Source organism: Anabrus simplex, chromosome 4, assembly GCF_040414725.1.
Source record: "Anabrus simplex isolate iqAnaSimp1 chromosome 4, ASM4041472v1, whole genome shotgun sequence".
In the NCBI taxonomy this organism is placed as follows: Eukaryota; Metazoa; Arthropoda; class Insecta; order Orthoptera; family Tettigoniidae; genus Anabrus; species Anabrus simplex.
The window spans coordinates 346,692,641-346,764,729 of NC_090268.1; the positions used below are offsets into that span (position 1 = coordinate 346,692,641).

General features: G+C 40.2%; 1 protein-coding gene across 1 annotated transcript; it reads right to left on the reverse strand.

The window, feature by feature from the left end:
- Positions 1-25,525: 25,525 nt before the first annotated feature.
- Positions 25,526-50,586, reverse strand: fln (flightin). The gene is made up of 2 exons (XM_067146540.2): positions 50,430-50,586; positions 25,526-26,819 (listed from the first exon to the last, which is right to left on the reverse strand). The coding sequence occupies exon 2, from the start codon at positions 26,809-26,811 to the stop codon at positions 26,407-26,409; it is 405 nt and encodes a 134-aa protein (XP_067002641.1). The 5' UTR covers positions 26,812-26,819; positions 50,430-50,586; the 3' UTR covers positions 25,526-26,406.
- Positions 50,587-72,089: the final 21,503 nt, after the last annotated feature.

Genomic DNA, 72,089 nt, shown 5'->3' on the forward strand with positions numbered 1-72,089 from the left:
TGCGGTTCGCCTGATATGTTAAGGGAGACGTGGTGCGACCCACTTTGACGCCCAACGATAGATTTAGGACGTCACGTGTTTATTCTTGGAGTCATTGGTGATGAGACGTCCTAGGTCACGCCCGACGATAGGATTTGGAAGGCATCATGTATATACTGATTAGGTTTAGGGTGTACAGATTTCAAGTGAGCCCGACGATAGGTCTGGGATGGTAGCTGTACACGCTCAAGTCTCGGTTCGATGTTCTCTTTTGTTTGTTCTTTTTGGAAGTGGCCTGGAGGAAGGTAGCGGTTACTGTGCGATATGATTTATTGTAGAGGGTCTATGCGAAGCTCTCATTGAGATAACGGGACTGTTGTTGGTAAATGAGGGCTGTCCAAGTGCGGGACATCGACCCGATCTAGATTAAATATTTTTACTGTGTTTCTTCGTGCGTGTTAAGCTGTATGACTTTGAGATGTTAATTTATTTTTACGAACTTCATTGTTTCTCGTTTGACGTCTGTTTTTCGTTTGATAGTGTGCATATTGACACTCAGTGTTTTAGAATGAGACTTGAGTTGCGAATGCGGTTTCGATTCGTCAGCCAGTATTTTATTTTATTTTCACCTTGTCGTATTTTCATTCTTATTCATAGTAGGTAAGTAAGTATTCACTTTACCAGTAGTGTGTTGGGACAGACAGTAAATAGAGAGATCTGTACTGGTAGCATTGCTGTCAAGGGAAAGAATTCCTTAAAATTGTAGTAAATTTTAGCGTGGACTGGTAATTTTATTAAGCATAATAATTCCATTTCTAACCTGAAAATCGGTTCAATAATAATATTTTCAAGTGACTTTTCACTTTTTGATTAACTTCAGTGTTTGGCATTTCTTCTAAATGCATGATTAGTAAGTGTTTCCTGCATTTCGCAGTTTTGTTCCTTTAGAACGACTTAACGTAAGATCCTCCCGGATCATGTGGTTGTTGGTTCCTTCCGAACAGTTGTTTGGGTGATGCACAGTTAGCATCGGGATTAACGTATCACTTAAGGGTGTCATGAATGACAAATACATGGTGGAATTTTATTTCAATTGTGAATGATGCCATTAACTTGTAGTGAACACCATGCTTTCCCATAATATTTCGCAACCTATCCAAAGCAACTGATAGTCAGTTTGGTTCGATTAAGGGTCCATTCGGCGGATGTTCCGTATCCGTGAAGGGTATTTGACTGGTGGATAACCTTAATTAAGAGAAAATCAGGCGTTCTACTTGTTGAAAGTCAGATTTTCCACGGATCGTGTGGATTAACTCTCAGTTCTCGTTTGGAATAATAGGTGCCCGGTTTTCAGGTCTTCCCTTTTTCAGTTTTTCAGTTTCGCTGTCCACTAACATAGTAGCTTCTCTGAAGCAACTCTTCGACATTGGAAGAAACGAAGTGACGTTATGTAATGTGACTGTATTTGGAACTTTTCAAAAATCAATAATAAAATTTTTTTTTTATATTTTTGTGGCAAGAATGCATATTAAATTAACGATGTTATCGTGCTCTTTCAGCTTAATAAAAGTTAGTAAGCACATTTTTGCTCCTCATTTCAAGTAGTTAGGCTTTCTTCTGAACCCCATCGTTTGGTTAAGATCGTGACCGAATTTATTCCCGCAACGACCCAAGATTTAAGAGTTCTAAATTGTTCTACTATAGCAGCCGTGGCCGACCAACGATGGAATGGTAAGTTCAAGGGTTCAATACTACATATTACTAAGAATAACCCCTCACGATAAACTAATCATTAAGAAAGAAAACACATGGGTTGTCCGGGGAGTTAGCTTCCTTGACTTCACGTTAACTTTTTAAAGAGCAATAAATTCCCATATTAGGACATGCATTATTTTACAACATTTAAGTATTTACAAAGGAAAGCTCATCCTATCCCCGGTTATACATTATCGTGCTTAAGAAATTTATATTTTGACATCAACTCATCTGTTTGGTGGCCGTGGTTTTTCCTTCCACGGGAAACCCATGGTGGAGTTTACTCCTGCATGACCACGGCGCTGGCGTCGAGCGTGTTGTCCTATGACCCTGGTACACACAGGTCCGACATTCTGGCCGGCTCGTTCACTGCTGAAATCTTAAAGTAATCCAAGGGGTAACACTCCACAACTCGTCACACGGTCCTGCTGTTACCACGACACGAACACAGAGTCTACACCACGAACAAGCAGGTCATGCCACTTACAGCGAGCGCGTTCACAGCATGAATCGGGTAGCTCACAACACCTGAGCACCCTGACTTAGAGGAGCAATTTGGGTGATACCGATTTACTAATGTCAGACTCATTTAAGCCGGCATTGTACATAGCCGAAGTCGCTACTCGTTTATAACTTTTCTCGCAGCTCGTTTACTGACACGCGGCACAGAGACATTTGCCTAGGCTCGCTTGGCTTCCCGTCCGCACTTCACAAAGGCTTCGTATTTCACGGCCGCGATGGACACAATAGCACTGACTTAATATGTGGTCAGTAGGGTTCTGACTGTAAAACTGGGGCACAACGTGACACAATGTCCCCTCTCAACGACCCGCTAAGACTGTCTTCAGCGAGGGTCAGCTCAGCTTTTATGGTATACGCACCGGAAGATAATGGACGTAAACGATTCACGGTTCATTAAGGACAGCAGCTCCTTTCACCCCAGGAATTGAGAACATTTAAATAGTGGATATTGTAGCCCTCTTTTTCCTCTCCAAATTGATCCAGGTGCGCTTAACCAACGATCGGCAGTTATACCGTAATTCGACTCCCGCCTTTAATTATTTCATTAGCGTCCCTCGGGGGTGGAGTCATCTTTTGAGCGCGACTCTTAGCTTGGGTGACGCTCTTGTATTCACATGTGTTTGCAATCTGTTAAATCTGGACATCTGGTGACCTCCTTTCTTCCCCTGAATAAAGTATTACATATTTTTAGTCTGGGAAACGCAGAAAATTCAGCTCTATTCATTGGTGTGCCTCGCATAACTTTCCTATGTCTGGATCAAAATATCATCCCATTTTTACGCGCCAAAATCCGACGTTGGCACTCGTGAAACGTGCATAAAAAAACTGGAAGTTCCTTATGTTCGTTTGAAACTCTGGGAAGCTAGGCCACGCCTCGGGGCGTATCTGACTACTCCAGCATCGCATCATCTTTCTAGCTCTCTCTGCAAGTTGAGAGGGTCTTTTCGCGGGGGCTTGGCTCCTGCCCAGTCTTCCCTTTGTTTTCCAGGCGCTCTTTCGCGGGTTCCGTTCTGGCCGGACGCCGCTCGATCCTCATCGCCCATACTACTACCAATGACGCGACCTTTAGAAGTGATTTTAATGAGGTAGAAAGGCACCTATAATTCCAATGAGCTGTACAGGACACTGTACGGTTTCAGTACCATGTATGTAGAGAGCTAGTAGAAAAGGGGTTTATTGAGTTTTTATATGTAGCATCAGAGAGAAATGCTGCAGACTTGTTCACAAAGAATTTATCAAGCAACAAGCTTAAGAGTTTGTATAAGCTTATAGGTTTGCAACGAGCGGACGGTTGATTGAAGGGTGGTATTTTATTTTTTGAGAAAAGGGGGAGTGTTGAAATATTGTGGTTTTCTCATAAAAATAAAATGTCATGTCTATATAATTTTAAGGAATACAACATTGAGGTTATGTGTAGGTAACTCAGATAATTGAGTGGAGTGGTTTATCTTTGTTTGCTTTTTGTTCTTTGGACGTTTGAACTGCTTGATGTGTGTGATGCTCAGTTGTAGTCAACAGCTCGTAATAAATGGATGTGTGTGAAGAAGGTGGTGTTTCAGTGGTATAATTTGATTACCTAAACCGGTGTAACGAGCAGAAATGAAGATATATCAACACTGAACAAGATAGTAAATAGCAGACAAGAGTTTGATAGACAGTGAATTATATAGAGGAAACCTCAGAAGACAAGAAAAAATGTGCCACATTTACAATATAGATTATTAGAAATACATCAAAAACCGTATGAATAAGTATTAATGAAGAGTAATAAATGTCGAATAAAAGGAAGCAACCTGAAAGAAGATGCGAAAAGAAAGGAAAGGGGAATGGAAGTAGTGATCGAACTGGGGAAAGGATTCTCTTCGCCGGGTGTAGTTACGGTGCAGGATCTGTTATTATTATTATTATTATTATTATTATTGCAGAAAGTAGCATTGGTCCTAGGAAGCAGATAATGTGATTCAAAATTCGATTGTCCGTAGTACAGTTCGTGGTTGAAAAGTCTTAGTAGAACTAATGTCTTGCATATTTAAGTTTGATGCCGGAATAAGCTGATGAAAGCAAAGTTCAACTGGGGCAGATGCTCCACTGAAGAATTTAATGTCAAAATAACATTATGATAAGTCTTGCTCACCAAATAACCTGAAGAAATAACAGTCCAGGTGGTAATGACAATATAGAACGTAGCACAGTTGTTTCGGTGCTCCACCACTCCGAGACGAAGGCAGACTCAATTTTTAGAGCGGCGGAGCGAGAATATATAGCAGTACAGAAACGTCGAGAAAAGTAGAGAAGCTGGAAGCCAGCATGTTGCAGAAACATCATAATCACGTGTCCAATAGAGGTAAGCACAAGCGCACACACAAGCGGAGAAGGCGATGCGTGGAGAAGATGACGTCAGAGTAACGTGATGAACGGAGTAGGCAGACGACAGGTGAGCAGAGCAGTAGAATGAGTGAAGCAGCGGCGGCGTGATCGGAGAAAAAGCAGCATACGAAGGTAGGAAATATACGTAGCATTAGCGGAGATCGTAACATATTCTCCACGTGCCGGCGAAAGTGGAGCGTCGAGATGATGCAGAGACGATAGCGTATTGGTCTTCACAAGGGGTGTCAACTTGGAAGAGCGAAGATCGTGCGTTAGAAGGAGAAAGCAGACTGGTGAGAAATGGTGTACCCAAACGAAGAAGGTGAGGGAAGGAAAGAAGGGTGAGGAAGGTGATGAGATGGACCGGACCAAAAAGAGAAAAGGGGGAATAAGGAGGAGGGAGGGAGTTCACAAAATAGAGCGGTGATATATAAACGTGGCATAAGTTGTACAATATAAAGTATACAATATAAAAATATATATGTGGCACAGAAGAAAAAATAATATAGTTAAGAATTCGTAGGTTTCCATAATAAATTCCATGAGGGCAAGGGATAATTGTTTAGGCTCTCATGGAGAAGAGGTTTGAGTGTGGAGAATTACGCCAGTATGTGAGAAAAAATCATATCCGAGTATAAGGTGAATAGGACGATCTTGAGCGACGTAAAAGGGAAAATACAATGAAAATTTAAAAATCTGTACAGTAAGAGTAAGTTGACCAAGAATATTTAAAGGGTGACGTGACACTAAAGAACATAATAAGTCCGAAAAACGTAATTGAAGGTGTGGATGAAACTGAAGTAATTGCTGTAAGAAAGAGGAACTGAGAAGTGAAATAAAAGCTCCGGAGTCCAATAATGCAAGGGAGGGAATATTCTGAAGTACAGCAAGAATATAAGCAGATCGAGCGTGACACGTTGGTAAGAAAAATTGAGAGGCGGATGGCAGATTTTGCCCCATAGACCGAATGCTACCTACATACGGCAGGAGAAAGCGTTTCCCGATCGGGGAGTTGGACAATAGCGGGCGATATGGTCTCGACCTTGACTGCAAAAACAAGAGAGTGGAAGTGGGTGTATGAAAAGAAGAAGGAGAAGAAGAGGGGAGGGAAGAGGGAGGTGGAGTTGGAAGAATTGGAGGAGGAGGGGGAACAGAAGCATAACATGAAGCATTACTATAAGAATTGAAAGTATCCATTTGAGCAATGTGATATAGGTGAGAAATAGATGTGGGAGGAGAAAAGGGTTAATTAATTGCCGAAAGGGAGGAGCAGCATAAAAACGAACCACAGAAATAATTTCCTGATGGTGTTCGGATATGGCAAGAACATCAGCGAAGCCAGTGAGAGAATCCAAAAAATCATAAGTCGATTCATCAGGACGTTGATGACGACGTAAGAAAACAGAGCTTAACTGCTGGCGAATTTCATAGGGAAGAAAGTAATTTTGTAAAATAGAATGAAAATGAATCCAATTGTGGCAATCAGACATGTGCTGTAAAAGAACGCTACTAAAATGACCTGAAGTTTTAGAAAACAAAAGAGAAAGTAATTGAGAAAATGGGGCCAAGTTCAGTTTTAAGAATTTCCGAGCAGCAAACAACCAGAGTGTAAGTTCTTTTGAATGTGTCGAAGTGAGGTGGGGGACTAAGTCTAAAGATTTCTTGATAAGAAATAAATTAATAGCCTGTGAATGAGAAGAGGTAGAAAGCGGGTTAGGAAATTCATACAAAAATTGTGGAGACGGAGTAGGCGGTGGTGTAGGCTAGGGTGGGGAAACGGTTAAGAAAGGTTGGGGAGGGGGAGGGGGGCGATTGCCATAAATGTGATCTAGTAGGAGGAATAAAAGCGGTATAAGCAAGAGATGGTTCGTTCTGCAGTAAAGAAGTTTTGGAAGAGGGCAGGTCAGAAGACAACGTAGAATCAGTAGTCGAAGAAGAATTATGAGAAAGTAAATCATAATCAATAAAAGGGTTTGGAGCCGAGAAATTGACGGGAATAGAAGAAAATGTAGAACAAGTATCGGATTGAAAGGGGGAAACATTGTTGGAAAAGTAAGCCATAGTAAGAAGGCAAGCAAAAGAGACAAGGACTATACCAAAAAGAAGAGTAAAAAAGAAGAGACAGGAATCAAACCAAAGGTACGGTACTCTGCTACCATGCTGTTACCCTCGGCTATAGTCGTATGTACATACGATGCTGAGATAATATAGTTATAGAATTAGTTAAAATATAGCTTAAGCATACAAGTGGTAGAAGAAGAAGAAACACAAATAATAACAACAACAACAACAACAACAATAATAATAATAATAATAATAATAATAATAATAATAATAATAATAATAATAATAATAATAATTGCGATGGAAACGCACAGTGAGAAGGAACTAGGCCAAGAGAAAAAGGTTAACAATATAAATAAAATATATTTAACAATAAATAAATAAATAATTAAACATTTCTCAACAAGATAGTAAATCGCAGACAAGAGTTTGATAGACAGTGAATTATATAGAGGAAACCTCAGAAGATAACAAACATGTGCCACATTTACAATATAGATTATTAGAAATACATCAAAATCCGTATGGATATGTATTAATGAAGAGTAATAAAAGTTGAATAAAAGGAAGCAACCTGAAAGAAGGTGCGAAAAGAAGGTAAAGGAGAATGGAAGTAGTGATCGAACTGGGGAAAGGATTCTCTTCACTGGGTGTAGTTACGGTGCAGGATCTGTTATTATTATTATTGCAGAAAGTAGCATTGGTCTTAGGAAGCAGATAATGTGATTTCAAAATTCAATTGTCCGTAGTACAGTTCGTGGTTGAAAAGTCTTAGTAGAACTAATGTCTTGCATATTTAAGTTTGATGCCGGAATAAGCTGATGAAAGCAAAGTTCAACTGGGGCAGATGGCCCAATGAAGAATTTAATGTCAAAATAACATTATGATAAGTCTTGCTCACCAAATAACCTGAAGAAATAACAGTCCAGGTGGTAATGACAATATAGAACGTAGCACAGTTGTTTCGGTGCTCCACCACTCCGAGACGAAGGCAGACTCAATTTTTAGAGCGGCGGAGCGAGAATATATAGCAGTACAGAAACGTCGAGAAAAGTAGAGAAGCTGAAAGCCAGCATGTTGCAGAAACTTCATAATCACATGTCCATTAGAGGTAAGCACAAGCCCACACACAAGCGGAGAAGGCGATGCGTGGAGAAGATGACATCAGAGTAACGTGATGAACGGAGTAGGCAGATGACAGGTGAGCTTAGCAGTAGAATGAGTGAAGCAGCGGCGGCGTGATCGGAGAAAAAGCAGCATACGAAGGTAGGAAATATACGTTGCATTAGCGGAGATCGTAACATATTCCCCACGTGCCGGCGAAAGTGGAGCGTCGAGATGATGCAGAGACGATAGCGTAGTGGTCTTCACAAGGGGTGTCAACTTGGAAGAGCAAAGATCGTGCACTAGAAGGAGAAAGCAGACTGGCGAGAAATGGTGTACCCAAACGAAGAAAAAAAAAAAAAAGGGGTGAGGGAAGGAAAGAAGGGTGAGGAAGATGATGAGATGGACCGGTCCAAAAAGCGAAAAGGGGGAATAAGAAGGAGGGAGTTCACAAAATAGAGCAGTGATATATAAACGTGGCATAAGTTGTAAAATATAAAGTATACAATATAAAAATATATATGTGGCACAGAAGAAAAAATAATATAGTTAAGAATTCGTAGGTTTCCATAATAAATTCCGTGAGGGCAAGGGAAAAGAAAATTGTTTAGGCTCTCATGGGGAAGAGGTTGGAGTGTAGAATTACGCGGCGGCGTGTTTGGAGAAAAAGCAGCATACGAAGGTAGGAAATATACGTAGCATTAGTGGAGATCGTAACACAGTTCAAGTAGTTGCTGCATTGAATGACTGTAGGTACCTGAAATCCTGTCACGTTTCCTAGCCTCTTCCAACCCATCTCCATACCATATGCCACAATACCAATGGCCCTTATCAGGGCCAAATAAACAAATCAGTCTGTGAAAACTATTGAGTATGCAATCCTGCCACATCCCAGGCAACTGGAACCTCCTAACCATCGTTCACTTTCAGATCTCCTACCACGCCCCTGCCAAGTGAGCTATTGTGAGGCTTGACATGCAGTGGGCAGTTCCCAGCCTGTACAATACCTGTTTCTGATCTGTGTGTGCACCTCCTGTTGTAAGGTACATGTTCTTCACATCTGTGTTAGTTTTAGGGGTTCATTCGGGGTACTCAATATGAATCAACAGTGGCACTCACGATTCCTCCTGTTTTGTAGCCCGTAACCACACATTGTTATATTACCCTGGTTTAGGGAGAGGAACCAATTATTCTGAATTGTAGTAAACACGGCGGGTTGCATCAAACTAGATTGCAAGAGGCAGGTGAACCACCCCCTATATGACATGAGTTAAGAAATGGAATCAGAGATAAGGCTTTATGCAGATGATGTTATGCTGTATAGAGTAATAGACAATTTACAGAATATTGAGCGACCGCCAAAAGAACTCCACAATGTTGGACGGCAGACAATGGTATGAAGGTAATTGAGCGGAAAAGTCAGGCTGTATGTTTCATCAAGAGGAAAAGTCCTCTGAATTTTAATTACTGTGTTTTTGGAGTGAATGTACCTAAAGGGAACTGCTGTAAATACCTAAGTGTTAATATGAGAGAAGATCTTCATTGGGATAATTATTTTAACAGGATTGTAAATGGAGGTTACAGATCTCCTCATATGGTTATGAGGGTATTTAGTGCTTGCAGTAAGGTGATGATGCTTGTTGTTTTAAGGGGCCTAACATCGAAGGTCATCTCTCATTATTGACCTGCATTTAGGACTGTTACCCAGATTTGCTGTCAGTTGTTTACCTAGCCTTTTCTTCAATGATTTTAAAGAATTTGGAAATATATTGAATATTTCCCTTGATAAATTATTCCCTCATCCCTCTTTCTATACATGAATATTTGCTCCAATTTGTCATCTTGAATTCCAACTTTATCTTCATATTATGATCTTTCCTACATTTAAAAACTCCACTCTGTCAGCTTAGAACATCCTGCTTAGGAAGTAGCTCATCTCCAAACTTCCATGTCTTCCCAGCCCAAACTTGAAATCACCTATAACTAATCATGCTGCTTTCCTTTGGACCTTTTCTAGTTCTTATATCAAGTAATCCTCGTGTGAGTCACCTACTGGAACCATACTCTAATTGGGGGTCTTACCAGAGGCTTATAAACTCTCTTCTTTCCTTTCTAACTATGCTAAATACTCTCACTACCACATGAAGAGATCTGTAACTTTTATTTACAACCTCATTAATGTGATAACCCCAATGAAGATCTTTCCTTATATTAACACCTATGCAGCCTAGTTACAGTGATCCCCGTGAGGTACTATCACCCCATAAATACAGTAATTTAAACTGAGAGGACTTCTCCTTTGGTGAAACTTACAACCTGAATTTTCGTGTTGTTTACCATCATACCATTGCCTACAGTCTGGTGGTGGTGGTGGTGGTGATTATTGTTTTAAGAGGAAGTACAGCTAGACAACCATCCTCTGTATAACACTAATCAGAGAGAAAAATGGAAGGGATCCGACACTTTGAAAAATGAAGGTAATAGTCAAAGAAAGACAAGGGCCATGAAGGGCATGAAAATGAAAGACTCCCTAGGCCTCGAGTGCTCTAATACTGTTGGGGTTGGAAAAGAACAAGAGAAGACCAAGGGAGGTTGGATAGGATAGATGAAAGTGAGGAGCCTGGCACATGTAAGTAGAAGCAATGCCAGGACTCAGTTAAGGACCCTGTGGTCGCCAACCCACGCTCGCAAGTTGAGAGCTGCTGGGGCCCCTTTTATTCACCTCTTACGATAGACAGGGGATACCGTAGACATTATTCTACCGCCCCCACCCACAGGGGGGACGATTACAGTCCGTCTTATAACATTTTCATGCTCTTTTTGCAGTTGCTCACAATCCTGTAACTTTTTTACTACTTTATAGAATATAACATCATATGCCTGATTCCAGTGCTTTACTCACATAATTTATATACATAAAAAAGCATAAAGGTCCAGTAATACTGCCCTGCAAGACTCCCCCTCCTTATTGTTGTAGCATCTAATAATACTTCAACTATTCTAATTCTTTCAGGTTTTTTAATTTTTAGAAATTTAGCCACCCATTCTATCACTCTTTTGTTTAGTCCAATAGCCCTCATTTTCATCAACATTCTCCCTTGGATTGGTCAATAGTAATACAGTCAGTTTGACTCCCTGAATCTAAAATATCTGCTATATGTTGCAGAGAGGGCATATAAGTAATTGGTAAGACTCCAATTAGATCATGGTTCCAGTGGTATGGGATTCCACCATTTATACCTGATTTGTGGGAGCTACAGAATTATAAACATTCTTTAAATTCTTAGTTAGATACTTCAGGTTTGAAATTGTTTTTCTTGACTTAAATATTTTTTGCTTTATATATTCTTTAGTGTATTATTGCGATATTAATTGAGAATTAGAGAGTAACTTGGTAGACTGATCAAATATAAGAAACCCAGTAAAAACCGATGATAGTGATGTGAACATAATAAACTAACAATTGGTGACATGCCTATGATCGTGTGAAAATGATTAATGGGAACGAAGAATGAGTATTGTTTTAAGTTACATGCCAAAACCTGAAGCTAAACTTGAAATTGACAAGGTAAACATCAAATTAGCTCCTTTTTTGGTTGAGAAGCCAGAGATATAGTTTTTCCAGTTGGAAGCACAATTTCTTATCACTGGAATAACTACCGAAACACAAAATTCAACTATCTTCTTGCCCAGTTGGAGCTAATATTTGTTGAGAATATTTGGGATCTGGTGACAAGTGCAAAAACTAATAAATATTCTCTTGTAAAGGATACGCTGTTAACTTTTTTTTTTTACAGAAAGTGAATAACGGCAAATAAAAAAGCTAGTTAGCGAACTCAAACTTGAAGATATGAAGCCAAGTTAGTTGCTTAAAAAAATGAAAGATTATGGTGGGACAAATGTTTCTGATAAGATTTTGAAAACTCTCTGGCTCAATAAATTACCAAGCAACGTTAGAGGTATTTTAAGTAGTTCTGAAAAAAATGTTGAAAAATGGCTCAGATGACTGACCATATGTTCAAGATGTGAACTGTTGGTGAGGTGCAAACTACCTCTTCACAACCATTACCATCAACTTCCTCGCTTTCTGTTTAAGAACTCTTGCTGAGAACTGAAGAATTAGAAGGCGCCAAAGTCACAATAGGCATAGATCCCACAGTAGAAGTAAAAGCAGGCCTAAATTTAATAAAAAATGGCAAATATTGTTACCATCACTTTCGTTTTGGGAATAACTGTAAAGCAGAAAAGTGTGTTCATATTGCCAGTGGAAAAACTAGGAAAACTAGATGAGGTGGACACAATGGCAGTTGACTGTTCTGCCATAGAAGGTATATCAGGCTGTCAATATCATTTGTTTATTAAAGATCACAATTCAAGACAATATTTTCTAGTTGACAGTAATGCAGATATCTCTGTTATACCAGTTCATGAGAGTAAGAGAAATGGAACATCAGACTTCAAACTTTATGCAGCTAATGGTTCAGTAATCCACACTTATGGCTCAAATATATTGAATGTGAACCTAGGCTTAAAGCATTACTTTGAATGGTCATTCATTGTCACTGATTTATCAAAAGGCATATTGGGAGCAGATTTACTACATCATTTTGGGTTATTAATCAATCTGAAAAACAAACAACTAATAGATAGCAACATTATGTTGAATGTTCCTGCAGACATAGCCTTTGTTGATAAAAGCAAATCAGTAAGTTCACTCTATGCAACATGCAGGTTCTCTAAGATCTTAGACCAATTCCCTGAATTAAGAAAACCTTCCGTTACACCGAAAGAGGTTAAGCATGACGTTCTACATTATATCAAAATATCTAGCAGTCCAACAGTTTACAGTAAACGTCGAAGGTTAGACCTGCATAAATTAAACATTGTCAAAACAGAATTTCAGTACCTATTGAATCATAATATCCTTCGTCCCTCACAGTCACAGTGGGCAAGTCCATCACACTTGGTCACTAAACCAAATGGCCAGTGGCGAGTCTGTGGAGATTATCGCCATCTGAACGACAGGACTCTTTTGGACCGATACCCCATTTCTAGAGTTGATGTCGTACACTGCATTCTTCAAAACAAGAAGATATTTTCTAAGGTTGATCTTCTTAAGGCCTGCCGAGATGGTTGAGGTGCTGGCCTTCTGATCCCAACTTGGCAGGTTCGATCCTGGCTCAGTCTGGTGGTATTTGAAGATGCTCATATATGTTAGCCTCATGTCGGTAGGTTTACTGGCATGTAAAAGAACTCCTGTGGGACTAAATTCTGGCACCTCACTGTCTCCAAAACTGTCAGAAAGTAGTGGGACATAAAGTCGATAACATTGCTATCCTTCTTCTTAAAGCGTACTATCAGATTCTACTTGCGGAAGAAGACAAACCAAAAACAGGATCATAACTCCATTCTGCCTTTATGAATTTCATTTCATTTCTTTTGGATTATGTAATGCACCCTGTACATTTCGGATATTCATCAACGAAGTACTGAGAGAATTCATTTTCTGTTTTGCTTATTTGGATAATATATTAATTGCATCTGCATGTCCAGAAGAGCATTTTGAGCATCTGACTACACTTTTCAAGCAACTAGACAAGATTGGCCTAAAAATGAATGTAGGAAAATCCATATTTGATGTTCAAGAACATGTTTTCTTAAGACATTTGATTACAGGAGATGGTTCCAAACCAGACCCTGAAAGAGTCGCTGCCTGTTAATAAACTTAACCATAATAGGTATTTGGGGGCCAATGACCTCGATGTTAGGCCCCTTTAAACAACAAGCATCATCATCATCAATAGGTATTTGATTTGATCCTGTATTGACTTGTCTAGATCTATTATTATTATTATTATTATTATTATTATTATTATTATTATTATTAAATTCAGAACACCAACGTCAACAAGTTCCAACCATAAGCACCGACTCCACAGAAGCACTTGCCCCCATACATATAGTGGCACGGGGACGCAATTGTGTTTTTGTTCCCATAAGAATATTTTATATTTTCATCCTTGCCCCCGTGCTCAAGAAAAAAAGTCGGCGCCTATGGTTCCAACGAGGATATTTGGGTAATTCCATATGAACTGTCCCATCCGTTACCAAAAGACACACTTGTTATATGATGTTAATGTTAAAAATCAAATAGAGAAAGAATAAGAAATCATACTTTATGTAAAACACCTACTTTACAGACCACTCCAAAACGATATAATATTCAATGTTATTTGCATTGATTTTTAAGTAACAAATGGGACAGCTCACGTGGAATTGCTCATTTCTCAATAACACGAATAAGTGAAAACTAAAAACAGCATTTATTTACCTTTGCTTAAAGATATTTATGACACAGAAGTGCCCTGATGCTGATACCAATCATACTTTTTCTGAACTTGACACACTTTTTAGCATCTCATAATTTTTTTAATGTAATCATGAAATTCCTGCCAAGATATTTCTTTAAAATTGTATTGCAGCAAGAATATTGATTTAAACAGATTCTACTTTCAGTCTATTTCTGTCATCTGTCCATTGAGAATTCATTAAAGAAAAAGTATTTCCACTCAAGTGTTATGGCCAGGTAAACAGAAATAGAACTAGTCCAATTTAAGCAATTCAGAATATTGCTCACTGAATTTACATTGCTTTAAAAACTGAACCCATTTATTACTAGCTAACATGGATACAAAATAACTTTCATCATTATTCAACAAGCTGCTCCCGGGTGGAAGATGATAGCATTAGCGTAGGTCGAGCCTGTTCCCATGACAACTTCAGGTAATGACGTCAGACACTGCTTCAGGATGACCAACCAAAAATAATCCATTCCCTTTCAAAATTTTAAATAATTTGCTCTGATTTTTTAAAATTCAGGACATTTAGGGATTTTTAAAAATTCAGTCAGGACGTTGGGACACATGCTCAAATTCAGGATAATCCCACTTTTTCAGGATGTATGGCAACCCTAAATACACATAAACCCTATTTTACAAAGCATTTCAGGGTTATAGTTGAAACATCCATTTATAAGTTTAACATATTTATGGTGATTTACATAACCAGTTTACGAAAGATGTGGTGAATTAAAATGAGGAAATGTTTGTAACAGCATTTCTGTAGGAAAATATGGTATAGTGATTGTGAAAGCTGAATATTACAGCCGTTCAAATGAGAGTCCAAAACAAATCTTGCTCTTGCAAACACAGGACAATTAAATATTAAATGATTGACTGTTTGAGTAGACCCACAAAAGCAAGAATAGTCACCTGTCAGAATAGTTTTAAAACATTCAAAAAATGATTTGAAATTTTCATGGCCTGACATAAACTGTGTTAACTCAAAATTTGGCACCAACTGTGCATTGAAGTTGGTTGTAAAATGGGAAGATATATTCTACTAGTAACAGATCTATTTGAAGCAGAGGTCCAAAGGAGCTTACATTGATTCAAGATATGTTCTGTGATTTGTCTTCTTGCATAGCATAAGGGAGAACTGTCATACATGACTTCCAGATTTGATTGAGCAGCAGCTTTTGCTAGTTGATCAGCTCTCTCATTTCCGATGGATCCAGTATGTCTGCGAATCCAGGAAATGCAGATATGACGATTTTGGTGAGCTACAGTTCTTATAGCAACTGTTAATGGGTTCATATTATATATGATGTCTATAGGCTTTAACACAGCTTGAAGTCACTGAGTATTTGGACCCTTTTGTTGTTATTGTCATGACACCACTGTATTGCACATTTAATGGCTAGTAGTTCTGCCTGAAAGACCGAACAGCAGGAGGATAGTTTATACTGCGCTGTAGAAACTTCACTTTCGTTTTCATAGACTACAAAAGCACACCCAACAAGGTCCTTACCGTCATTCCTTGATGTACGAGAGCCATCAGTATAAATGATGCAGTCATGAGTATCTATGCATTTGTCACAGAGAATCTTCTTGAACAACCTTGGATGACCAGACTCTAGAAAGTGTCATTGTTGTTGTATAACATTATTGATGATAAGCTGAGGTGATGGCCTATTTTTCTTAAGTAATGTTAGTTTGCCTAGTCCAATTGCAGTAAAGAAGAGTGGCTCAATTCCAGAAATAATAAGTGCTGCATCGATAGAAGTTGTCCAGTAAGCTCGGGAGATCTGAAGCGCAAAGCCTCTTTGAATTTGCAATAATTTATTCTGGGCCCATTTCTTTCCCAGTGTGTTTTGGAAAGAAGAGGCACAGTATAGAATCAGTGGCACAAATGCCGTATAATAAATTATTTTAAATACTTCTGAATTCAGTCCCCATGATGGTCTGCATGCAACAGTTAGTCCCTGTAAAATTTATTTGCTTTAATTTTTAACTTGCTGAAGTGGGTTCTAAATGTGAGATGTTTGTCTAGGGTAATGCCCAAAAATGGTAATTGATCCTCACTTTTTATCTGATGTCCATTCATAATTATTCTTGGTTTCTTCTGTTTTCTTCTCCTCATGAGAAATATTGCTTTGGTCTTCGTTGCATTAAATTGCAGTTTGTAAGTAGTTTCACTCCAATTAAAAACACTACACAAGGCAGAATTTGTTCAAACAGTGAGATCTTTCACATCTTCAACTTCAACTAGAAGAAGAGCATCATCGGCGTAGGCAATGACTTGACATCCCTTTGGAAGAATTAGGTGTAAGAGGTCGTCATAAAGGATATTCCAGAAACCAGGGCTACATGTTGATCTTTGCGGACAACCTTTGGAAACATATTTTGCGAAGAGTGCTGTTCCAATCTGAAGCTTCACTCTTCGTCTACAAAAATTAGACAATTAGTTTATAGAGATTTTTTGGGCTTAGGTCCACCTTGTCAATACACTTTTTATAATTGAAAATTATGTATTCATTATTTGTTTTTAATGCAGTCAAACATAAAAGATATTCAGCAATGGGAAAGCATATGGTTGAAAAGAATCATACATTTACAGACATTTCTAATGATATGGAATTTGGCCAAAAAAAGGGAAATTTAATGAATGTTTTAGAAAGTTTAGAAAATTATCTTGCTAAAAAAAAAAAAAAAAACCACACTTTGATTCAAGTTTAATTGACGGAAGTACAGATGAGAATCCATTGTATAAACTAGCATTTAATCATTTAAAGAAGAAAAGAAAAAGAAGAAAAACTTTATCTTAAATTTATTTAGGTATTCTCATTCACCATCATCAAAATATTAAACATTTTATGTAATGATAATTTTCATAATATTTCACTAATGTTTGTTTATTCATTGATATGGTGAATTATGATACAATATTTCTTTAAATTTGGGCTAAACAAAAGATAGTGTTACATTGTTTTTATTCACTGATGAGGGACTGCATAATGTTCCTGAAACATGTACAAATGAATAAATAATTTTCAATCATAAAAAAGTGTATTGACAAGGTGACAAACTATTGTAAGTAGTTTTCTAATAGAGTTGCTGACATCGCAAACTACAAACAGCCTGGAAATGTAAGAGAACTATGAGCTTTTCTAGGCACTGTAAACTTGTATCGTCGTCATGTAAGGCATGGTGCCCGGAATCAAACATTGCAAAATGAGTATCTAAAGAGTTCATGAAGAAATGACAAGAGATAAATAGAATGGGCAGCAGAGTCAATCGAGCAGTTCGGAAAATGCAAAGACGACCTTGTCCAAGCAGCCCTTTTATCCTTTCCCAGCATGGACCTGAACTCGCCTTGTTCATGGATGCATCGAACTTTGCATCAGGCTCAGCACTTTAGCAAAAACAAGATGGAATTGTAAGCCCATTGGTTTCTTCTCAAAGAAATTATCTCCTGCCCAAAAGAAATATTCGACTTATGACAGAGAACTCCTTAGTATCTACATTGCCATCAAATATTTCAAACACCTCCTTGAAGGAAGAATTTTCAGAATTTTCACAGACCATGTTTCACTTATTGTTGCTTTTAAGCAGAAAAATGAGAAAGCTTCACCACTAGAGCTTCAATATCTGCAATATATTTCACAATTTACTACTGGTATTCAACATGTATCTGGAAAAGAAAACATAGTAACTGATCACCTGTCAAGAATTGGTACCAATTGATTATGAGGCAATGGCGCAAGCTCAGATGGATGATGAAGAATTTCATAATCTTCGATTCAATTCTCGTACTTCACTAAATTTCAAGCAACATACACCACCTGGAGGAAAACCACAGCAAACATTTGTCCGTATGTTCCTCAGCCATTTAGATATACAATTTTTCAACACTATCATAATATGGCATACTCAGAAATGTAAACCTCAGTAAAAATGTTACCAACTAGATTTATCTGGACAAATATAAAGAAAGATGTCCATAAATGGGTAAAAATTTGTGTTGATTGTCAAAGAACAAAATCTCTAGACATACTCAAACACCCCTTGGAAAATTCTCAAGTAATGATGAATGTTTCGAAGTTGTTCACATAGACCTAATTGAACCATTACCCCCATCTGATCACTATATTTATTGCCTAACATGTGTCAATAGATTTACGAATTGGACAGAAGTATTACCTCTATGGGATATCCTTGCAGAGGCTGTGGCACAAGCCTTCTTTAACTCTTGCATAACTAGATTTGAAACATCTTACCAAAAAGTGTCAAGCACTTGCAAAGATCTGTGGTTGTAAGCTAACACAGACCACTCCCAGTTGAATGAGTGATTCTCATACTGAAGACAGCTATCCAGGCAAACACAGTGAGTAAATGGAGCCAAATACTACCTACAATCCTACTTGGTCTATGCTGCTCTATTAGAGAAGGAAGTAATGGAACAATATCTGAAATGGTGTATGATACCACTCTCAAGTTACCTGGAGACTTCTTTCAAGAATGTGGTACCGTACAAGAGGAGATGTGAAATTACCAGTACAGTATTTGTTTCACAACTTCGACGATATATGAACCAGCTTAAACTTGTTGAATATTCTCACAAGTCAAAGGAAACACCATTTATTCACAGAGTCATCAGGTGTTTGTCAGGATTGACAGAGCAAAAGTGGGACTGGAAAGTCTGTAGGAAGGTCCTTATGAAGTTGTCCAATGAAACCCCAAGTTATTTGCAGTAAAGATAAAAAATAAAGTAGTGAACATATCAATAGACAGACTAAAAGCCAGCCTACAGATTGATTGATAATGTTGACAAAATTGATAAACCTACACAGTTGACCATGCCAAAGACTTCATACATGGAACAAAGTTTAGTACTTCAAGAAAATAAATCCAGAACTACAAAATCAGGTCGTGTAGTGTGATTTCCAGCATGATATGGGAAATACAGAATTATAAATACTCTGTAAATTCTTAGTTAGATACTTTAGGTTTGAAAGTTTCTTTGTTGATGTAAGTATTCTTTGCCTTACATATTCTTTGAAGTGTTACCATGATGTTACTTGATTTTTTTTTTTTTTTTTTGCTAGTTGCTTTACGTCGCACCGACACAGATAGGTCTTATGGTGACGATCAGACAGGGAAGTGCTAGGAGTGGGAAGGAAGCGTCCGAGGCCTTAATTAAGGTACAGCCCCAGCATTTGCCTGGTGTGAAAATGGGAAACCACAGAAAACCATTTTCAGGGCTGCCGACAGTGGGGTTCGAACCTACTATCTCCCGAATACTTGAGAATTAGAGAGTTGCTAGGTAGATTAACCAATATAATAATGCTCTTCAGGACCTGCTCACCTGATGAGCTAAACTGAGCACTGTCCCTGCATTGCAGGAGGCCATAGCCCTTAGGGGATTCATACGGCTAATTTATTTATTTTATTTTATTTATTTAGGTAGACTGATAAAATATAAAATATAATAAAGATTTTACTGCAGCCAATGGCCATTAAAATATGTTTACCAGTTACAAACAGAGCTGCAAACCAAGAAGGGAGATATATGGGAAACATTTTACAGCACAGAGGCTATGACCAGTACGGATTGGATGAAGGCGAACTATGAACTCAGGCACATAGTGACTAGATTAGCAACACATGGTTTTCATCATCGTGTGTGTGCTAACAAAACTTTCCACACCCCGAGAAAGGAATGTATATGTGTTCTGTGCGAGAAAACTTGCGACTTATATCATGTGATGATGGGACTAACCAAATTCTGTTTGATATAAAATATAAGAAACTCAGTAAGAAATGGTGATAGTGATGTGAACATAATAAATTAATAGATTCAAAAACTTCAAAAACTGTAAAAGATTCTTAGGAAAGCAGCATGATTTATTCTGAGTGATTTCCGACAAAAGAGTAGTGTGACAAAACTGTTGCAAACCTTGGACTGTGGAGACTTGGGAAGAAGAAGACAAGCAGCTCAAACTAAGCAATATGTTCTGAGGTGTCAGCACAGAGATGGCATGGAATGACATTAGTAGATGAATAAGGTTTGAATGGAGTTCTTAAAATTATGCAAGAATGAAGGTAAAGTTGGAATTCAAGAGGACAAATTGGAGCAAATATTTGTTTTTAAAATTAGGCAAGTATGAAGATAAAGTTGGAATTCAACAGGATAAATTGGAGCAAATATTTGTTTTATGGGAAGAGGACTTTGGGATTAGAATAATTTACCAAGGTAGATGTTTGGTAATTTTCCAAATTCTTTGAAATTATTTAAGGAAAAACTAGCCGATCTGCTGCCAAGTGACAGTCTTAAATGTAGATCAGTGGTGATTGATTGATTGATTGATTGATTCTGATAAAATATGTGCCTTAAGGTGCTTGCTGGAGTGAAAGTGCAGTCCTACTGTACGTTTACAGCCTTCCTCTCTATCACACTTATTTTTACAACTAAAATAGTGTAGATAAGAGCTTTGTGATCCCTTGAATCTCCACAAAGGACAGAGTTTGAAGATCTCTTTATCACCAGACCAACCAAGGATTCTTAATGTGACAACAGCCATGTTACAGTCAATAGTGACAATCAATCTCTTGATTATTTTTGGATTTTTGGCTCTTGTTATATGTGATGTGAAAATTACTGTATTATATGCTGTTCAGAGGAGCAGTTTCAATTTCTATTTAATGTGTGGAGGAGCATTTTTTCATTTTCAAATTCCATTGTGGAGATTTATCTCCCATATGCAGTTATCAGACTGTGCCTCTTATAAGGGCTTCTGATAAGTTCACCTGCATACACCCCAGCGTCAGTGGGTAGGGTCTGACACATCCCACTCTGATGAGTCTAGTGTCAGACCTAAGATGAAATGCTGGTTGATAGGGCAAATGCCTGAAAAGCCTTACATCTGATGTTTTTGACATTTCAGTTGCTATTTCAAAAAACCACTAAATTTCATATTTTATAAAAAATGCTGCACTTTTCAATTTTCAAAATTTATCAGTTATGTATTTAAACACATATAATTTGATATTGTCTGCTTATTAGCTGTTCAACGTATGTATTGTGTATATTATGTTTTTTTTTAAATATTAGTGCTCTAGTATTAAGGATTGTACATATCATACTTTTATCTTCCTGTTTCTGTTCATGTCTATTTTTCTGTTTATGTATTGAATTTTATCAGAGAAATTGTATATTTTGTATAAACTACAACCCTAACATACCTTATGGTAAAATAGAGTTCACAGCACTTTGGAGATTAAATAAATAAAATAATAATAATAATATGGATTAAAGATGAACACAAAGGATGTTGAAGAAGAATGGGCCACATTATGACATATAGTCAGCTGAGGAAACAATGGGGAAAAGAGGCAAGACTAGTTTGATGACCAATGGAAATAGTATTTTCTCTTTTCAAAGTGAAATGGAAAGCTCATCTATTCCTCCCTGATCTGTACTCACAAGGGGGCATTATCTACTCGTCACCATCGATTTCCCTCAAATTTATAGAACATGCAGGGCTTGGCTAGAAATGAAAGTACCCAAAGTGGGAACTCCAGATGGCCAAGCGTATAGAAAATAAAAATAAAAATTTAAAAATAAAAAAATAAAAAATAAAAATGTTGACGCGGCTCTTGCACCATATGAGCCACATACATTAGTGCGCATGCAAGCAGTAGTTGGCGTAGCGGTAAGAGCTTGGACTAGTAATTCAATGGTCGTGGGTTTGACTCCCCGTGTGGAGAATATTTTTCTCAATGTTTACATTATTCATTTATTTTAATTTAATTAATTTATTTATTTATATGCAAAAGGCATATAGGACGTCATTTTTTTCACCAGGTCGCCCTCAAAGACAGACCCTCTAGAGAGCGCAGAATAAACATCTTTTCCAAACATGAACGAGAGGCAAGATGTCCTGTTCTGATGACCTCCATTTTTTAACAAAGGAGTCTCCAAAGAACTTTTATTTGTTCTTATTGTCCTAATGTTTTTTCTTCTCAATTCTTTCTTTATACAGCTGAAGAGGACCACTAAGTGGTCGAAACATGTCCTGTAAGTGTTAAGTTATATTCAATTTTGCCTGAGGCAATAATAAAGTATCGATTAGGTGGTTATTTATACTTACTTCTTGATTGATGAGTGGCTTATACAGTGCGAGAGCTGGGTCAACATTTTTATTTTCATTTTCTATACGCTTGGCCATCTGGAGTTCCCACTTCGGGTACTTTCATTTCTAGCCAAGCCCTGCATGTTCTATAAATTTGAGCGAAATTGGTGGTGACGAGTAGGGAATGCCCCCTTGTCAGATATGAAGAAAGCAATGTCAGACACAAATTGGTCTCGGTTCCAAGCCATAAAAGTAGTGGTCATTTGCTTGTTGTAGTTCAACCCTGATGCCACTGTGCAGTATGTACAAACAAAGCAACAATAGGTTGTGTTCACCTAAGACAAATGTTCCAACAGTTTCTGTAAGTAAGAGGAGAATCGTTTTTGATGTGGTCATAACAATGAATGATTATGTGTTCATTTAAAAAAAATTACTGTCATTAATTTTTTGGACTTGAATTTATTTTCAGATCAGTTCAAGATTGACTGGTTGCAGTAGAAAGCTCAGGAACTATGGAAGTTCTCTGATTCTAGAGACCTGAGAATCTTCAATGATGACATAAAAAAGAGAGCCATGGCAGTGACTAAGGGAATGTTCGACATCAAGCACATCAAATCCTATGTCACCCTTCTGCCTTGAAACTCTTTGAAGCTAATGTACGAACTCGTGAAAGAAACTTTCCTGATAGTGGAGCTACGAATAAGATTCTTGTTGCCCTTCACGACCAACTGAGCAAAAGTTGTACAAGAAAGAGAAGAGAAGAGAAGAGGAAAACAATATGGTCGGAGTTTTGTGCCTCAAATGCAATGCTAGATTGGTCATGGACAGGACCCAAACAAGACCTTCGTTATTCGATAATGGGATTAGCAGTGCACGGCTACTACCACAGTATATGTAAAAACAAAACATTCCATGAACCTCAACAGGACTGCGTTTGTGATGTTTGTAACCCGCCGTGTGACAGATATCATATTACCAACTGTAAAAAAAAGAAGAGAAAACTCAATCAGTTCCTATTGCAAGATGTCTTCCTTTATGCACACTTGTGCACAATTCTTATATTAAAAGAACAATATGGCCTAATTCATTCTTCAACAGGAGGATTGAAAATGCTGACAATTCTGCCATCCTTACTGCCAACCATGAAATTTTGTAGTAGTAAAAGAAACATTTCTCCACACTTTTAAATAGAAAAGCCATCCAGGTCCTTGGCTGAATAGTCAGCGTAGTGGCTTTTGATTCAGAGGGCTCTGAGTTGGATTCCTCGCCAAGTTGAGCTTTTAAATCCTAAAATGGTATATCCCATGGCATGGGGATTGGTTGTTTGCACTGCCCCCAACACCTCTGCAACTCATAACCTACGCAGAACACCATCTTTCACCACACTAACACACAGTTTCCCATACATGGTAGATGCTGCCCACCCTCATCAGAGTGTCTGCCTCACAAGTGCTGCACAAGGCTAGTTATTACTAGTAGACCCATCCTGCTCAGCAGCATCCCTTATAGATAGGTCAGATAACTCACCTTGGTACGCCTGTCACAGTCATATTGTTTTGCCACCCTTTTCAATAGTTTTATGAACATTTAATACCGGCACATAATAACTGATTCATTCATAATTTAGTTTATAACCCTTATTCCCATACAATATTATTTGTGCTTTGACATTCGACCAAATTTGGATCTTAAAATTTTCAAACGAGATGGTGCAACATACACTTGACCATAACTGGATACTGTAGACTACCCAGTTTTTCAAGCGTTTGTCCCTGCGTTTTATTAATGGTCATACAGAAGGCTAGTTGACTTGATACCTTCCAGTCCGTATGTACATAAACCGTTTTCTCTTAGTAGCATGTAAGTTATTAGGAATGTTCTGCCATTGTTGAGTATAATTAGAAGTTTGGGGAAGGTCAGAGAATCAAAGAGTACTTATCTAACAGAGAATAGTATTCTTAGTATTCTTCTGTCATCAGAAGAAGTGTGTGCTCTCTAGCTTGACAGTATTAATGAAAGTGTCAGTCGCTTAGCAACCTGCTAAGTACAGAACATATTGCAGGTTAGGGTAAGCCTTTGCCTGCAATTATTGGAGTGATTATTTAATGATTTGATTTTGAAAATAAATATATTTCTGTTAACTTTTCAGGAAATGCTAGATCTTTCCTGTACTATTGAAATGATTTGGAAGATTTTGTTGTACAAAACCACACCTTTTAACTCCCTGTGGTTTAAGAGCTTGAGTTTTGTGAAACATAGGTACATATTAGCGTTTTATATATAATTATTATTACCAGTATTAGAAATGCCACTGCGGCTATGCAGAAGACTTTCTTTGTGGTGTGCATCTGCAGTCCCTAGAACCACGGAGTGAAAGTACCTCATGGGGATTACTGTAAGTACCTAGGTGTAGTCACATATACAAAGCTGTAAATAAAGGTTACAGATCTCTTCATATGCTTATGGGAGTATTTAGGGGTTGTAGTAAGGATGTAAAGGAGAGGCCATATAGGTCACTGATAAGAACCCAATTAGAGTATGGTTCAAATGTATAGGATCCTCACCAAGATTCAAGAACTGGAAAAGATCCTCAATTTGTTCTGGGTGATTTCCAACAAAAGAATAGCGTTAAGAAAATATTGCTAAGTTTGGGATGGGAAGACTTGGGAAAGAAGATGAGTGCTCGACTAAGCAGTATGTTCTGAGCTGTCGGTTTAGGGCAAATGTTCATTTACAGGAAGAGCAATGAGGGATTGGGATAATTTACCAAAGGAGATGTTCGATAAATTTTCAACTTTCTTGAAATCCTATAAGAAGTGACTAGATAAACAACTGATAGGGAATCTCCCACCTGGGTGACATCCCTAAATACAGATCAGTGGTGACTGCTTGATTAACTGATTGATTTGATTTTGTTGTGATACCCAAAATCTAATTTTGAGCAAAACTTCTGTTTTTTTTACTTAATGTGAGAAACATAACAGCATATTTATCACAGTGTCTTCAGGATTAGGCCTACTACAACAAATCCTAAGCCAGAAAGTGGTAAAGAAATAAAACTATTCCTGTAAAATGTGAATTTTCAGTGTTAACTGGGGAGTATTATATGACTAATTATGGTTACTGGTTTTATTCTCTAATAATGTCATTGCAGAGGTTATAAGAATAAGAAAAAAAAACAGGTAAGTAGGAATAACATTGTGTGTTGAGTGAAAATGAAAAATCAGGTATTTTAAAAAGTAAAAATAAAAAAGCCACATACTTAATGGGAGGAAGTTTATTTCTTAAATGTAAAATGATAATAAATTGATGATGTGGAAATATCAATGAATGGATTTATAAAAAAAAAAACTTAAAGCAATTACAACACTATTCTAATCCCAATCTCATTAATATAAGCTACAATAAATTGGCTATTTCTAAATAGTTTGTTTAAAATTTTTGTTACACGTGCTATCTATATATATGTCTTTTTATTCAGGTTTATCCGTTTAAATGATACCAGACTCACATTGGTCTCTTGTATGCATGCATTACTGAGTGTATTTCACTCTGGGAAGTGCAAATGCTATGACAGTACTATCAGTATACAGTAATGGCAGTCTGCTATGTGCAGGATATGTCTGTTATTCGTACCAATACTAATTACATGTAATCTTGTTTTACCAGAGCTATCACTGCAATAGCATCAAGATTGTTTATTGCTTTAAGATATTCCAGACGTATGAGCTCCAAGCAATTATTTCTCTCCTACCCTGTCCTATCTTTTTTAGGAATACAAAAGAAGACAGGCTTCTTCAGCTTTCATTATATATTTTTTTAATATTTTGAGGATACATCTTCATTTTTTCCACTTCAACTTAACCACTTGATTTTCTGTCAACATTTTTACAACAGAAACAATTTACAGTGTTATTAGCTTGAAGTTGTAATGTGCTAATTCCAAATAGACAATTACATTTTACCTGAAGAGTATGACATTTCTCATAAGAGTTTGATTTAACTCAGAAAAGTAAAGTTTTTGTTCTTTTACACTGAAACATTTATATGGCGTATGCTCATATGTGAGAGGAGGAAGAAAGGTTTTAATATCTCCAAGCGATTACTCTTCAGATAAAATGGGTGCTGTTCGTGGAAGTTGCTCACAGGGTGAGGGCTGGGTACCGCCTCACTAGGTAGTCCCACTTATGATACTGGTAGCTGTAAGCGCTGGTGCGAATATTGCTCAACAGTTCGATGTCCTTCTTCATTCTGTTCTGGCTCTCACTGCTGGAGGACAGCCTAGTACGCAGAGCGCGCTCTGCCCATTCCTGTGGTCGTGGGATGTCCCTGCTGTAGCCACGAGATCGCCTGTCCAGGTAGTCGATGACATCGTCGTAGTAGTTATGGCGGTAGTCGTACAGCATCTTGTACTGTAGGTAAGTAGGTCGGCTCCAGTACCGGAATGTCAGAGGACGGTTGGGGTCCCTTGTTTTGCTGGCTGCCGCCTGGGTGGGAGGTACCGCAGGGGCTGCTGCAGGCTCCGCTGGTGGGGGTTCCTCAGCCATTTTCTCCGCTGAAAAATAGAATGTTAAAATTAATCATGCGCTAGGAGAAGTGAAAATGTAGGGTCTTTCAAAAGGATTCCTTCAGTTTTGTATACCGCTGATTGAAGTGACTACGGTCCAAAACTAGCTATTTATGCAATAAATTTTGGAAACTCCTCCACCCCCCTCTCAATTCCAGACAAATTTCTCTTGTTTTATAATAAACTCGTGAATCTATTTCTAAACATGTTTTTGGTACATTCATGCTACATTTTGATTATATTTACCCTTGTGCTACTAACCCCAGTCAACAGTAGCTGAATATTTTGAGTCTGCAGTGCTAAGCAAGTATCAATCAATCACTACTGATCTGCATTTAGGGCAGTCGCCCAGCTGGCAGGTTCCCTATCTGTTGTTTACCTAGCCTTTTCTTAAATGATTGCAAAGAAATTGGAAAATTATTGGTAATTTATTCCATTCCCTAACTCCCCTTCCTATAAACGAATATTTGCCCCAATGTGTCCTCTTGAATTCCAACTTTATCTTCATATTGTGATCTTTCCTACTTTTAAAGACACCACTCAAATTTATTCGTCTACTGATGTCCTCCCACGCCATCTCTCCTCTGATAGCTTGGAACATACCATTTAACTGAGCAGCTCGTCTCCTTTCTCCCAAATCTTCCCAGCCCAAACTTTGCAACATCTTTGTAACGCTACTCTTTTGTCGGAAATCACCCAGAACAAATCAAGCTGCTTTTCTTTGGATTTTTTCCAGTTCTTGAATCAAGTAATCCTGGTGAGGGTCCCATACACTGGAACCATACTCTAGTTGGGGTCTTACCAGAGACTTATATGCCCTCTCCTTTACATCCTTACTACAACCCCTAAATACCCTCATAACCATGTGCAGAGATCTGTACCCTTTATTAACAATCATATTTATGTGATTACCCCAATGAAGGTCTTTTCTTATATTAACACCTAGGTACTTACAATGACCCCCAAAAGGAACTTTCACCCCATCAACACAGTAATTAAAACTGAGAGGACTTTTCCTATTTGTGAAACTCACAACCTGACTTTTAACCCCGTTTATCATCATACCATTGTCCACTGTCCATCTCACAACACTATCGAGGTCACCCTGCAGCCGCTCACAATCTTGTAACTTATTTATTACTCTGTATAGAATAACATCATCTGCAAACAGCCTTATCTCTGATTCCACTTCTTTACACATATCATTGATATATATAAGAAAATATAAAGGTCCAATAATACTGCCTTGAGGAATTCACCTCTTAATTATTACAGGGTCAGATAAAGCTTTGCCTACTCTAATTCTCTGAGTTGTATTTTCTAGAAATATAGCCACCCATTCAGTCACTCACTACAGCTTAGGTGGGCATAAAATGGGAAGTTGATTTTTGTCCACATATTGATAGAATGTTCTTGTTATTGAAATGTGTGGAATAATTATGTTGATACCTGCAATTGTTTCATAATTATACAGTAGTCTAAAATAGGCTTCCACTATCTGTAACCTCGACACTTCATGGGGTAGAGAGGTTAGCCCTACGCTCTTCCGTCTTTGCCCGCAGGAATTAACCTGGTACTCATTTTGGTGTAGGCTGACAAGGGGGCATTACCTAATCGTCACCATCGATTTCGCTCAAATTTATAGAACATGCAGGGCTTGGCTAGAAATGAAAGTACCCAAAGTGGGAACCCCAGATGGCCAAGCGTACAGAAAATAAAAATAAAAATGTTGACGCGGCTTTCGCACCGTATAAGCCACGTACGTTAGTGCGCACGCCGAGCAGTAGTTGGGGTAGCGGTAAGAGCTTGGACTAGTTATTCAATTGTCGTGGATTCGACTCTCCGTGTGGAGAATATTCTCAATGTTTACATTATGCATTTATTTTATTTTATTTATTTATTATATGCAAAAGTCCGCCTCTGTGGTGTAGTGGTTAGCGTGATTAGCTGCCACCCCTGGAGGTCCGGGTTCGATTCCCGGCTCTGCCACGAAATTTGAAAAGTGGTATGAGGGCTGGAACGGGGTCCACTCAGCCTCAGGAGGTCAACTGAGTAGAGGAGGGTTCGAGTCCCACCTCAGCCATCTTGGAAGTGGTTTTCTGTGGTTTCCCACTTCTCCTCTAGGCAAATGCTGGGATGGTACCTCACTTAAGGCCACGGCCGCTTCCTTCCCTCTTCCTTGCCTATCCCATCCAATCTTCCCATCCGTCCATAAGGCCCCTGTTCAGCATAGCAGGTGAGGCTGCCTCGGCGTGGTACTGGTCATTCTCCCCAGTTGTATCCCCCGACCCAAAGTCTTAAACTCCGGGACGCTGCCCTTGAGGCGGTAGAGGTGGGATCCCTCGCTGAGTCCGAGGGAAAAACCGACCTTGGAGGGTAAACAGATTATGAAGAAGAAGAAGAAGATATGGAAAAGGCATATAGGACGTAATTTTTTTATGAGCGCATAATTGTAAAAAATTTGGAGTTGCGAACTTCCCCGTGGTGTTCAAACAGAAATTCTTTTTTTCTCGTTTATTGGCTATCTCCCCTTTTTAAGGAATGTGCCATAAACGTGAATAATTGTTTCGCTGTAAGATTCGTTTACACCTGACAAGGGAAGGTTGCTCCTAGCGGCTGTACACAAACTATAGATTCTTGGCGCAGGTAGAAGAAAGTCTGACAATGAAATCCCATTTTTACCTTTTTTATGCCTTTTGCGTAAAAATAAGTAAATAAATAAATAAATGAAATGAATTATTCACCTCTTTGCGCAATTGAAAAAAACAATCTCCACACGGGGAGTCGAACCCACGACCATCGAATTACCATTCCGAGCTCTTACCGCTACGCCAACTACTGCTCGACGTGCGCACTAACGTAAGTGGCTTATACGGTGTGAGAGCCGCGTCAACATTTTTATTTTTATTCTCGTTTTCTATACGCTTGGTCATCTGGAGTTCCCACTTCGGGTACTTTCATTTCTAGCCAAGCCCTGCATGTTCTATAAATTTGAGCGAAATCGGTGGTGACGAGTAGGGAATGCCCCCTTGTGAGTGAACCACAGGGCCATGTACCCCTCCAAAAGTGGAAATCTCGTTTCTTAAATTTTTCATCTTCCTGGCGGGGAATCGAACCTACGTCCTTTCTGGCGAACGGAGCACGCTTTTACCACCTCGGCCTGACAGCCTCTATGTAAGATACTTAATACCGCATAGGCCTAATAAAATTCTGTGAGAAACTCACCTGTTTACTTTGACCAGTTTAGGCCAAAACTGAATACTTTACTCAGGATTAACTGAACCTACTTTTAATTAGTTCGTAAACGGTATTGAAATATTCAATAAAAACACTACCTACCTACAATAAAATGTTTCAGTAACAAAAAAATATCAGTCGTAAACTTCATCAGTACAAGTGTCATGTGTGATATAAGAAATGCCCACCGTCGGGGTCTGTAGGGTAGCGTAGTAGCTAGATCGAGATCGATTCCCAGCGGGACAATACTGAAGGCCTCAGGTAACACAACAATATCCAAGATAAGTTGCAATCCCACTCACGATCGTACTAGAAGTAGAACATCGTGTTTTCACCGAGCGAGTTGTCCGTGCGGTTAGGGGTGCTCAGCTGTGAGCTTGCATTCGGGAGATAGTGGGTTCGAACCCTACTGTCGGCAGCCCTGAAGATGATTTTCCGTGGTTTCCCGATTTCACACTAGGCAAATACTGGGGCTGTACTTTAAGTAAGGCCACGGCCGCTTCCTTCCCACTTCTAGCTCTTTCCTATCCCTTTGTCGCCATATGATCTGTCTGTGTCGGGGCGACGTAAAGCAACTTGTAAAAATCATTTGTTCGCTGTGAATGGGAGTCTCATTTCCATAATCACGGATGCTAGGAACTTGAATCTTCTGGATCATATTCATATACTCGATCAAGGGGGTTCATACAGTAGGCAATAAATGTTAGAAAGGGTACCGGTATTTTATTATATCACGTCCAGTCTTTCTATTCCGGTACATATGTACAAAATGTTAGGCTAATACAATTTCCACACAGTTCTGGGCATACATTTTCAGTGATAGAGTATTCTAGCTTGTATTTTATCTTCCTCAAAATAAAATAGGGTGTGTCAGTGGAGTCTGATGATACAATGGCTCACACTTTTCTGCCGTTTTATTCTGCATTACTCTGGCTACGTGGGTGGTATATATGTAGGCCAAGTCCAAGGTCTTTGGGTATACTACAGGTCACCTCATCGTGATAGTTTTCCGGTGAGAGGCTTGAAACGAGCGAGGCGTAAGTGTGACGCAGTCCATTTTTCTCCGACCGCATCGTAACCACGCGTCTGCTAAAGTTCCTGTAATTTCATCGTTGACGGCCAGCACGCTTTTGAAGCCTAGCTGGATGGCTGTGTTTACATTCCTTGTCCGGTGGGATGCCAGGATTTCCCCAAATTGAGATTTTTAACTATATAGTCGCCGAGAACGAGCAGCAAGACTGGACAGAACTGTGGCAGCTGTGCAACACTGGAGACCTGACAAGCAAGTCGGCTTCAGGACCGGCACGCTTTTGAAGGGCTCCACGTGGACTGTCACTGACAAAGGATTGGTCAAGAACCATCTACTGTTGGTTACAACAGAGGTGACTGTACACAGTCATAAATCTGGTTACTGTCCGGGGGGGGTGGGGATTCTACTGCTTAACGTTTGAGTCGCCGGTCGTTAACGAGGAAATTGAGAGAACTATAACAACAGCGTTGAGAGTGCGTGTCTTATTAGGGGCTCACAACAGTACTACATGTGTGACCAATCTGTTGAAATTCATTGGTGGTGAAAGGGGAAGGGGATTGTAACAGGATCCGTCAAGGATGAACTCAAGCAATCAATTGGAACTGGGAGAGAGTTAACATGCAATTTGCCCTGAAAATGGTTAAATGCTGGGCTGTTCCGGTACCTTAATTAAAGCTACGGCCGCTACCTTCCCAATCATAGCCCTTTTCCAGCCTTGCGTCGCCGAAAAACTTCGACGTGTTAGAGCGATGTTAAACGCGGGGAAAATGGAATTTCCTTGTTTGCTAATTGCTTCTGAGCTAAATATATGTACTGGAGTGCAGTGGCGGGTGGTGCAAAAATCAGTTGTGTGCTGTAACCCATCCCCACTTGAAAAAATAAAAATATTTAGAAACATACCGGTATGTGGATTTTAAGAAGCTTTCCACTGAGTTTTCCACACTGAACAAACACGCAAACAACCCCAACACATATACACATTCCTCATAAAAAAACTATAAAACTATATAATTAAACACACAATAACACCCGCAATGGCAAAATATTCACGAACTCAAACACTTGGTGTGAGCGCGCAAAAACAGAACTTCCCAATGTTACCAACATCATTGAAATGAAATTGCGAAATTGCATGTTATGTTTTATAGTGACATTTATAAACATTTTAATTAAAGAAAATCACAATATCGTGTCCTTATTTTGACAACATAAAAGGTACAATTTCTATAGTTAAATGATTTGCAAATGTGGCTATGGAATAGGCAAGTTGGTAGTATTCTATCCTCTTTGGTATTAAAAGACCTGGCGGGAACAGCTCTACAGTATTTTGTTTTCCCGTTTGCTTTGAGCGATCCCCCCTTAAATACTACCGCCGAGTCCAGAGGGTGCCACCTACCACGTTCTCATATAGGTCGTAATGCAAGTGCTGCCTCTCTGTGGTCGAATGAAGAATCGCTGTGAAGTGATGTCTTGGCGGTTGTTTCCACAGCCTATCGAAAAAGTTGGGCACGCATACGTAAAAGGAAGAGTTCCTGGTTTCTGGCTAAAAGCTTAGAAATTCTCGCTAAGCTGTGATCGCTCAGCCATCCGGCGTGGAGCGCACCTGGTTGTGAGGGGAGTTGAATAATTTCCTATTCTTTGGCTGACGTCTTTTTCAATGCACTGTATTTGATTGTGGATAATATTTTTAAAGTAGGTAATTTATTAGGCAATGTGCTGCAGCACTTCAGCACATAAGGTACGGCCGCCCCTGCTGGAGTGACATCTTACTCAATGAGACCACCGTACAGTAGGTCTACTAAACCTGATACCTGTTCACGTTATTACATTAAGAATATTCGGAGAAGGCCTTGTCTACTGAGATGAGCAACGTGTTTAAACTGAGGGATGTGACACTAGGTTGGGCGCCTAGGCGCCGAGGATTTCCGCCAGTGCAGCAAACCACAAATGCACGCTTCAGCTCACAGCCGATCAGGCGGGTCAATGGCATTATTATTATTATTATTATTATTATTATTATTATTATTATTATTATTGTTATGAATATGCTAACGAAATGTATTGTGATTTTAAGGTCGAATCAGTTTGAAAAATGATTTTTGCGCCGCTAAATTTCTTAAATTTTCCACTGTGCGTCGGTTGTCCTGAGCATGGATTTCTATAGTTTCCCATTTTCACTTCCAGGCAAATGCTGGGACAGAACCTTCCACCTCCTTACACAATTTCATTCCAAACCAAAACCAAACCCATGGCACTACAGCCCTTGAAGGGCCTTGGCCTACCAAGCGACCGCTGCTCAGCCCGAAGGCCTTCAGATTACGAGGTGTCGTGTGGTCAGCACGACGAATCCTCTCGGCCGTTATTCTTGGCTTTCTAGACCGGGGCCGCTATCTCACCGTCAGATAGCTCCTCAATTCTAATCACGTAGGCTGAGTGGACCTCGAACCAGCCCTCAGGTCCAGCTAAAAATCCCTGACCTGGCCGGTAATCGAACCCGGGGCCTCCGGGTAAGAGGCAGGCACGCTACCCCTACACCACGGGACCGGCACAATTTCATTCACTAATTTTACCTTCATTAGCTCCTTAACTGAGTTGGCGTCAGGAAGGGCATCTGGCTGTAAAATCATGCCATATAACTTCATCTCGCCTCATCGCTGACCCCGTATCAGGATTAAGGGTAGGCATACGAGAAATAAACGTAAACTCGTATCCGAGGTGATGCAGCTCTTTTCAGGCACTCCCCTGATGGAGGTGAGCAGCATGTTCCATTTAACAACTTATCAGCCCTTCTGCCACTTTTAAATCTCTGGCAGTACCGGGAATCGAGCCCGGACCATCGAGGATGGCAGCTAATAGTGCTAACCGTTACTTTACGAAGGCGGACGGTAGACATACATGAACACCTGTAAACAAGTGTAAGAGCCATTCAAATAGCAGTTTTCGTTATCTTCGTTTCGATTGGTTTCAGCAGCTCAAAGAATCCTTCCTGATCTCTTGTCTCACATGAAAGCTAAATTCAGAAAAATATTCAATTCTGCTGATTACTAATTATTTTCTTCGAACTATTTTGTCAGTGTTTATTGTTCGCAGCGATCCACTTGGATGCACGCTAGTTCCAAACGTAAGAAGGCTCACCTACGTCATAAAATGACAACACTGTCATTGGCCGATTTTGGACGAGGCAATCTGTATTATATCCAAAGACCTTTGGCTATGCCTGTACCAAGGGATTTAGTGAGCTATCTTTATGACAGGGAAATTTTGATCTTGTGCTTACATAGTACTTCTGGCAATAGGTTATTGGTTTGAAACTTGAGAAGTGTGTGTTGACGAATTCCGTGTTGTGATTTCTTTTGTGGCGGTACGCAACGGTATGCACAACCGGCACCTTTCTATTAAAAAAAAAAAAAAGAATTGGATATTATTCGGAATATTGCTCTCACATTTCCCATGAAGTGTTGGTTTATGGCTTAAAATCAAGCTTGTGAGTCCGCTTTTGTTACTTTTCTGTACATATAATGCGTGCGAACACGTGATTGAAGTTTCTGTAAACTGCCCCTCTGAAATTATTTTTCTTGTCCTATTAATCATTTCGTGTCGTCAGATCGGAGTTAAAGAAAACGAAAGAGATAATTTTCGCCTTGCTCTTTCTTGTCCTTCCACATGCCCTCACCCTTCAGCAAACGAACTGTTCTTGTCAAGGACAATCTAACGGTATCCGTATTTCACCAAGTGTCTTTAATACCAACGTAACAGCAAACAACTAACCGTCATAATTAACCTGGGGTTATTGTATTTTTAAATTAAACTGCTTTCATTGTTTTACAATCATTTGAAAACCATGAAATACTAGACCCACCTTATTATAATAGAGAAATAAAGAGACTAAGAAGGAGGTGCAGACTGGAAAGAAATAGAGTTAGAAATGGCTGTGGAAGTAAGGAGAAAATGAAGGAACTTACTAGAAAATTGAATCTAGCAAAGAAGGCAGCTAAGGATAACATGATGGCAAGCATAATTGGCAGTCATACAAATTTTAGTGAAAAATGGAAGGGTATTATAATATTTTAAGGCAGAAACAGGTTCCAAGAAGGACATTCCAGGAATAATTAATAAACAATGGGAGTGTGTATGTGAGGATCTTCAGTGAGCAGTATGTAAAGATTGTTGGTGACAAGGATAATGTCCAGATAGAGGAGGAGACTAAGGCTAAAGAAGTATTAAAATTTACATATGATAACAATGACATTTACAATAAGATAAAAAAGTTGAAAAGCAGCTGGAATTGATAAGATCTCTGGGGATATACTGAAGACAATGGGTTGGGATATAGTACCATATCTGAAGTACTTATTTGATTATTGTTCAGTCGGAGGAGCTATACCAGATGAATGGAGAGTTGCTATAGTAGCCCCTGTGTATAAAGGAAAGGGTGATAGACATAAAGCTGAAAATTACAGGCCAGTAAGTTTGACATGCATTGTATGTAAGCTTTGGGAAGGCATTCTTTCTGATTATATTGGACATGTCATGTTTGTGAAATTAATAACTGGTTCGATAGAAGGCAGTTCGGTTTTAGGAAAGGTTATTCCACTAAAGCTCAACTTGTAGGATTCCAGCAAGATATAGCAGATCTCTTGGATTCAGGAGGTCAAATGGACTGTATCGCGATTGACCTGTCTAAAGCATTTGATAGGATTTTGGTGTAAGTAGCTATACTAATGAAGTAAATAGTAAATTATGATACTTTCTCTGAGACAACAAGCATTGCTCCAGTGAAGGAAGTTGATTAATCACTGAACTGTTGATTGTATGTAGATATCACATTTATCCCCTTTTAAAGAGAATTAATCGAAACAGGACACTGCCACTGCTCACACTGCGAATAATTGCATGAGAGAAGTTCCTGTCTAAAGCATTTGATAGGATTTTGGTGTAAGTAGCTATACTAATGAAGTAAATAGTAAATTATGATACTTTCTCTGAGACAACAAGCATTGCTCCAGTGAAGGAAGTTGATTAATCACTGAACTGTTGATTGTATGTAGATATCACATTTATCCCCTTTTAAAGAGAATTAATCGAAACAGGACACTGCCACTGCTCACACTGCGAATAATTGCATGAGAGAAGTTCACAAAGTTTCTCCACAGAAACTGTCGCCTTGGGCGCAGCGATATTCACGGGTGTTGCAGAAAGAAACAACAAACTCTGTGCTATAATGCTAGAGGCTAATGTCTTGGCAGATGCATTCAAGGAATTAAACTTAGTGGTATGAAAGGCCATACAGGGTCACAATCTCCTGGATTTTCTTCTCACTGAGATAGACAGGACAGCTTTATCTCAAGGAGAATAAAGACCAGGTCAGTTAGTGCACCTGTCTTGAGGTGTGCACTGCTCTGCGTCGTGAGTTTCATTTCCACATGTACCACACATAGACTGATTCGGCAACGAGATACCATGTGTCCGATCTTTTGGCACTTATAGCACCGCGTGGGAAGCGGGATGAACGGCATCGCATCGCAACGGTAGTTTCTTACCTTAACTTCCTCTGGTAACACTGACAACTTAAAGAAGACAATGAAAGTACCAGTGGCAACGTCTTCGCCGTTCACTTTGCTTGTAATGCACCTGACATATGTCATACCACGATTCTTCATGTCTTCCATCAGCTCACCGTCAGTGTTAAAGACCCGGTTGCGGTGGAAGATTACTCAGCGAATCAGATTCTAAGATTTGCGCTCTTCCACTTTCACGGGGATTTCGCCAAAATGGTTCCACTTGAGCAATCGATCAGCCTGAGTTGTGGTGCGCGTCTTCAGCAGCAAACTACCATTGCGCATTTTGTATAGGTCCTCAAGTTTACCGGAGACAACTTCGATATGTCTGCTGGTTGTTAATTCCAGCAGCTGTAATAACATTTGATGCAATGACATCAAACACTTCGAAAACGAAGACTATGAAACAAAACGAACAGGTGATAGCAATTTCCTAACAGAACGAAAGTATTCCACTGTGTTGCACGGTGACGATACCTACGTCTTCTGTTCTCTCTTGAAAAGATTGTATTTGTTCGGAAATACAAGTTCATTCCTATGATTTCATAGATTTCTGATAGAGCGCACTGTGTTAGTACTGGGATGTCCAGATTTTTTAACTGAAATGGTAATAGGCTACCTCGCTTAATATATACTACTTTTTTCAATGCAAGGGCTTAGGTATTAATTGTATTCCTGCTGGTTGATGTTGGAGTTACAGGCATTGTTGTAATGTTTTTAATTTCATGTGTTAAATTCTCGAAATTTGAGAGATGGAAAGTAACCGTAGAGAAGAGTATGTATGTCATCAATGTATGTCATGTTCATGATTTCTAATACAAACGTCGGCTTTTAACTATTAAGTTGGTATGATGAATCGGGGTCAACCTATTTGTATCAAATATGTAGCACTTAGTTTTAGATATCCTCACATTTCAGATTCGAAACTAAAACATGGATGCTAATATCCTCAAATTAAATATTACCGAACCTTATACCAGTAAGATACATTATTGGTGACAATATAGAAGCACCTGATTTCATATACACCACAGCGCTTTGCTGCCAAAGATTTCTCTGCTCATTCGAGATGAAAAAAAGGAAACCGGCTCTGAATTTATTCCAAGAAACTAAAATATTTACCGACTCGTAAGTATCTTTTTTTTTTTTTTTTTTGCTAGGGGCTTTACGTCGCACCGACACAGATAGGTCTTATGGCGACGATGGGATGGGAAAGGCCTAGGAGTTGGAAGGAATCGGCCGTGGCCTTAATTAAGGTACAGCCCCAGCATTTGCCTGGTGTGAAAATGGGAAACCACGGAAAACCATCTTCAGGGCTGCCGATAGTGGGATTCGAACCTACTATCTCCCGGATGCAAGCTCACAGCCGTACGCCTCTACGCGCACGTAAGTATCTTAAACAGTATATTCTTCAAATAGTTTTCAAACAAAATTTTAAAATCCGGAAGCTGTACACCACACTTCCCGGAAGTCCTTAAGAACCTCCCGTAGTCTGCGTCACGAGCGTGCACTGACCTGATGAAAAATGAAATGTCGTATGGCTTTTAGTGCCGGGATATCCCAGGACGGGTTCGGCTCGCCAGGTGCAGGTCTTCCTATTTGACTCCTGTGGGCGACCTGCGCGTCGTGATGAGGATGAAATGATTATGAAGACAACACATACGCCCAGCCCCCGGGCCATATGCAAGAAAGAGTCAGCTTCCAGGTCGTCTTTAATTAAAAGTTTACAGGAGTTTCCCCACTTTACATCAGATGGTAAAATTACAGTGTATTCTATGACGTTTGTAGCGAAGAGGTGAGTGAACTATTTTTATATTTCCCCATAAAGAGATATTATCAATTTATCAAAATAAAAATGGTATTTTTTCACATTTGAGAGCCTATTTTAGGCACCTAAAATAAAAATGTTGGCACCTAAAACTCAGAGATCTAGTGATCAGATATGTTTTACTCCGACGCGCGCGTTGTTTTTCGTATAGGCAAGTTCCCTGCTCGTTCACCGCTCGCCAGAAGGGGATGGCGCGGTATGCCATCACATGTTTTGTTCCCTGACTGCGTCCTTTTGTTTTGTGTGCGCGCGCACCCCTGATAACTGACCTTGCACACGTGTCTGATGTCGCAGTCTTTTTCCAGGTGTTCCCAAATGTGTGTGCGTTTTGTTCATTTCTTAAAGGGTATAATGACTCGTGCGTTTTCAACGGCACAGTGTGTCTTTATGTACGATTCACACATGGTACTCAGTCTGCTCGGGATGTTCAAAGAGGGTTTCAAGAAAGATTCCTGGATGTAGACTTTCCAAGCAGTAGAACAGTTCATAATCGCTATATTAAATTTCAGAAAACTGGAAGTATTTAGCCTAAGAAATCAATAAAGCAGCATAGGGTTCTCATCGAAGAAAAGTTGGTCATCGTTTGGAAAAATTATGTCTAAATATCACTTCGTCGTCTTATGAAAATGGGATTTCATATGGATCTGTGCAAAAGACTACTAAATTATAACACTTGAAGCCGTATGAAATAACTGTGGCACATGCTCTTCAACCGGGCGACCCTTTATGTAAGTGCACATTTTATGAGTGGAGTCTAGAAAATGTGTACAATGGACAAACAGAACAACATTTAGTATTCTTCTGGGACGACGCCTGGCTGCAACTACGGATTTTGTGTACAGAAAACAACCGTTACTGCAGTGTTGTTAAACCTGACTTCAATCAATCAATCAATCAATCAATCAATCAATCAATCAATCAATCAATCAATCAATCAATCAATCAATCAATCAATCAATCAATCAATCAATCAATCAATCAATCAATCAATCAAATCACCACTGATCGTCCGGGTGACAGATTCCCTAACTGTTGTTCACCTAATTCTTTCTTACATAATTGCAAAGAATTTGGAAATTTATTGAACATCTCCCTTGGTAAATTATTCCAATCCCTAATCCCTCTTCCCATTAACGAATACTTGCCCAAATTTGTCATCTTGAATTCCAACTTTATCTTCATATTGTGATTCTTCCTACTTTTAATAACACCACTCAAACTTACTCGTTTACTAATGTCATTCCACGCCATCTCTCCACTGACAGCTCGGAACATACCACTTACTCGACCAGCTCGTCTCCTTTCTCCCAAGTCTTCCCAGCCCAAACTTTGAAATAATTTTCGCAACGCTACTCTTTTGTCGGAATCAACCAGAACAAATCGAGCTGCTTTTCTTTGGATTTTTTTTTCCATTTCTCGATACATGCATATTATGTTCATACATGATGTGTCCCTCCATGGCGCAAAAATCGGAGCATGATGTGCCATCAGTGATGAAAGAATCATAGCATCAGTTTTTGGAGACTACTGTTGATTCTGTTATGTAAATACCATAATAAACCGCTTTTTCAAATAATTAACCAACAGGGAGCGTGATTTTGCACTTTTTCAATAGAACTCTGCCACTAGTCACACTGCGAATAATTCCATGTGATAAATTCACAAAGTGTTTCCAGAGAACAGAGTTATTAGTAGGGATTTGTGGCGCCCTCGGTGACCCGATTTAAACAATTCCATGTACATGACAAACCCGCTCACTACACAAGAAATGAAACATAATATTCGTCAGGAAATTGCCGGTATTCCTCAATGTCAACTATAGCTTGTGATGAACAATTTCCTAACGAGATACCAAAAAGGTGAGTAATGAACGTCTTAAAACTGTCTATGTTACTGTTGTATGGTTTACCACCCCTACAGACGTCGACACTGCAAACGAGGCTGCTCGCCATAGTAAAAACACCGCGCGCCGGAGTAAAACACATCTGATCATTCCTTAGTACAAACTGCATTTAAATAATACGAACAACGATATTAATAACAATAATATTAAGGAGGTAAAAAGTAAATTTAATAATAATAATAATAAAATAATCTAACCTAGTGATGTTAAAACATAATCTCATTTATAACATATACACATGAAAATGAAAATCCACAGCCTGTTTCCAGTCATTCGACCGGGTCAGGAATGGAATGAATGAAGCCCCCATCTAGCGGCGAGGATAGGAATTGTGCCGGCTGCCGAAGCCTGTCGCACTTCTCTAGGGCAATGATTAATGAATGACAGATGAAATGAAATGATATTGGAGAGTGTTGCTGGAATGAAAGATGATAGGGAAACCCGGAGTACCCGGAGAAAAACTTGTCCCGCCTCCGCTTTGTCCAGCACAAATCTCACATGGATTGACCGGGATTTGAACCACTGAACCGTGCGGTGAGAGGGCAGCGCGCTGCAGCCTGAGCCACGGAGGCTCTCTATAATATATACACATAAGAATATTAAATGTTACAATATACAATTAAAAAAACATGCAGCATCATCGAGGACAAGGTCATTTTATACACAAGCGATGTGACAGGTAGTTCATCATTGCTTGAGTATATGATTACAAATTCAGACCAAATGAAACACACATGTCGCAGTAAAGGGTGCCCAAACAGTCGCATCAATACACAGTGTACCCCGCTCTGGCGCCAATGCAGGCGTGTATTCGCGCATGCAAACGATCATAAAGATGCCGAATGGCATCCTGCGATAGATTGTCACAAACATCTTGCACCTTTTATTTCAATTCGGCAATGGTTCTTGCAGGCTCTGGAGACACGTAAGTTTCCGCTTCATTATGTCTCATACGTGTTCAATTGGCGAGAGATCCGGTGATCTTGATGGCCAGGGCAGTTGTTGTACACCACGTAGAGCACGGTGCGTCGCAGCAACTGTATGTATACGTGCATTATCCTGTTGAAAAGGCACATCACTTTCCTGTCGAAGAAATGACAAGAACGTGTGCAATGTAGCGGTCACTGGTTACGTCACCCAGCAGAAACTCCAACTGTTTCCGCGAGTTGCAACTGATGGCCCCTCACACCATGAAGTCTGGGGTGGGACCTGGATGTCGTGGGCGAACGCACTCTGGAATACGTCGCTCACCAGGTCTACGCCGTACGCGTGTACGTCCACCACTTGCATACAGACAGAACCTATTCTCATCACACAGGACAACAGAGCGCCATTCCCCACTCCAGTTGACTCTTTCACATCAGATTAACCGTGCATGGCGGTGTCGTGGTGTCAATGGTAGCCTGGCCAAAGGCACATGTGATCGTAATCCTGGTGCAAGTAAGACTTCCGGAGCCTGGTCTGGTCTACGGGCGTCGGAATGTTTCGCAGACGACTGCTGAAAGCACCGATACATGCGCAGCAATCCGCCGATAAGTCCATCCAGTTTCCCGCAGGCCTCGTTGAAATGGCTGCAGTTGTTCAACAGGAGCACGTACTCGGCGGGTCGTTGTGACGAAGGAATCATTAACACAACAACATATTATGCACATATTATACCCTGGTACCACTGAAAATAGTCCTTGCGGATGCTGCATGTTTTATTTCCTGGTAGTGTACATGTTAGGAGTACCGAAATAACTTATTCTAAGAGAAGTAAATTTACTATTTAAACGAACATAAGAAATATACGAATTCCAAAAATGTACCGAAAGATCGTCTTCAGTAGGCCTATAGAGAGGACGAGAAGAAAAATTAAGAGGAAGAAAACAGTTCGTGAAAGGAGGAGGAAAATGATGATGAGGTAATAGGAGGAGGAGTTTTTAGGCCAAAACTGAATAATTCTTTCATATCTTTCTATTATTTCTGAGCGGGCACTTTTAAAGCTGATAAAACCGAGCTCGATAGCTGCAGTCGCTTAAGTGCGGCCAATGTCCAGTATTCGGGAGATAGGAGGTTCGAACCCCACTGTCGGCAGCCCTGAAAATGGTTTTCCGTGGTTTCCCATTTTCACACCAGGCAAATGCTGGGGCTGTACCTTAATTAAGGACACGTCTGCTTCCTTCCCACTCCTAGCCCTTCCCTGTCCCATCGTCGCCATAAGACCTATCTGTGTCGGTGCGACGTAAAAAAAAGAAGAAAAGCTGATAAAAGGTGAGTTGCGGTGGACATGCCTCTGACATCCACTGGAAAGAGATTCCATTGTTGGACTGCGATAACAGTGAATGATTTAGTAAACGCAAGGTATTGCAAGATTATTTTTGTTATGGTTTCTGCAGAGGAGTTTGAGGTGATCATGGAGATAGGCTGGTTGAGACTTTTTTTTTTTTTTTTAGAAATGTATATAAAGAAAGCAAAGTGTATGAACTTTGTGGCGCTCTTGCAAACAAATCCGCCCGAGCTGCGTGTACGACGGTGTGACATGCTCAGCGTAACGAAGCCCACAAATAAATCTCATGCACGCATTCTGAACACACTGTACTTTCCTTGTCCATTTGACACCGAGGTTATTATATACACTATACTGGAATAATCAGAACGGGGTAAAGTCAGTTAATAAACTAGAGTTTTCATTAGTTTGAAGGGGAAAGTGAATGTAGTTTCCCATGTATTTTGATAAGAAAGTGAATCAACAACGGACTCTGCTCGAGGAATCGTGTTCACTAAGTATAAATCCCTTTATATGAGTCCTCTTTTGCTCTTGGCGAAATTCCAAGGATTCAAAGAGTTGTTTCAAACCAAGGTGACACTGAATTTACAAATAATTCGTCTTTGGGTAAAATAGTCTATGTGAACCATTATCTTGAGCGAAATAGCCATTGCACCTGACAAGAACTGGGAAAGATTCCTGTCTACGTCCTGAAAGAGCTCAACATCGTTGACTCATTCAGTCGAAAGAAAAAGCTACCTTTCCAAGAAATTTCCCTATAAAAATTAATTTCTAACCCTCGTCGTAGAGACATTTATTAAATGGTAGGTGCACGCATTGTAGGGATTATTATTAAGATGACTGAATTATCACAAAATAACTGTATTCCTCCAAATGCTTGCAGTGTGAAGGCCGCTTTGTCTACAGAAATATTCATTGTCCCTGAAGGAGATGGGAGTAGTCAAGTCCGCTACCATCCAATTCCGGGACATATGACAAAGCTGTCAGCTTTATGTACTGTATTAACGAATATTGAAACCGTCCAATATGCCGCGTTTGTAAGCGTGTAATAATAATAATAATAATAATAATAATAATAATAATAATAATAATAATAATAATAATAATAATAATAATAATAATAATAATAATAATAATAATAATAATAATAATGCCGGGTTGAATGGCTCAGTCGGTTGAGGCGCTGGTCTTCTGACCCCAACTTGGCAGGTTCGATCCTGGCTCAGTCCGGTGGTATTTGAAGGTGCTCAAATACGTCAGCTTCGTGTCGTTAGATTTACTGGCACATAAAAGCACTCCTGCGGAACTAAATTCCGACACCTCGGCGTCTCCGAAAACCATAAAAGTAGTTAGTGGGACGTAAAGCAAATAACATTATTATTATTATTATTATTATTATTATTATTATTATTATTATTATTATTATTATTATTATTAATGCCATTTTTTCTAAAATAATTCTTTAACGTACTAACGCTAGTCTAAGCACCTTGCCACCTAACATTGCTAGAAATCAATCCTGCAACCTGTGGAACAGGAGCCAAACGTTTCAACAACTTTCAAAAAAATGTCGCAGTCAAATAGTTATTTCTGTTTGGTCATCTCACAAAGATTAAGAGTTTTTTTAAGATCAGCTCACACCGAGCAAGTGGCTGTGTGGTTTGGGTCACGTAGCTATCAGCTTGCATTCGGGAGATACTGGGTTCGAACCACACTGTCGGCAGTCCTGAAGATGGTTTTCCGTGGTTTGCCATTTTCACACCAGGCAAATGCTGGAGCTGTACTTCCATTAAGGACCCGGCCGCTTCCTTCCCACTCCTAGCCCTTTCCTATCCCATCGTCGCCGTAAGACCTGTCTGTATCGGTGTGACGTAAAGCAAATAGTAAAAAGAAAGTCATCTCACAAGGCTGGTCAATTCTATTGCAGTGTTAGGAATATAATTCAGTACCTTCCAATTAGCGGTTTATTAGCTCAGTAAATAAATAAGGATGATGGTTGACAAGTCCACAGGGACAAAACTATGTGAACTTCAATATTCTATTTACGTAAAAGTTTAAAGTTGAGACCAGTGACGTCCACGGTAACTAGGACTTGCACGTCCGTGCCAAATTTCAACGCCGCTATCCTGCTAACGATTGTATTCCATTATATAACAAGGTGACACAATGTTTTCAACTTCTGGCTTGTTGATTTTTATGATCGTTCAACTCGGAGAAGTTCTTGGTGTAACTAACTAACTAACTAACTAACCAAGCCTTGATTGGCCTTGGCCTAACAAGAGACCTCTGTTCAGCCCGAAGGCCTACATATTACGAGGTGATGCGTTGTTGGTCAGCGTGACGAATTCTCTATCATTATTCTTGGCTTTCTCACTGTTAGATAGCTCCTTAGCTGTTCTCACGTGGGCTGAGTGGACCTCGCTCCAGTCCTTATATCCAGGAAAAATAATCCCTGACCTGTCCGTGAATCGAACCCGATAAGAGGGAGGCTCGCTACCACCGGAGGCCCGGGTTCGATTCTCGGTTCTGCCACAAAATTTGAAAAGTGGTAGCCTATGTGGGCTGGAACGGGGTCCACATAGCGTCGGGAGGTCAACTGAGTAGACGGGGGTCCGATTCCCTCCTCAGCCATCCTCGAAGTGGTTTTCCACTTCTCGTCTAGGCAAATGCCGGGATGGTAGGCTACCTAACTTAAGACCACGGCCGCTTCCTTCCCTCTTCCTTCTCTATCCCTTCCAACCTTCCCATCCTCCACAAGGTCCCTGTTGAGCATAGCGGGTGAGGCCACCTGGGCGAGGTACTGGTCCTCCTCCCCAGTTGTATCCCAAACCCAAAGTCTGACGCTCCAGGACACTGCCTTTGAGGAGAGGGAGAAGCCAACCCTCGAGTGTAAGCGAATTAAGAAAGAATAAGAAGAAGTAACAGTAATAATAAGAATAAAACCTATTTTTCTAAATGTTTTCTTGGTAGTAAATATGACACGCTAGTCTAAGCACCTTGCCACCTGACATTGCTGGACATCAATCCTGCACTCTTGGGAACAGGAGCCAAACGCTTCAATAACTTTGTACATGTAGACCGATTGTTCCAAGTATCTGAAGGGGTACGTTGTCTGGCTGACAGCAGAAGAAACAAACAGATGCCCGGTACGGGTCGTGTAGCTGTAAGCTTTCATTCGAGAGATGATGGAGCTTGAAGCTCACCGTTAACAGATGTAAATATTTTTTTCTGTGGTTCCCCGTTATACCAGGTCTGGAACTCAGTTACCGTCACTTTTCGTACAAACTAGCCTTCTCCTGTCGCAGCAAAAATCTGTATATAATAATGCAATCTTAAACCGACAGAAAATAATGAAGACAAAAAACAAATAAAAACAAAACAAAAATTAGAATTTTGCTTTCCGATCTTAAAGTGGCTCATGGTATTAGAGATACTGAGCATACAACAGAATTGAGAACTACGTTAATTTCTAGGGGCAATATCGTTGGGCATAAAGCTAACCACTATTTCTCACTAAATACCGAAATTATGGATAATAGAGGACTTTACCTTCCCCTCTGTATGGATCATTGTGACTGCACTGAAATGGCTTTCAGTAAGTAGACAGACTGGATATTAAGCAAACTTATATTCTAGGTTATTTCTCTGGATGCATCTGCGTTTGCTGAAGGATTTGAAACATCACTTTATTTGGAATATGATTGAACCTTGCTGTTTCTTTCTTCCATTAAATGAACTTTAAAGTACCCACAGTCCTGATCTGTGGATTAGAATTCATTCCACCCATTGGGAAGAATGGTTCAGACAGTAAAGCACTGACTTTCCGAGTCCAACTTGGCGGGGATATTTGAAGGTGCTCAAATACGCTAGCGTCATATCGCCCACGTAAAAGAACACACGAGGGACGAAATTCCGATACCTAGGCTACTCTGAAAACCGTGATTTGAAACCATAAAATTATTTATTATTATTATTATTATTATTATTATTATTATTATTATTATCCGAATCGTTGGCTGAATGGTCAGCGTACCAGCCTTCGGCTCAGAGGGTCCTGGGTTCGATTCACGCCCGGGTCGGGGATTTTAATCGCTTCTGATTAATTCTTCAGGCTCGGGGACTGGGTGTTTGTGTCCGTCCCAACACACTGTTCTTCATATTCACACAACACAATACACTACCAATCACCACAGAAACACGCAATAGCGATTACATCCCTCCATATAGGGTTGGCGTCAGGAAGGGCATCCGGCCGTAAAACAGGGCCAAATCCACATTTGCGACGCAGTTCGCACCCGCGACCCCACAGGTGTGGGAAAAGCGGTAGGAAAACAATTATTATTATTATTATTATTATTATTATTATTATTATTATTATTATTATTATTATTATTATTATTATTCGGGAGTCTGGTGTAAAAACTCCGGACAAAACCAAAATGAGCCTTTGTGGCTCCAGCGACTCCAGAAATAATTGGGATAAGCTGAAGAAAGTTTATTATTAATCCAGTCATAAGAACTTGCTACGAAAATTCATCTCACTTCCTCACTTCATATCTTTTTTTTTTTTGCTAGGGGCTTTACGTCGCACCGATACACTTCATATCTGACCTCACAGAGAAACGAGGCAAGGGTTGTATTATTATTATTATTATTATTATTATTATTATTATTATTATTTATTATTATTATTATTAATAATAATAATAATAATAATAATCCCATCCAGTTGACCTAGATTCAAATTCCGGCTGTGCCTTGGAGAATTTCAATCCTAGCCACAGGATTCGAACTCTGAGTACTCAGCATCATGAGGACGACTGTGAGGATCAAACTCGGTCATCCTAGAAGAGTTAGTCCATAATTACTTCACTTCAACACCAACCTTATGCTGAGCGAGAGGCATATCTTTTACGTATCCCAGCCCGAAATAATTATAAATACACACCTAATAGTAACAACACCACAGTCACACAGGTTACGTGAAGAAACTTGACTCTCACGAAGTGTGCTTTTCTTTTGGCCACAAAATTCCGAGTCCCTCAAATGACTAATGAGCTTAAAAATCTGTTAGGGTACGTGAGTTGCGGGTCAGTATTTCAATGCATCACAGGCGCTGATGAACAACACACCGCTGGATTTACTTCTCATTGATTTTACGTTTCCCTAACTACTTTTATGGATTTCGGTGAGCCAGGGTGCAGGATTTTTCCCAGAGGAGCTATTTTACTCGCTAGAAAATTTGCCGACACTGCCAACACGAGGCTGGCGTAATTTAGCACCTTCAAATTCCACCGTAGTTAGCCGGGAATATATCCGTCATCCTGAGCTCAGAAGTCGGAGCTATTCAACCTGGCGCATCATTCAAGGTGATGTGTGAAATATTGCAAGCAAGAATAGAATAATGAATACCTGACATTTTATATAAATAACCACAATATTCAATATCTCTTGATAGTTACTACATCCTTTTTCACACTATCCTTCATGTCAGTTCTGGTTCATAATAAGAACATGTCCGACTCGTTGGCTGAATGGTCAGCGTACTGGCCTTCGGTTCAGAGGGTTCCGGGTTCGATTCCCGGCCGGATCGGGGATTTTAACCTTACTTGGTTAATTCCAGTGGCCCGGGGGCTGGGTGTTTGTGATGTCCCCAACATTCCTGCATCTCACACACCACACATAATACTATCCTCCACCACAATAACACGCATTTACCTATACATGGCAGATATCGTCCACCCTCATCGGAGGGTCTGCCTTACAAGGGCTCCACTCGGCTAGAAATAGACACACGAAATTATTATAATAAGAACATTTACCTAATCCCTGGCCCATAGAGGTACTGGATCAAAAGGAATAACTCCTTACTCAGAACATAACACTGATAGATATATAGAAAAATCCACGATCTGCTCAATATTTACTCCATTTAGGAACAAATTTATTTATATAGCTCAAATCTGGCCTCTAACTCAGTTAAATGGAACCATACGAACCATACGACGTGAAAAATACTTCTCGTGGATTAACTGTCGTTTAAATCACAGCTTCTTTGTTCAGATAAAGATATCAATGGTAATGCCCGTTATAAGGCCTCCTTTTTTTAATGAAGTACTGATGTATTTCTATGGCTCAGAACAGGAAAAATTACTGTCTTGGCATCTTCAAACTGCACTGATTAAGGGAATGAGTAAAGTTAATCAGAATTGCTGTCTCATTTAACGGAAATAGAAATCGAACCACAGACTTAACGCATAACCTTTCTTTTCCTGAGTGAGGGGTTCTTTTATACACAAGCTCCGCTTCGGATCAAGAGATTTATTTATATGGCTCAGATCTGGCAATTAAATCAACTAAATTTCACCATATCACTGGTATAAACCTATCATGGATTCTTAGATACCTATCTTGGAAAGCGGTTCACTCTTTTATTAATTATTCCTTTTGATCCAGCTCCTCTCTGGGCCTTGAATTAAGTAAATGTCCTTATTATGAACCAGTACTTATATGAAGAATAATTTTTGAAAATACTGTACAATGTAACTATCGAGAAATACTGGAAAGCATTGGCCTAATGGTGTGACACCTCTAGAGAGGTCTGGTGCAGGCCTTTCAAGTTGACGCCCATGGGAACCTGCACGTCTGTGAAGATGGGCCCCTACCTGGGATCAACTTCAATGCTGAAGATAACACAAACACCCAATCCCTGAGCCAGCGGAAATAACCAATGACTCGGGACCACTTAGGGCCAGCATGCTATCTACTTAGCTACGGAGCCAGACTATGAGAGCTGGAGGTTCATTGGAATGTTTTTATCTAACGTAAACTTCACAAGCACTACCCAAGATTCTAGAACGGAGTACGACCGTGAAATAATATTATTGTATTTACGTCTCATTAACTAAGTTATTATTTTCTGAGACGCCGAGGTATCAACATTTTGTCCCGCACGAGTTCTTTGACGTGTCGGTAAATCTGCTGACTGGAGGATGTCGTATTTGAGTACCTTTAAATACCACCGGACTGAGCCGGGATCGAACCGTGCAACAAGAGCTCAGAAGGCCAGCGCTCTGCCATCTAAGCCACTCAGCTAGGCAGTGTCTAAACGAAGTGGTATCATGGAGCTCTTGGAAAGTAGTTCACTCTTGTTTTTTAAAGAATTATTCCACTGAACTCCTTCAGATACCACCGTACTGAACGGGGAATAAACCAGCCATCCTGAAGAGACGCTCCCTCGACCAAGGATTAGGAAAATGTCCTTATAATAACTAATATTGACATGTCGATAGTTTGGGAAAAATGTTTAATTATCTAGTAAACTCGTGTCCTCATATGCCTCGAGATGGTGCAGCTCTTTCCAGGCACACCACGAAAGGAAATAATTTGCATGTACCTTTCGAACAACACACCAGCTCTCCTGGCAATCATAAATCTCTGGCAGTACCAGGAATCGAACACGATTCTCCGAAGACGTCAGTTAGTGGTGCTAACCGCTACGCTACGCTGGTGGACAACTATCGAGTAATAGTGGGAAGTAAGCGAACTGGAGGTTCACTATAATGTTTTTATCCAACACAAATTTCACATATACTGACCAAGAATCGAAAACGGAACACGGACGTGAAACGCCTGCACCAATCCGTGCGAGTCACGGAAGCGAACTTCCCCTTCTATCTGCTGACATTTTTGAAGCGACGTTTTAAAGACGATCCACGCAAATCCTGTCCACTCGGGTGTCCTTACCTTTGATCGGAGTAAGTAAAGGCTCACCTGAAGTGTGTTCTAGGAGATGTTCCTTGGTGCCGGGTCGAAAGGCAACTGAAGACTGCTTGCTTGTCTTGGCTGTAAACACCTCTTTACCCCCACCCTTTGGCGTCGTCCCCGGGACGCGGTGACTAGCCACACCTTCGCGTGTCACGTACCTACCTCCCGAGATAAACTAACCATTTGTCCTAGCGTCCAGTACACTCTCTGCTAACAGGAAGGACACATTCCCTAAGTTTTGACGCTTTAGCACCTTTTGCCATGGGCTCCTTGGGGGAAAGAATTTGACAGTGTAAACGTTACCAAATTAGAATCCTGTTAGGCTTTTCAGCTTTTACTTCATGTATAATGCTCCCTGAATTAAGAGTATGTAGATGTTCAGTACAGAGTGAAAAATGCAGGACTTGATATAATAGTTTGAAAATAACATTTCACCAGCTTAAATAAAACTGACATTTTTATAGCTCCGTAACTTACGCTACTAAATCCAGTCTTTATACGAATAACATACAGTAGCGATTCGAACACCGAAAATACGCAATTTCGCGTAATAGAACATAATCCATGACAAAGGAAGAGCAATTAACACCCCGCCTGCAATTTAAATAAAGGGTTTAATAGTAGTACAGTACTTAAACATATTTCTAAAGCCAGCATTTAGCGGAATAGAGTCCGGCTCCATGGCTAAATGGTTAGCGTGCTGACCTTTGGTCAGAGGGGTCCCGGGTTCGATTCCAGACAGGATCGGGGATTTTAACCATCATAGGTTAATTCTGCTGGCATGGGGGCTGGGTGTATGTGTCGTCTTCATCATCATTTCATCCTCATCACGACGCGCAGGTTGCCTAAGGCCGTCAAAAGACCTGCGCCTGGCGAGCCGAATATGTCCTCGGACACTCCCGGCACTAAAAGCCATACGCCATTTCATTTCATTTCATTTCATTTCAGTGGAATAGAATCCAAATAAGTACAGCATGTTGTTAAACACATTATAGTATACTGTATCTCTAATAGAATTCAAACTACAGAGTAGAAATGGCATCTACAGTACGTAATTCCGTACTGTATTCTGAATTGTACTTACAAGAAACACTTTTTCTGCGTAAAAATATCATTATTGTATTTTTGTAATGCACTGTTATCAAAACTGTATTTTCCTTTTAATTTAGGTAACTTTCATATTTGTAGGAAAACACTGTGACTTAACTAGAAATACAGGTAATTCCCTTTTGACATAAGGAACTACATCTACTACGTCGCCTTGTGTTGTACGAGTAACTGTAAAATGTACTCTACATACAGTAGTCTATTACGTCATTTTTCGGATAATTACGAATTTATGAAACCGAACACACCAAAATCCTAGTTAATTCGGATTACCGGGGTTTTACTGCGTGTTAATTGTGTTCTTTCCAAAACTCACTCTGACCAGAACATGCTTTCTTGAGGAAACACGAATTTCTCTAATATTGCTATAAGTAAGAATCGAATACAAATTTCTACTTACTTCATGAAATTTTGCTCATTTGGAGAATTTATGTTGCGGTCTCTTATTTACAACCATTGGTTTTGGGGAAGTTCATTTTTGAAAACTTTCTTTTTCCTGAAAATAGTAAATTATGTGGAAATACTTTTTTTCAATATCGCTGCTTAAAACCATTTTAGTCCGCCTCTGTGGTGTAGTGGTTAGCGTGATTAGCTGCCACCCCCGGAGGTCCGGGTTCGATTCCAGGCTCTGCCACGAAATTTAAAAAGTGGTACGAGGGCTGGAACGGGGTCTACTCAGCCTCTGGAGGTCAACTGAGTAGAGGTGAGTTCGATTCCCTCCTCAGCCTTCCTGGAAGTGGTTTTCCGCGGTTTCCCATTTCTCCAGGCAAATGCCGAGATGATACCTAACTTAAGGCCATGTCCGCTTCCTTCCCTCTTCCTTGCCTATCCCATCCAATCTTCCCGTCCCTGCACAAGGCCCCTGTTCAGCATAGCAGGTGAGGCCGCCTGGGCGAGGTACTGGTCATTCTCCCCAGTTGTATCTCCCGACCCAAAGTCTGAAGCTCCAGGACATTGCCCTTGAGGCGGTAGAGGTGAGATCCCTCGCTGAGTCAGAGGGAAAAACCGAACCTGGACGATAAACAGATTAAGAAGAAGAAGAAGAAGAAGAAGAAAACCATTTTAAAGTACAGTATTTAGCACTGAAAAACTAGTAGAATATAATTATGGAACATTTCAATCAAACTTTTATACTAATGCCTACAACTGTTAACTATTACAGATAAACAGAATGGAAGTTGAATGATAGGTTTCTACATTCCAAGTCATCAGCTGATGACAAGCCGTCATGGGAACTGCTTGGAAATAGTGAGTATTGCTAAAACCGTGTACAGTCGTTCGAAAACTAATGAGTGCTTGACATTGTATAAGTTCCTGGCAGGTCCATTTTTCTCAGAAACAACTGATCCTACAGATATAGTGTTTAATGGAGTATCCACAGGGTTTGGGTGGTGAATTATATTTTCACAATAATTATAATTAAGTCAGATAAGATATTAAATGCGAGGAACGTACAATACCATGTTTTAATTTTATTTCTGTGCCACTAAACACTGGAATTGGTGGAAGATATAGTTAATTTTGATTTTAAAATGTCTCGTGAATATAGTGTTTCATGAGAAGAAATTCGCTTATTTTTGTCCCAGATTTAATTATTTACAGAAAAATGCAGTTTTAATTTAGAACTCACAGGGATTTAGTACAATTGTGCATAAAATTATGTCACCACTGGTTTCTTAACCTTAAATATTATATGACTACACTCTTAGCGGAAAATTTCACATTTTGGAGATGGTGAGTTTTGGAAACAAATGTCACAATTTCTTCTTATTATTATTATTTCATCCGTTTACCTTCCAGGGTTGGTTTTTACAAGGACTCAGTGAGGAATCTCACCTCTACCACCTCAAGGGCAGTGTCCTGGTGTGTGAGTCATTTGGTCGGGGATACAACTGGAAAGAAGGGCAAGTACCTCGCCCAGGTGGTCTCACCTGCTATGCTGAACAGGGGCCCTGTGAGGGATGGAAAGTTTGGAAGGGATATGCAAGTAACAGCGAAGGAAGCGGTAGTGGCCTTAAGTTAAGTACCATCCCAGCATTTGCCTGGAGAAGAAGTGGGAAAGCACGGAAAATCACTTCGGGAATCGCTGATGTGGGAATCGAACACCCTCTACTCACTTGACCTCCCGAGGCTGAGTGGACCCTGTTGCAGTCCTCGTAGCACGTTCCAAAAATCTACGGCAGAGCCGGAATCGAACTCGGGCCCCGGGAGGGGGGGGGGTGGCAGCTAATCACACTAACCACTACACCGCAGAGGCGGGCTCGTAGTAATAATTAATAAAATAATGTTCAAATTTATAAAACTCCTACTAATTAACTTTGCTGTAAATTTTTAAAATCAAATTTGCATATTCTATAAATACTACAGTTTAAAACATTGAATATTTTCGCAACTATTTTGCTGAAATGAACAGACCGTGATAAAGGATGAAAATGTCACTTGCAATGAAAAGTATTTTGACATTTACAAATAACTGAAGAGTGACCATGGAAAAGGGTGAAAGTTTTCTTTCTTTTTTTTTTGTGCCCAAAATTGGCTGAAAAGACCATACGGTGTAACATTTCGAAGGCTGGACGTTCATACTGGGCGTCTCCAGACTTCCAGCCTCCACCATGTTGAGCCGTATGTTCCTTTCAGCAAATTCTGAGCAAAAAAAAGAACATTTTCCATTGTGGTACTTTCACCCTTTTCCATGTTCACTCTTCGGTTATTATTTTTTACAGAAATTAGAAACAATATATGAAAGGTAACGATTAAGAGAAAACATTCTTAGAGATTCTAGAGCTTGTGTTGACGTAAGTTTTCAAATCATTTCAGAAAAAAGTGCCACGTAAGTAATAAATTATTATTATTATTATTATTATTATTATTATTATTATTATTATTATTATTATTATTATTATTATTATTATTACCCACCTTGCATCCTTCCAGTTTTTGTATACGATTCATACACATGGTTCTTAATCCAAAGCCGGGTTGAGTGACTCAGACGGTTGACGCGCTGGCCTTTTTACCCCAACTTGACTGGTTCGATCCTGACTCAGTCCGGAGGTATTTAAAGGTACTCAAATACGTCAGCCTCGTGTAGGTAGATTTACTGCGGGGCTAAATTTCGGCACCTCGGCGTCTCTGAAAACCATAAAAGGTAGTTAGTGGGACGTAAAGCCATTATGATTATTATTGTTGCTATTATTATTGCTGTTATTATTATTATTATTATTATTATTATTATTATTATTATTAATCCAAATAGACCGAGACACATTGAAGATCTGCCAGAGAAAAATGGACAGGAAAATCTTATCACCTTAAAAGACATAAGGCCAGAAACACGGAAGTGAGGAAAAGGACGGGAACTCAGCACTTGCTGACTGTAGCAACTTGACTTAAATGGAGGTGGATTCAACACATATAGAGGAGGGATTTATTCAGCTGGATACAATATACACTACATTTATTACCAAAATAAGTTGCAGGAGAAACTTAAACTAATGCCAGGCTCAGCTAAGAGAAGCCTGGTCACCAACACACTCCAAGTTGGGAGCCTCTGGTCCCTCTAAGTCGTCTATTACAACGAGTAGGGGATTCCGTGTATGCATTCTATCGTTCCCACCCACGAAGGACGACTTAATCAAGGTATTATAGGTAAATCTATATAAGAAACAACAGAGAATGAAGGAAAATGGAACTGGGTTTTACGAGGAAAGGAGGAATAAATTTCCAATTTCTTTGAAATCATTTCGGAAAAGGCTAGGAAAGCAACAGATAGGGAATCTGCCACCTGGGCGACTGCCCTAAATGCAGATCAGTATTGATTGATTGAATTACTTACAATTTAGACGTGATAGGGAAATTAAGAATAGAAATTCTAAAACTAATGAATGCAGAATATATGGAACATAAACACATATTGTAGTGTACGTGAAAAGCCGGGAAACAGTGTTGCCAACTCATTTTGTATCATGTCCCTCCAGACGACTCAAGATGCCCCCGCATTCACCCCAAAAGTCCCTATTGTAGTGAAAACTGTATATTTAATTACTGTAAACTAGAAATCTGAAAACAGACTTAATCATTACAGTATAACATAAACTACATGAAAAATATACAGTGAAAAATCTTAATTGTTGCAAACATCTAAATAAGTTCATTTGTTTGCAATAAGGAGCTATCCTGTTGATTAACATGGGCGAGTTAGTCTAATTTTCTTAAATGTTGAAAAGCAATGCATGTTGTTGTTTGAGTCACTTTTTTTTGCTAGGGGCTTTACGTCGCACCGACACAGATAGGTCTTATGGCGACGATGGGATAGGATAGGGCTAGGAGTTGGAAGGAAGCGGCCGTGGCCTTAATTAAGGTACAGCCCCAGCATTTGCCTGGTGTGAAAATGGGAAACCACGGAAAACCATCTTCAGGGCTGCCGATAGTGGGATTCGAACCTACTATCTCCCGGATGCAAGCTCACAGCCGCGCGCCTCTACGCGCACGGCCAACTCGCCCGGTGTTTGAGTCATTAGTGCCTAGACTGACTTGATGCAGCTCTCCCATAAGGCCCTATCCTGTGCTAATCTTTTCATTTCTTCGTAACTACTACTCCCTACATATGCTGTGATCTGCTTAACATATTCATACCTTGGTCTACCCCTACCGTTCTTACCGCCTACGCTTCCCTCAAAAACCAACTAAACAAGTCCTGGGTGTCTTAAGATGTGTCCTATCATTCTCGTCAAATTTAGCCAAATCGATCTCCTCTCACTAATTCCATTCAGTATCTCTTTTTTCGTGATTCGATCTCACTTCAGCATTCTTCTGTAACACCAAATTTCAAAAGATTCTATTATCTTCCGTTTTGAGCTAGTTATCGTCCATGTTTAACTTCCATGCAACGTCGCACTCCAGACGAAAGTCTTCATAAACATCTTTGTAACTCCTATATCAGTGTTCGAGGTGAAAACATTTGTTTTCTTAAGAAAAGCCTTCCCTGCTTGTGCTAGTCTGTATTTTATGTCCTCCATACTTCTGCTATCGTTAGTTATTTTACTACCCAAGTAACAATAGTCATCTACTTCTTTTAAGACTTCATTTTCTAATCTAATATTTCCTGCATCAGCTGACTTCTTTCGACTACACTCCATTATTTTTGTTTTGGACGTAGTTATTACTTTTTCTTGCTAGTGGCTTTACGTCGCACCGACACAGATATGTCTTATGGCGACGATGGGATAGGAAATGCCTAGGAGTTGGAGGGAAGCGGCCGTGGCCTTAATTAAGGTACATCCACAGTATTTGCCTGGTGTAAAAATGCGAAACCACGGAAAACCATCTTCAGGGCTGCAGAAAGTGGGATTCGAACCCAATATCTCCCGGATGCAAGCTCACAACCGCGCGCCCCTAACCGCACGGCCAACTCACCCGGTCGTAGTTATTTTCATCTTGTAACACCTTCCCCAAGCCTCTGTCCATACAATTAAGCAAGGTCTCTATAATCTTCTGCAGACTCAGAAAAAATAACTATCATCGGCAAATCTCAGGGTTTTGATGTATTTACAGGAAGAAAAAAGCAAGACGCTCTCTTAAAACCTACGTGTAAAGTATTGTACCATTACGTTACATTAGCGGCCGTCAATGTAATGAATACAGTGGACAAAGATGGCGGACAATAACTTCAGGTGCAAGTACACAGAGTAGTGATCGAATAAATCGATATCGCCCGGCCGCAAGGGAAAAGAATTTCAAGAGTTAAATAATGACGGACGGAAAAATTTGAAAGAGAACGATTCTTGACTACTTTGTGACTGATGAAAGATACAAGTTTAAGGGAAGCTGCACGGCTTATAATAAGATTATTAAAGGATCAACTCAACGTCACATACGGAAATATTAATATATTAACGGAATAGAAGACTCTATCTGCAAGAATACAATACGGAAAAGGAGTATATTTGAAAGAAATATTCGTCACTGTGAGATCTGAAGTCAGAATCGGGGAAGAAGCTTCAGCTGAAATACACATTGCCGAAAACAGTACCATAGTGGCAAAATTTATTGTTTCCAGGAGGGAGGCAATATCTGTTTAAGCAAAAGAAAGAACAAGGAATAGGCCAAATTAGAGAACATTATAAATTTAAAGAAAAGAATATTTTCGTCTAACACGAGTTTCCAACAACAAGTATTGGGAATTGAATTGCCTATTTTTCACCAGTATACTATGTACTCTACCATGTATTTGTTCTTTTATGATTGCATGATGACTGGTGACATGGACTCAGCTTAAACAGAGGAAATGTTTTGCTCAAGACTGATTAGCTCAAGCCAAGACCCAAGATGAAGCCGCAGATGACGTAGTCTTCGGATCGCAGCGATTGCCTGTTCCATGATGCCGTAGTCCAGCTGAGAGCCAGCAGAAATCCAGTTACCAGATAAGTATTACGAGTTACATCGTAATGAATTTCAAATCAATTAATGGAAAATATTTATAGGTGTACAGGAGTGCTAGATATAAGAGATCAAGTGCCAATGAGAAGATATATGAATATAAATGCGATTTATTAGCCGATGAAAAGTGCTATTTTGTGCTATATAACTGCAGTGCTAATGTGATAATGTTAAGGTTATTGGAAACTAGATCTGACTGAGTATTTATGCATGTTTTGTGCCAAGTAATACGTATAGACCGTGAAGCGTTTAACCAGTTATGGATGTATAAATATAAGCGAGATATAAGACGTAACCTAGAAATTCAGGTCAATATGTATACCAACCATGGCCAGTATGATAATAATATGGTAAAGAAGTGTCTAAAATATTACGAAGTTGCAGTGTATAGGAGAATAATGAGGTCATTGAATATTGCGTCCGTAACACAGAGGTTATTTTAGTGGAATTGAGTGATGATATATTTTAAATATGAAGGAATATATATATTTACAGAGGAAATGAAATGTTAATGTGGCATGTTATAAGTAGAATGAGGAAACATGCTTCTGTTCGTTATTGAAGAATGGGATAGATAATTAGAATGCGGATTCCTGTGTTACATATTATATTTAGATTTTGGTTAGCACTGCAAGTAATGAATATAGGCCATGTTGAATTGAATGCATGTTTCGATCCATGCTGTTTTTGTTTCGTTGTAACTTTCGGAAGAGGATATGGTGAGGTTACGTGTTTGTTACGTATTACGATATATATATCTTTAGGAGTATAATGAAATCTCGCACATTTACGTATTTGAAGGTCAGCATGTTAGCGCTTACACGAAATACGGTCTGCTTTATCGAAACTATGGCACAGCGAAGAAATATTTGGGAGTATGTAAATATTTTAGCACATGACTTGCACTGTATGGCACGATTTTCGCAGATTAGAATGACGTACCGTCAAATCTATAGCACTCCGTACTAGATGTATTTGGTTTATGTTGTACAGATGGTGATGTATTGAATTAATCTATTCATTTGGGTTATGATAGGAATTTTTGGTAACTGTATGGGTGTTTTGAACCCATAATTAAAAATGCTAATGCTTGTCTCGTAACGTGGAAAGTCACAAACAAGAAGCCAAACGTATATATTTAAATTGTTGGTCAAATAGACCGGAAACCAAAATAAAACTTAACTTATGCCCCAAAGAAAATTCCAAACAACATTAAATGAAAGATATTCCACTCCTCCTTGATTTAATAAAGGTCTGATCCCTATTTGTCCCCTCATACGAATTTAATCATGGAAGATATGGTATAATTTGGTTATTATCAATTATGTAAGCAAATGTATTGAAGATTTGAACGTTTTTCAAATATGTTTATTCCGGAATCCAAGCACTTTGGGGATGATACTTAAAATATTACGGTTTTCCTTTCCTTATTGCCAATGAATATATATGATTCATTGTAATTATACATTAGCATGCTAATAAATTGTATATAGATTTGATTTTGCATTTATAATCCTTAAGTAGGTAGTAGTAGGATAGCATACGGAATTATTGAGCTAGCTTACGCTTAATATTAGGTGAGGATCGGATAACTTCTTTTAATATAAGGATATATTATAAATATTTCAACGGATGGCGACTCTTCAACGGAATCCGCGATTTATTTAATGCATTTAGGAACAACGAAGTGTGTTTTACCCTGAGAAATGATTATATGCCATATGTTAGAACTTATGCTCGTGAATACAATTCCAGTTTGGAATCTTTGTGTGACTTGCGACCCGATACTTTGAATTAAGAGACCGGAGTAATATTTACATATGTGTATGCACAGGTAATATTTCAAAAACGTAAGACAGATATGCTGGTAAAGGTCGCAACTCAAAAGTAAGGCATATATAAAATTGGTCGCCCAACGTGGCGCAACAACATAAGATAGAGGCATCGGGAAAGGTTACACTGATCATATGGTATAGTATGTATTAAATAAATTAAGATAACACCCTTTAAATTATTATTCCTATTCTTGCCATGCTTTCCTGAATTTTTATATCCGGCTTTGCTGCTCAGTTTCTTCGTGTGTCATCTCTAGTAATTTCTTCTTCCTTTTTGACGTTTAAAGTCATAAACGTCCGCCTCTGTGGTGTAGTAGTTAGTGTGATCAGCTGCCACCCCCGGAGGCCCGGGTTCGATTCCCGCCTCTGCCACGAAATTTGAAAAGTGGTACGAAGGATGGAACGGGGTCCACTCAGCCTCGGGAGGTTAACTGAGTAGAGGTGGCTTCAATTCCCACCTCAGCCATCCTGGAAAAGTTTTTCCGTGGTTTCCCACTTCTCCAGGCAAAATGCCGGGATGGTACCTAACTTAAGGCCACGGCCGCTTCCTTCCCTCTTCCTTGTCTATCCCTTCCAATCTTCCCATCCCCCCGCAAGGCCCTGTTCAGCATAGCAGGTGAGGCGCCTGGGCGAGGTACTTGTCATCCTCCCCAGTTGTATCCCCCGACCCGATGTCTGAAGCTCCAGGACACTGCCCTTGAGGCGGTAGAGGTGAGATCCCTCGCTGAGTCTGAGGGAAAAACCGATCCTGGAGGGTAAGCAGATTAAGAAGAAGAAGAAGAAAAAGAAGAAAGTCATAAACAAAATACACTATTTTTTACTATCATACACTTATTGTACGAAAAGAACTCTTAAATGCACACAAAACTATATCACATGACCTAGTACGTAATGGCACATCTAACAAGATGTACTGCTTGTCTGTATTGTCTAAGGAACTTCAGAAATGAAAAAGAGGAGACGAATCACCCAGTGCACGTCTTCGGACATCGACTTATCCATACAAAGGAGTTGGATTTGTACAAAGAAGCATAATTTCCTTCTTCATTTTCCTTCGTTTCATTATTCGGCCGAAAATTTCCTGTTTTGAACTGGATTCAGAAATCCATCCTGAAATTCCTATACCATGAAGTAAAGACTGAAACGTTTCCCTATGGTTGATAACACAGGGGAAAACTAACACTACTAAAACTAGAGGTATTGCTGACTTATATGCTGACTCAGTGGAGCAGCTAATCGTCTGTAGCGGCGATTGGGTATTAGAAGTGGAGGGCAAAAAACATACAGACAACAGAAAGTAGCCGGGTTGAGGGATATAGCGGGGGGGGGGGGGATGTTATACACATCAATACTGAACAAAAGAACGCTACAAAATGATAAGTTTTTGTTGCTCTTTGAGCGAATTTCGACAGAGAGGAAAAAGTTGACAGTTTACTAACTTAAGTGCGTTAATAATAGTTTTTTGAGATTTTGATTCAATACTAATAAAACTTTCACCAAAGAAACAATATTACACACGTATTACAATTAAATAGAAGTACGGCGTCAATATAAAATTAAAACATAATTTAGTATTTGGCTACACTCTAAGAAATTAACAAACAATATTAAAGAGACTGCCAGACTGACGAATGCACGCGGCAAGCAGGTGGATCATACCTCATTGTCCACGACCTTGGCAAAAAAATACACTCCTGCTACACTTCCTCATAGCATTTGCGAAGTCTCCACAACTTGCTGTGGCGCTATACAAATTGGTTAGCCGCGACGAACGATATTTTGTGCGTATTTTGTTAATAATTAAAAAATTGCACTTTAAAAAAATAATTTCTAGTTTCAGTCGGCTAAAATGGAATAAAAATGTAATGTGATTTCTCTACAAAGTTGGGAGGGGGGGGGGGTGGCGAATGCCCACCTCGCCCCTCTTAGTCGCCGCTACTGGTTCCCAACATAGCGGGTTCAATCTCGAGTCAGGTCGGTGGTGTTTGAGGGTGTTTCTATGTAAGCACTCCGTGTCGTTGACTTCCGACACGTTAAAAAAGAACTCGGGATATCATTCCGACATCTCTTAAAATCTTGAGCAACAGAACGGACATTAAATGAATAAAGTTGTTATTAATATAAAACTTCCTCGACACAGCCTCATTCAGTGCCCAGATTCGAACCTCGGCTTTCAGAATGATGTGATTATACTGCCATTTTGGTAGGGGAGGGGGGTGAAGTAACTTCTCAACCTCGTAAACAATATCCTGGTTTATACCAAACCACAAACCAAACCCCATGGCATTACAGCCCTTGGAGGGCCTTGGCCTACCAAGCGACCGCTGCTCAGCCCGAACGCCTGCAGATTACGAGGTGTCGTGTGGTCAGCACGACGAATCCTCTCGGCCGTTATTCTTGCCTTTCTAGACCGGGGCCGCTATCTCACCGTCAGATAGCTCCTCAATTCTAATTACGTAGGCTGAGTGGACCTCGAACCAGCCCTCAGGTCCAGGTAAAAATCCCTGGCCTGGCCGGGAATCGAACCCGGGGCCTCCTCCTAAGAGGCAGGCACGCTACCCCTACACCGCGGGGCCGGCAATATCCTGGTTTACATGGTCATATTTACGCATAGGCCGACATGGGCCGTAGCTCGGGGTGACAACATCTGGGGGGGCAACGTTTTTCAAATTGATAATTTTTTAAGTGCCAAAAGTAAGAAATTTATAAATTGGGCATTCGCGCTCTTAACACAAGCTTTCAGCACATATTCTTGCAAAGGATCGTGAATTAGTTAAACAACGTGTTAACTTCAGATATGTAGCTACTGGTGTTTGATATCAGGCCAGATATGTGTCGCGTCACGTGCATCGCACAGTTTATGCTTGTGATTTACGACGCAGATCATATTACTTCAGAGGCAAGTAACAACCCCTGCTTTACGACAAAAGGGTTTGAAAATGTATATTCGTATGCGTATGTACCAGTGCTCCGCTGTATTCAACAGTTCAGCCGAACGTTCATTTTCATCATTGCAACGAACCAAAACATATCTTCCGTCTTCTCTTTCTAAGGGAAGCTTGCACGACTTGAGAGTGAACTTTTAAAATCCACAGACTATGACGATGTGGTCAATGCCTTTGCCCAACAGGAAGTGCGAAAAGAACCTCTTCAGCAATGACCTCACACTGATAAGTGAAGCGAAACACAGCTTTATTGACGTATATATTTCTGTGTATCTTTTCCTGTTTAATTTGTATATTGATTATTCATTTTATTGTCTCCCTTTCGATTATTTTCACGCACACCGGCAATTTCCCTGGTGGGAAGGGGAAATTTATTTTAATGTCCGAGGTGGCAGTAATGTTAAATACGGCCTTGCTGGTTTAGTTAATGTACAAAATTGGTTTGAGCATCAATCCTAGGTGAATTTTGAGACTTGTTTGGGTTTCTTGAATGGCGAACATTCCGCCTCGAGGGGACAGTGGAGCATTTTCGTGTTTGTAATTGCATTTCGTCCGCCTCTGTGGTGTAGTGGTTAGTGTGATTAGCTGCCACCCCCGGAAGCCCGGGTTCGATTCCCGGCTCTGCCACAAAATTTGAAAAGTGGCACGAGGGCTGGAACGGGGTCCACTCAGCCTCGGGAGGTCAACTGAGTAGAAGTGGGTTCGATTCCCACTTCAGCCATCCTGGAAGTGGTTTTTCGTGGTTTTCCATTTCTCATTCAGGCAAATGCCGGGATGCTACCTAACTTAAGGCCACGGCCGCTTCCTTCCCTTTTCCTTGTCTATCCCTTCCAATCTTCCAATCCCCCACTAAGACCCCTGTTCAGCATAACAGGTGAGACCGCCTGGGCAAGGTACTGGTCATTCTCCCCAGTTGTATCCCCCGACCCAAAGTCTGAAGCTCCAGGACACTGCCCTTGAGGCGATAGAGGTGGGATCCCTCGCTGAGTCCGAGGGAAAAACCAACCCTGGAGGGTAAGCAGATTAAGAAAGAAATAAAGAAGTAATTGCATTTCGATTGGTTTGTTGCCCCAGTAGTTTTGTACCTGTATTGCACTGAAAATAATAACTGATAGTTCTTGACAAACGTCCGGTTTCGGAATTTCGTCCCGCAAGAGTTCTTTAATGTGCCGGCAGCCAACGATGCCGTGACCATGGCGGTCGATATTTTGAACAATGCCTGTTAGGGAACAGTTCTGCATGTGTTACGTACTGTACTGTACAGTACAGCGCACTGACAAAACAGATTGGACACACTGCGACAGAGGGTTGTTTCATTACCCTGTGTTTTGTGTTGTACATTTTGGTTATTGCATATTACAGGCTTTTTCACTGGCATAAAGGTATTTTCACAGAAACAAGTATGATTCGGTTAACAAACCGAATAAATCGCAATTACATTATTACTCTGTAATGAGAGCCTGCGTGGCTCAGGCGGCAGCGCACCGGCCTCTCACCGCTGGGTTCCGTAGTTCAAATCCCGGTCACTCCATGTGAGATTTGTGTTGAACAAAGCGGAGGCGGCACTGGTTTTTCTCCGGGTACTCCGGTTTTTCTTGTAATCATTCATTCCAGCAACACTCTCCAATATCATTTCATTTAATTAATCATTGCCCCACGGGAGTGCGACAGGCTTCGGCAGCCGGCACAATTCCCATCCTTGCCGCTAGAAGGGGGCTTCATTAATTCCATTCCTGACGCGGTCAAATGACTGGAAACAGGCTGTGGAGTTTCATTTTTTTTCTCTGTGTAACGAGCCACCGGAGACCACGGCTCCCTCATACAAATACAGGTGAATCGAAATTCGCGCACTCGGGCGTCGCAGCACGACTTCTCACATGCCAGCAATAAAAAAATATCGTCCTGCGAGTATATCCGACAGAAAAAGGACGTTGAAGAGTGGCAGTCTGGCAATACTGTAACCACATGTAGGGTAACTACCCCTGTTAGTACATATTAGTCGTGCAGTACAGTTGGTACAGTGGATAGAGTTTTGGGTTAGCATGCAGGAGGTCGAGGGGGTCGATCCTGGGTTGTGGCTTACGTTTTTTATTTCGTCTAATATCGCATCTAGTAGATGAAGTGGTGCGAAGAAATTCATGTACACGCTGTGGAAAGGGCGTCTTTCAAAGCTGACCAATGAAAACTATTGTTCGTCCATTTCTAGGATCGTAGTATGTAAGTGCAAATGGTTTCGAGACGACCCGCTGCAATCGCTGTTGACGATTAAGATGCCAGATACCATAGCACCTGGACTACATTTATGAAATAGCCCCCCCCCCCCCTGACCTCCTGTATGCTAACCCTAAACTCTGTCCACTGCATCAACTGTACAGAATGACCAATTATGTGCTGACAGAGGTAGTTACCCTACATGTGGTTACAGTGTCGCCAGATTGCTACTCTTCAACGTCCTTTTTCTGCCGGATATACTTCCAGGACGAACTTTTGTGAGAGACATGTGTTATTGCTGGCATGTGAGGAGTCGCGCTGCGACGCCTGACTACGCGAATTTCAGTTCACCCTATATACCCAGAAGGTATACCTGTACAATCTCCGAAACTTTGTCGGTGGAGTTCGGCTTCATCCTGTAGGTGCCAAACTCGTGGAGACCTGCACCAGATTTATTGACACAACAAACCTCTTTTACTGGTAATATTGTGTCACTCTGACGTTTATTAACACGCAAACTAGACGAATCACCACTACTTCTAGAGCTCCACGCGTTCTGATAATAGTATTTAACCAAAGCAAGCAAACGTGACTTTTGATGTTGTGTTCGCAGCTGTGGGATCTTCAGTTGTAACTGAAATTCGAACTACAAGGATAGTACATTTGATTTCAAGTGTTCCATGTGAAATTCCTGGGATTTGAACCGCAACGACCTAGATGAAATGCCGATGATGAAGTCACTTCCCTATTTTCTGTTGGCGGTTTCGAACTTGGCTCAGTCCAGTAATATTTGAAAGTGCTCGAATATGTCAGCCTCGTATCTGTAGCTTTACGGGCTCATAAAAGAACTTCTGCGGGACAAAAGTCCGGCACGCTGAAGTTTCCGAAATCCGTGATAGTACCTAGTGGTATCAAAAACACATAAAATTGTTATTATTCACTCACTCACTGGCCCCAGGAGCTTTTAACTTGGGAGCGTGGGCTGGCGACTACGGGACCCTTAGCTGAGTCCTGGCATTCCTTGCATTTACTTGGGCCAGGATCCTCTCTTTCACCTATCCTATCCGACCTCGGTCAGCTCTTGTTCTCTTTCAACCTCAACGGTATTAGAGTATTCGAGGCCTTGGGAGTCCATCATTTACTCGCCCTTCGTGGCCCTTGTCTTTCTTTTGCCGATACCTTCATTTTTCGATGTGTCAGTTGTAACTGACCTATGATTAGTGTTATACAGAGGCTGGTTGCCAGTTGTATTCCTCTTAAAACAATAATCACCACCATCGCCACCCACCTATCACGGTCCCCATATATTTATTTATTTTTTATTTATTTAATTTACAAGTTGCTTTACCTCCCACCGACACTGATAGGTCTTATGGTGACGATGGGAAATTGCTAGGAGTGGAAAGGAAGCAGCATTGGCCTTGATTAATGTACAGCTCCAGCATTTGCCTGGTGTGAAAATGGAAACCACGTAAAACCATCATCAGAGCTGCCGACAATGGGGTTCGAACCCACTATCTTCCGAATGCAAGCTGGTAGCTGCGCTCCCCTAACCCATTTATTGAAATATGAAATCATCTTTATTTATTTATTTATTTATTTATTTATTTATTTATTTGTTTATTTATTTATTTCCCGAACAAGTAGTCTGCAGCCCTGGAAGTAGGTAGCCGCGGTTTCTCATTCTCACCATAATTCTGTATTTCTCCCCAGTACAGCTGAAAACCTGTCAATATTATTGCGATGTTACAGAGTTTGCAGATAAAACGTCCCCACATGCACGTTTACAAGGTCAGAAGACTCCTTACGTGGAACATACCAATACGCGATTTAGTTCCGAATGTTGCTGTGCGCCTCTGTGTCCTTGGGAATCCTATAAAAAGAGTGGGTGGGCAGGTCTACTTTTGGACATGCCAGTCAACAGGTAAAGAAGAGAGTACACCTGCGTCTTTTACGTGGGAGTGTGATTAAATCTGTCGAGAACTTCAACTCCCTCGCACACCCTAAGTAAAGGACTGCTTTAAAAATACCACTGCCACCGTACTAGAATTTTTTCGTAACGTTGAAATTGAAAATATTTTACTCGGTGTCATTAATATCTATGGCCAGACCATCGGACTGTCCAGCGCCTTCGAATTATTTTGATCACGTTATTTATTGCTCAGATATAATGCCAACAGTGCAATCGATTATTTGTTTATCGACCTTCCTTAATAGAATAGGATGTGAGGTCAACAGAAAGGCAATTGGCCAAATGACCCTGGGATCTAGTCCAGAAGTGTTTAATTTATTTGTCTCGAGATAAAAGCCTTCTAAAATTTGCTGTTATGGTTCTAAGATGTAAAGAACGCAACAATGTTTATTGGTCAGCGCTGAAACGTTGCAGACTTGAGAAGAAATAATACAGAATAAGTTATGATCAAATACTGAATGTTGGGCATTAAGAATTGATCTTAATGAGACCTCTTTTTCATATAGCCACTCCTCTCCACACCAATCTATTCCACCTCTCACGGTTTTCGGAGACATCGAGGTGCCAGAATTTTGTCCCGCAGGAGTTTTTTCGTGCCAGTAAAATCTACCGACACGAGGCTGACGTATTTGAGCACCTTTAAGTTTACAGGACTGAGCCAGGAACGAACTTGCCAAGTTGTCCTGAACCGTCTGAGCCACTCAGCCCGGCTAGCGACTTTATAGTTACCGAATTATCGATAAAACGTGAAGTAGAAAAACGTCCATGTTGTGAGGCACTAGAACCCAGGATTGTGCAAATAAAATGAAGAAGCAACAAGCCTGGACGTGTTCTTGAAGGTTTCCTTAATTAATGTACGAGGGTCGAGTCATAAGTCATGGCAACTATTTTTTTTTTAATCTCGCGAACAGGAGACAACACGGAAAATCTAAGATATGCAGTTGGAATTATAGGGCATGTACTTATGCATTAGTGCCTGAAGACAAATTCTGACTTCGGGAGATTCTCTTAGGAAAGTGACAGAACACAGGCCATTGGTAAACATTGATTTATTATGGTATAGACAGCAAATACACAAGACTACGCACAAAGGACAGGTCTCCACTGGTTACAGACCTTCGAAAAAATCACCCAAGGTTTCCGCTGTGCGTTGCCAGCGGTGGGTCAGGCGCTGAATACCATTCGCTGCATGGGTGAGGCAAATCGGTAATTGATGCTCTACCCCGTTTGCACGTCCTCACCCACCTCGCCACTGTTCTATAGGGCATGGCATACACACGTAATGCTTCCCGCAGCTCTGCATGGCATTAGCGTGCATTTCTGCCGCGGAGAACTGCTGTTTTAATATAGATCGTTGCTCCTGCTTGTTGACTTCTATTTTGTGACGCTCTCACTCACACACTGAACTTGGGGGCATGCTTAGACCCACACTGTTGTTTACATACACCATCTAGTGCAGGGCCTCTCAAACGCCCAAAATCTCACGCGTGCAAACTGAGGCGCAGAGTTCCTGTGCACAGTGCATCGGTCCCACTCGGCAAGGCTCGGACCACTTCGTCTCTGGGCTACTCGGCTAAGCTCGGCTCAACTCGGCTCGGATTTGGAGCGCTACGGAGCAAGTGAGGAAGAGGGATACAGGTGGAGCGAGCGAGACAGACGTGGAGAAAGAGAGAGACAGCGCTATTACTCCAAATCGAGGAGTGCTGTTCTGCACTCTGGTCAACCAAGCGAAGTCGTCTTTTGCACCGTGCACAGTGCATGCACCCTGAGAGGCCCTGATTCTAGTAGCATCATACGCAAGTACATACCGTACGTTTCCAAATGCATACCTTAGATTTTCCGTGTTGTCTCTTGTTCGCGAGAAAAAAAAAGTTGCCATGACTTATGACTCGACCTACGTATATCAGTGTACAAACACCTTTGTGTTGTTATATGACAACACTACACCATTTTTGCTGTTCTGTAATAATTTAATTTATAATAAACAATTTTCATAACATGTATCTAGTTATTTTAACATGCCTTAAGGTTACTGCAAGTCTTTCCTTTGTTGGGATGAATTTCTTCATTCTGGTGTCTTGAAATGTAACCTGTCTTCTTCTTCTTAATATTCCTAGGCTTTTCTTCCCCCCAATTATTTGGGGTCGGCACTATGTGTGGATTAAATCCAGTTTTACGGCTGGTTGCCCTTAATGACGCCAACTATATTCGGAGTGATATTTTCACTACTTGGGGTTTCTGTGTTGGTTGGTAGTGTGATGCGATGTATGTAAATGAAGATGTTCATTAACATGAACACAGACCCGAACCTCCGAGCCAAAAATCGAGTGGTGGTGATTATTGCTTTAAGAGGAAGCACAACTAGGCAACCATCCTCTATATAACACTAATCAGACAGAAAAAATGGAAGGGATCCGACACTTCGAAGAATGACGGTATCGTCCAAAGAAAGACAAGGGCCACGAAGGGCGTGAAAATGAAAGACACCCTAGGCCTCGGCTGCTCTAATACCGTCGGGGTCAGAAAGGAACAAGAATTGACCAAGGGAGGTCGAACTGGATAGATCAAAGTGAGGAGCCTGCCACAAGTAAGTGTAAGAAATGCCAGGACTCAGCTGAGGGCTCCGTGGTCACAAACCCACTCTCCCACTCTCCCTTGGGCCCTTTTAGTCGCCTCCTACGACGGGCAGGAGATACGGTGGGTGTTTTTCTACCGTCCTCACCCACAGGAGGAGCCGAGAATCGAGCCCGAAGCCCTCTGAACCGAAAGCCACCACACTCACCATGCAGGCAAAGAGCCAGTCTGTAAACTGTTTTCTACATAAACATAATATCTGGTACAGAACTTTTGATCAACCCTCAGTTTGATGTCTACAGTCAGGTAAAACAACAAATTTACTTTTGCAACAAAATAATAATAATAATAATAATAATAATAATAATAATAATAATAATAATAATAATAATAATAATACATTTTACGTCTCATGAACTACCTTCACTGTTTTCGGAGACGCCGAGGTGCTGGAAATTGGCCCCGCAGTTGGCGTATTTGAGCATCTTCAAATACTTCTGCACTGAGGTATGATTGTATGTATCCTTCTGGTTTTACCGGTTGAAACGCTTCTTCGTTCACCTTATGTTCATGTTAAGAAGGGTTTACATTACCTTCACAAAGCTGTAAATATATATATATTGTGCCCGTCCCTACACCTAATGGCTCCGGCATGATGTCTACAGGGCGTTAACGGGTTGGAATAAAACAAATGGGCGCTTAACTCGACTAAGCTTAAGGGCATACAGGGTAGGAGACGGGTCATACCTAATTACAATGAGAACACATTCGGGTTAAAGATTAGATTAATACACGTGGTTTATTAGGCCTTAATGATGATGATGGTAATGACGCATTTATATACAAATGAATTACATGGATTATTATCAATTGTTGTTGTTTGTTATCGACTTTCAGTCGTTTGTGATGGATCCGAGTATTATCTATCGCAGAGCGATCCATTATGACGAGATTCGAACGGGAAAACACTTATCATAGACACTGAGGCTATGTGATATCATTGACCAATAGGATTAACATGCATGCAACGAATCTGAGCAATCCCTATACTAAACACACAGCTATTCCCCAACGAAGTACCACGAAGGAACTCATAAAAATGTGGAACAAACGCCCGGGTTTGAACCGACCCTCACTTGTAAAAAATTCACCACCCCGATGGTCAACACCATCGGTAACTCAATTATAATCACAACAAGATACATAAACCCTTAAAGAACACAAATTATATACAGTAAACACGTGAGACATCCAGCCTTCGGTTGAGCATTGGGGTACCAATGCCGCTGTCGGGAACTGAACTGACACCCGTTGGGATGGAAGTGGGACTCTGAAAACCCTAAACTACGTTATACTCAAGTGTGTAATGGCAGTAAACTAACAAGTACTGGTAACAATCGCCGTGTCATTTATTAGCGACTACATCAGTCTGGCGTGTTGAATATTTCATTATTAAGCGATTCTTTCGCCCTCATTCACTTCAACTCAAGGCTCCCTCTTACACGAGCGGACGAGAATACACAAAAAACCGACACTTCTCCTCAGTAGGTCAACTGCCCACAGCCCCCACACGGCGGGTGGTCATTGGCCTCGGCCTTCACAGGCATAACGCCCTTTCTTAACAAAACACCCCATCTCGGGGATCGTTCACTAATAAACTGAGCCTCATCGTTCCTTAAACAAAATTACATTGGCTCTCAATACTTCACTTCAATTCAACACACACATTCATTTACAATATCATGATCCCGCGACGCGACATCGGTTCCTATGATACCAATACTTGTTTGATTACCATAACTACAATTTATTATTATTATTATTATTATTATTATTATTATTATTATTATTATTATTATTATTATTATTGGGTTCATCATTACACCATCTCCCTACACGACTTACCTGGAAATTAGACCATACTGCGTGATCATAATTAACTTCCTCGTAATGACGGTGTAATTAATCCATATCTAAATTGTGATTTCTGATAAAATCGTCACACGGTAATACAATTATGAATTAAATATTCCTCAATTTGCACTTAAAATTGTGATAAGCCTTCCAATTAAAATCGTACACTTCCTATCTAAATATATGTCAGTGGAGGCCTGGGTGTCAGTTCCGAAGTCACATCTCGTAGTTCTGGGTGCTCACGGAATAAAATTACACTATTTACCAGCCATGCATAATCATCGCTGGACTAACTACAGCCTAACTTGAATTACTCTGAATTACTAAAAAAAATTGGTCTCCTGACGCATCAATAATTACAAGTTTTCCCAAATAAAATGATTAAGTCAATCTATTACTGCATGCAAACATATCGTGTTACCCCTTTATTTACAATTGATTGCTCAGACGTGTTACTAATTAAATAAAGTAAATAGAAGCTACGTGTATCATGGTAGCACATCTACATTACTGAAGTTACAATCTTTAACATTATAGCGTCAGGTAATGATAACTGTTCCCCGCCCAATCTGATTACGTCATATTAATTATGATTTATACTCATCTCCATCTCGATGACCCGTTGTCAGCTCAGGGAGTCCATTGCTGGCTTAGTGCTGACCCATAGGCA

Excerpts from the sequence above, each read along its gene's own strand:
- fln (XM_067146540.2), bottom strand. The coding sequence starts at position 26,811 with ATGGCTGAGGAACCCCCACCAGCGGAGCCTGCAGCAGCCCCTGCGGTA.